At 36.0% G+C, this 72089-nt stretch overlaps 1 protein-coding gene and 1 long non-coding RNA gene across 3 annotated transcripts in view; both read right to left on the bottom strand.

The window, feature by feature from the left end:
• Positions 1 to 2585, bottom strand: part of LOC125497467 (uncharacterized) — a 5927-nt gene extending 3342 nt beyond the window's left edge. Inside the window, exons 1-2 of the long non-coding RNA XR_007274234.2 lie at positions 1210 to 2585; positions 928 to 1033 (exon numbers count right to left, since the gene is read on the bottom strand). This is a non-coding gene — a long non-coding RNA (uncharacterized LOC125497467). The remainder of the gene's footprint in view (positions 1 to 927; positions 1034 to 1209) is intronic.
• Positions 2586 to 12748: 10163 nt separating this feature from the next.
• LOC104893895 (uncharacterized) lies at positions 12749 to 26430 on the bottom strand. Of its 2 annotated transcripts, XM_010680030.4 has the most exons (13): positions 26154 to 26428; positions 25925 to 26038; positions 25015 to 25112; positions 24755 to 24838; positions 24496 to 24629; positions 24192 to 24264; positions 24043 to 24088; positions 23522 to 23631; positions 23322 to 23429; positions 23170 to 23229; positions 14272 to 14333; positions 13577 to 13889; positions 12749 to 13487 (listed from the first exon to the last, which is right to left on the bottom strand). In XM_010680030.4, the coding sequence occupies exons 1-13, from the start codon at positions 26353 to 26355 to the stop codon at positions 13197 to 13199; spliced, it is 1695 nt and encodes a 564-aa protein (XP_010678332.2). In that variant the 5' UTR covers positions 26356 to 26428; the 3' UTR covers positions 12749 to 13196. The 2 variants fall into 2 exon arrangements, with proteins under 2 accessions (XP_010678332.2, XP_048500436.1); XM_048644479.2 differs by lacking the exon at positions 14272 to 14333 and having other exon boundaries at positions 23170 to 23225; positions 26154 to 26430.
• Between the last annotated feature and the right edge of the window lie 45659 nt (positions 26431 to 72089).

Genomic DNA, 72089 nt, shown 5'->3' with positions numbered 1-72089 from the left:
CAACTGCAGCCAAGATGGAGAATCTGAATATATATTTTGAATGTGAAACAAATGTTGTAGAACAAAATAAAGGAAATATTCACACATCTGCTGTTTCAATAGCAGACCAGTATAGAGTTTCTCTTGATAAACTTTATTCTAAATTGCCTTAACCTTAGAGAACAAAAATAATATTAAAACACGACGAGTTTATAAATTTGTAATAGTATCATCAAAGTTTAAGGTAATTTCCACCCAAATCTTATGACCCAACAAGTCTACAACTTTATGATCTAATAACTTATCACTCCACAATCCTACATGAATCTACTGTTAGCGAGGTTGTAGTACAAATTACTCTCAAAAAATTTATGTGGATATTCATTTTTTCCTGTATCCTAGCAATATGAGTGTGCTCACATTTCACAACTTCTACAATTCATTTTTTTTATACAATTCAATATCTCTCGCGCAATCGCGCTCATACCTTCCATAACTTATATCCATTAATGACTCAATATTCAGAACTAAGACATAATAATCAAATAGTACACTTTACAGCAAAACTTCTTTTTACCTTGGCACTAGAATTACTTATGCTTTAACAATAATTGTTTGAATCATAGGTTATATAGTATATGATTTGAATTTCTCGCGCCATCCTACAAGTTTAGATTTTTAGAGAACCCACTAAAACCAATAGTGCAGTTGTACCATAAAATCAATCGACCCCTAGTTTCTACTTCAATCTTTCACCCAATATTAAATTTTCAATTAGTTAATCTTAACCACTAACTCCATAATTTGGAAATTAAAAATTATGGGTAATTAATATAAATGACAGTGAAATTCTATAAAGATTAAGCGCACCAAAAAGGAAAAATTAAAGTAGATAAATAAAAATACAAGTAGTAGCATGAGAAGGAGTGAAAAGAGAGAGAAAGAGACCTGGGGAGGAGATAGAAAGAAAGGTAAGCGGCCATCGGAGGAGTAAGTCGAGGTCTTGAAAGCCATATGTGCCATTATGTTTGGTACTCACCCAGCACTATAATAACTGATTAAGTACAGAGATTTACATATTAGTGAAATCATTGTAACGCTACACTAGCAGCAGAAAATGAAGATTAAATTACCAAAATTGATTAAATTAACAAAATTTGAACAATAAAGCCAACAAAATTTGTTTTTTAATGTATTAGGAATAAAAAGGGATAGAAAATTAAGAATTACCTTTAATTCTCGGTAACAATGGCGATTATGGTTGTCGGTTTCTCCCAAAACGACTTGCTTCGTAGAATGAACTTGCGAATTCCAAAGAATGTTTCCACGAAGTCTGCTGGAATCAAAGATGAGAGCCGGAGGGGGGGAATCAAAGATGAGAGTCGGAGGTGAGAACCGGAGGTGGAACTGAAGGGGGGAACAGAGGTGGGAACCAAAGGAGGGAACGGAGGTGGAAATCGGAGGCAGAAAATTTGAGTCGAGTACAGTTATTGGTTCAGTACTTCAGTTGCAGAATTTTGTTCCTAATTTCTAGCCAAGTAAATGGTTATTTTTCAACATAATTATTTTAACATAATTTGTTATTATTAATAAAGCACCACGTTCTCATAAAAAAATAAAAATAAAGCACCACATAATAATTTTATGGCAAAGATAACACACATTAAGATAAGTGTTAACTGATATATTATCAATACAAGCTAAGATAACAGTTCTTCTCTCAAAACGTTAAATTTAGACTTTACATAACAGTTGCTAAGATAAGAGTTAATTTAGCGGTGTTATCTTTGCCCTTTTTTGTATTAGTGACTATACTGTGGTTTTGATTGTTTGGAGGGGAGAAAGTAGTTATGCATATCTGCTAAAGAAGAAGGGAGTGGGCATTGCCTTGCTACCATGTTTTGTGAGGCATATTGCTAAAAATTCAGTAGTGTGGTACATTGTAAATATTTATAATAGTTGTAACCTAGGTGGGAGGACATGTCTCTCAATGGCAATGGTAACATTACCACTTGGTATGGGTCCTAAAGGGAGTAGTTTCTATCTGTCTCACATTCATTAGTCTTGTGTTTTGAATACTCAATGGATAAAAGCGTGATGGGACTTAACGTAAATATGGCTTTGTATGGGGCTCAAATGAGGGTATGTTTAATGTTTGTGCATTTTGGCCATGGAAGACTCATCCGATAACATCTTTTCTTCTTACTTCAACAATTTCGTGCTTTCTTTTAATTTCTATAGCAAAACATATAGTTGAATAGAAGCTCTATGAAAAGAGTTATAGTAACTCAAATATTGTAGTATTGTTTTAAACTGATGTGCATCTCCCTTATTTTAGCCTTCTTTGTGTTTTTGTCTCCAGTGAAAACAAAATCTTGTGTTCGGGACACCACTAGGCGAAGTTGGTTTCTTGGCTTTGATTGGCATAATGAAGTGCTCTTATTGGGTGTATGCATCAACAATTGTTTTACTTTTTTTTAGTAGATTAGATTGGCATAATGAAGTGCTCTTGTTGAGCATATGCATCAACAACTGTTTTACTTGTTTTTAGTAGATTATATTGTGTTTTGTTATACTTCTTTTTTTTCCCAAGTTTGTAAGAGCTTGATTCTAGTTGGTAGATGTTACTGGTTAGTGGCTGATATCTAGGAAAGTTTTTCTCATTTCTCTATTTTTCTGTTCAAGATTTGTGTATTTAAGGAATGCTTCTCAGTTAATAAATTTTAACTTCTCTTTTCACATTTTCTTCTCTTATATGAACTTTTCTCTACATTTATAGACTTTTTACTCCATAAAATTGGTATCAGAGATTTCTTCTTGAGGGACTTGTGAGATAAACCTGAGAGTAACACAAAACAAAACTTAAACACCATGTCCTTCCCTTTTTCATGGATTCAGAAACACCATTCACATCCTTAGCACCACCTGTGTTTCATGGTGAGAATTACCAACTTTGGCCAGCTGGACTGGAGGCACACCTAGAGGCAAATGATTTATGGGAAGCTGTTGAGGAGGACGCAATCCCTCCTCAGACAAACAATCCTAATATGGCTCAAATTAAGAACCATATGGAAAAGAAAACAAGGAAGTCGAAGGCAAAAGCTACCTTGTTTGTTGTTGTCTCACAAAATATTTTCACAAGAGTTATAACCAAGAAATCAGCTTTTGAGATATGAAATTTTCTCAAAATCAAATATGAAGGAGATGAAAGGATGAAGGGGATACCAATGCTGAACTTGGTCAGAGAATTTGAGATGCAGAGGATGAAGGATGAAGGATTCAGAGACTCTTACATAGTACACAGATGAGCTTCTTAGGCTTGCAAATAGAATAAGGTTGCTTGGCTAGGATTTTTTAGACTAAAATCATTCATAAAATGCTTGTGACTTTTCCTAACAGATTTTATGCCACCATTTCATCCTTGGAGGCTACCAAAGATCTGTCAAAAGTCACCTTGGCGTAGCTATGTAAGGCTTTACAGGCTCAAGAGCAAAAGAGGTTGATGAGGAATGAAATATCCGTGGAAAGGGAATTATAAGCTAAGTATCAAGGAGAGAAGGATAAGAAGAAGAAGTTTATGAAGAAAAGTCTCGACAAACGAGATTCAAATGTTGGTAGCAGCAAAGGAGAGAAAAGCAAAGAATTTCGTCCTTGTAAGCGTTGCGACATTAAGGGTCATCCTCCTTTCAAATGTTGGAGAAGATCTGATGTGAAGTGCATGTAGGAAGTGTAATGAGCTTGGGCACCATGAAAAATTTTGCAAAAGGAATTTCCACCAAAAGGATGATGCTCAAGTTGTTAGCAAGCAGGAGGAAGAACAATTGTTTGTTGCATCTTGCTCTTCGAGCAAAACGGATGCTTCCGCTGAAAGTTGGAGGATCAAGAACCTTTCAAAGAGCTGGAAAGATCGCGAAAATCAAAGGTCAGAATTGGCAATGGTGATTACCTTACGGTCGAGGGAAAAGGAATGGTTGCCATCGAAAGTCGTACAGGTATAAAACTTATTTCTAATGTTTTATATGTACCTGATACTGATCAGAACCTAGTAAGTGTTAGGCAACTAGTTGAGAAGGGATTCAAAGTTGTCATTGAGAACAAGATGTGCGTGATCAAGGACAATAGCAACAGTGATGTCTTAAGAATTGAAATGAAAGGCAAGAGTTTCTCACTTGATCCAATGGAGAAGCAACAAGTGGCATATCTAGCTACAACAACGAATGTGCAATTATGGCACAAGATACTAGGTTATTTTCATCATGGAAGTAAGTTAGCTCTTGATCTGCCACAAATTGACTCCGAGTTAGCTCTTGATCTGCCACAAATTGACTCCGAGTTACCAAGTTGTAAGGCGTGCTATTATGGTAAACAAGGGAGACTTACTTTCAAACAAGCTACTTGGAGTGTTACTGCTTAGCTACAACTTATTTACACTGATGTATCTGGTCCAAAAAGAACTTTTTTCTTCATGGAAGTAAGTATTATATTGCTTTCATAGATGATTATACAAGAATGTGTTAGATTTATCTTATGAAATTGAAGTCCAAAGTGGTTAGTGTGTTCTACAAATTCAAGCACATGATTGAAAACCAAAGTGGATGTAACATCCGAGCTTTCAGATCGGACAACTGCAAAGATTATACTTCAACAGAATTTTATACTGTGAGGAGGATAGCATAAAGCAACAGCTTACAGCTCCATACACTCCACAACAGAATGGGGTCAGCGAGTGAAAAAATAGATCTATAATGGAGATGGCCAGGTGTATGCTTTATGAGAAGGATCTTCCGAAAGAATATTGGGCAAAAGGTATCAAATATTGCAGTCTTTCTCCTCAACAGACTCCCTACAAAGGCAGTAGATGGAAAAACTCCTTTTGAAGCTTGGTATGGTTATAAACCAACTTTGAAGAACCGTATGGTATTTGGTTGTTTGTTCTTTACTCATGTACCAAAGATTAAGCAAGACAAGTTAGACAAGAAAGGTGAGCCAGGTGTATTTGTCGGACATTTATAGTGTTTTTCAACCGAACACTAGAAAAATTCTAATTAGCAGGGATGTGAACTTCATGGAGAATAAGAAGTGGAGTTGGAATAATGTAGAAATTCAGCAACCTCTTGATTTGCTTCAAGATGAGCTAGTTGACGATCCTCCTGTACACGGTACCAGGTTACTTGTTGATATATATCAGATGTGTAATGTAGTTGTTCTTGAACTAACAGGATATTTGGAAGCAGAGAAAGATCCTCAATGAAGGGTTGCAGTGCAGGAGGAGCTTTCCATGATTGAGAAAAATCAGACATAGGAATTAGTTGAAAAACTTCAGAATCAGAAGACGATCAGAGTCAAATGGGTGTTCAAAAGGAAGATGCATGTTGATGGCTCAATCAATAAGTATAAAACGAGGCTAGTTGTGAAAGGGTATGCTCAATTTTTTGGTGTTGATTTCTTCGATATCTTTGCTCCCGTTGCAATACTAGACACCGTCAAATTATTACTAGCCATTGCAGCACATAAGCAATGGAAATTTTATCAACTATATGTCAAGTTGGTATTCTTAAAGGGTCTTCTGAAAAAAAAAATTATCTTGAGCAACCTGAAGGCTTTGTTGTGAAAGGGCATGAAGAAAATGTGTATATGCTGAAGAAGGATTTACATGGCTTAAAGCAAGCTCGCTCCAAGAGCCTGCTATAGCAGAATTGATGAATACTTGCTGAAGTTAGGCTTCGTTAAGAGCCTTAGTGAGTCCACGTTATACATAAAAGGAGATGAGAAAGTTTTATTGTTTTCCTTATATGTGGATGATCATCTAGTAACTAGCAGCAACATTGAGCTTATCCACCTGTTTAAAGAAGATATGATGCGAATCTTTGAAATGACTTGGAGAAATGTCTAATTTTCTTGGTATGGAAATCAAGCAAAAACTAGGTGAAATCTTTGTTGGTCAGCAGAAGTATGCGAGGAATATTGTGAAGAAATTTCACATGGAGAATTATAAGAGCATGATTACTGCTATGTGTTAAAAGGAGAAGCTCATCAAGGATGATGGAACTGAAGAGGTGAATGAAGGTCACTATAGAATCTTGATTGGTTGCTTAATATATCTTACAGCAACGAGGCTCGATATTCTTTATGTTGTAAGTGTTTTATCTAGATTCATGAACTGTGCTAATGAAACTCATCTTAAAGATGCAAAACGAGTAATGCGATAAGTCAAAGGAACTTTAAGTTTTGGAGTCAAGTTTTATTCTTCACACATTTTCGAGTTGTAGGGCTACTCAGATAGTGACTGGGCTAGATCTTTGGATGACATGAAGAGCACTTCTGGTTTTTGTTCTAGATTTGGCTCGGGCATATTCACTTGGAGTTCAAAGAAAACATGAGGTTGTCGCACAATCTACCGCTGAAGTAGAATTTATAGTTGCAACAGCCGTTGTCAATCATGCATTTTGGATCTGAAATATTCTTATTGATGTGCACTTGGAACATAAGATGAGTACTGAAATTATGCAATTCTTACTTGTATCATTGACCCCTATGAATTACTTATTGCTAACATTTGAATGCTCTATTGTGTTTCTTATCTATTACACATGTTTGTATTGGTCCTTACAAGCACTACTAACTTGGTTATCACAAGAACATTCGTTGTTGTGTCCTTTCTTTCGCAGAATTAATGACAAACGACATGACGCCAGTCAAAAGACGATGCGACGCTTGTCTCAAAACGACGCGACGTCTGCCTCTAGACGACGAGACGTCAATTAGAAGGCGACGCGGGGCATATCAATACACAATACAATGCCTATTACCAGAGGACGCGATGATAGTCGCTAAGCACCAAACTGACATTATTTCTTCTAGGGAATCTCCTAATTGTTCCAAAGCAACCAAAAAGAGATTCTTTAACCAGAAGAAATTCGGTTCTGATGTAGGATAATAGGGACCAACTATAATCTCATAAACGTGGACTACATAGAGTTTGCAAAGCATGGAACATGCATCGAGTCAATAGCATCACATGAAATTCAATTCACATGATTTATTAGCTTTGACATACCAACATTCCTAAGGCACTCATTCTTATTTCTCACCTGCATCTACTAAGCACATATAGTTTAACGCCAGTCGTTGGCAGTCACACTAACGATCACTTCATTTATTATGTTTAAAGATCACATCATGAGGAAAAAATATACATATTTTTCACAACACACGTAGTATTCAAACATGACGTATTTCCTAGACACATATTATATATTTTGATGGTGGAATTTTATATGTCATGACATCTGTGTTTCAATATAAACGTGAGTTTTGTAACAATGGATAATGCATTAGCTAAGTGAAATTAGATGACATGGTTTGCTATGATGCCATATCGACATGGAACTGTATTTTCGCCTAAATTCACCCAAGCACCTAGTAAGACCTTTGAGTTTAACATTGTGTATCAACATATGCATGTATGATTATTTCATTTGTTGACTTAAGCTATTGAGTCTTGAGCTAATGCATGCATATGTTCAAACACACAAAGCGTCTACACCTACGAAGACATGCACACATGCTTTTTTAGTGATGTGTAACCTATGACATAACATCTGCATCATGATACAACAAGGCGACATCGCTTATAATTCAGGAGGAAAAGAACCTCGATTATTACAACAAAATGACTAAAATAATACTACGACACTCTGATGGCTTTGACGCTAGAATCTCATGCTTTGACATCTTGAGCGGCTTCTTCACCAAGACTTTGTTCCACAAAACTTTGGACGACTTTATCGTGAGACTTCGTCCCACGCACAATAATTTAGATGGCCATTCCGCTAGATCTCCTCTACGTCTATACGATACTTCAAGTGGCCACGTCGCCGAAAAAAATTGTACGACATATTAACTGGCCATGTTGCCATAATTCTTTATATGACATATTAAGTGGCCATGTTGCCATATTTCCTCCTACGATATGTTATATGACATATGATTTGACATCGCTCTATGTATTCATTCCGAGACTCTTTATTGGTCATGTCACCAACAAATACACGATGACAAAAGAACCAAGACACCTTTAATGACTCTGGCACCAGTGTGAAACGCCTATGAAATAATCCCTTAGTAATGTTAACATTAGTTGTGACACTAGCTCATCTTCGAAGACAAATATCACCTCATTTACGATCCAATAAAGTTTCAAAAGTGATGTTCATATAGTTTCTCTTGTAAGTTAATGACTATGAGATGACGATCAAACAAAGATCAAAGACGTCAACAAGCATGACAACAAACAAAAGTCATCAACTGATAGCCACATGTTGGTAGCCAAGGATGCGAGAAGAACGGTAGACATAGAGTGACACGTGCATTATTTTCCTTATCTTCGACGTGCTTCAATTAAGAAAATGGGGGTTAATTGTTATGGTCAAATTTGGCATGCCCCGATGTCACACCAGATGTGCGAAGATGTTACCTATATCCTATCTTTGTGCAACTAACAGCATAATGTCATGGAGAACTAAAGTCAGTTCCTAAAACTAAGGAATATTGATCGCACTGACTCCACAAAATCAGAGATATACAAGGGATGAAACAACAACACTAACAAGAGGATCTCCCACAACTGATTAGTGGGAGAGGAGATTAAGGAGCCACTATGCAATAATATTCCCCAAATAATGATACCATAGAGGCTATAAAAAGGGCCGCCAAATCCCACGTTGGGGAGGAGGAATTTCTCCAGTACTACTCCTACTCCTAGAATTGTAAACACACTCATAACCACCCATCAGAACTTCAAAATTTAGCATGAAACTATCATTGTTTATTCTCTACATAAGCTATCACTCACTCCACAAATATCTGTAAGCTACTATAAATCTATAATTTATCCATAGCTTTGATATATTATTCTTAGTTGGTCCATTGTCTCTACTTCCATTATTTGATATCCATCCCTCCATAAACTTCTATGATCTATCTGATATCATCACAAGTGATATACTTTTCATGTAGTACAACTTGCCTCACAAAACAACTTTTTCGCAACAAATATTACAGTTTAAACTATCTGCGAATACTTATATTCAATAGGGATGGTAGTGGGACGGGTCAACTAGGAGACCCGTCCCATCCCCGCCCAAGTGAAGCGGATATAGGTCTGGAATTTTCTCCCTGGTGGGGCGGGGATGGGGATTGGAATTTTATACTGGTGCGAGTATGGAGGTACCATCCTCCGCACCAGTCCCGCCTAATTGACATCCCTAGACTCACTAACTTACCATTTAACCTGTAGTTTAAACTCCATTGGTATCATTTACACTATTTGCATAATGTTTTTATTTTATTATGAATTATACAATATATTTATAATTATAATGACTTTAACACCCGAACCATAGTGGATTGGTGGTCTCATATCCACTCGCAGTTTTTATCCACCTTCATTGGGATTTTCCGCATCACCGTCTCTTGTCTTCTCTTTCTTTTTTTCCATCACATAAATTCTGTCCATTATTTTTCTTGTTTTAATCTAGCTATCAATATCTAGTGGTGTCAAAACAGGTTCTCAAACAGGTTCTGGGTATACCCAGGGTGAACTAGGTCAGATCCGGACACATCAGTATTATGTCAGTCAATGTCCCATGTCGTGATTGGTCAGGTTTTTGTTCAACTGCGTCGATCACATTTGAATCATGGGATTGTCGAGTGTCGAACAGGTTTGAACATTCCATTTACAAGTCGACCCGTTATCGGGAATGATTGCTTGTAGACAATTTTTAACCGGATTTGCATAAATCGTATTTGGGTTTCATGTATGCTTGGGTAGAGTCAAGTGTACTCCGGTTGAATCACTAATGACCATAGTTCGATCATTGTGAAGCATTGGGTCCATTTCCTATTGAACGTTGATTCAACTTCGATTGACTCCTTGTCGGGTCATTTTGATTTTGTAATGGATTCTGAAGGAATCGTATTATTAAAAGCATTAAGATCGACATATATATACATATGTAAGTGTGCGCTAAATACATGGATGATAACAAAAAACTAATAAAACATTATATTGTTTATCGTGATGTTTATTGTATTCTCTTAGTCAACTCTTATTTCGACTAATCAATTGCATATAACCAATCTGATGAGTAATGGAATAGGACGACTCTTCATATGTTCTAATATTATATATTATAACCAACGACAATAATAACGAGTAGACGATCAATTCTAAGGTTTATATAAATGATTTATTATTATAAGCATTATGATTGATATATAAGTTTGTAAATAGCTATGATGATAATGATAATGATAATAATAATAATAATAATAATAATAATAATAATAATAATAATAATAATAATAATAATAATAATAATAATAAAAATAATAATAATAATAATAATAATACAAATAATAACAGTAATAGTAACAATGCTACAATAGCAATAATAATACAAATAAGAACAGAAATACTAACAATAATAACAATATAAATACTAATAGTAATAGTAGCAATAATGCTAATAATAGCAATAACAATAACAAACATAACACGGTATATATGTATTATGTTGTGACTATATATGATAAAGTATAAACAAACTATTTTATCAATATGTTTAATCATTTTAGTAGTAAATTGGTATTAATATAATTGTAAAACCATAGTAATACTATATTGATTATAAATTAGTATACGACTCTTGATATGTTATGATATTATAACAAATGACAATCATATATTTACAACAACGGTTCATATGAGGCCTAATCGCCTAAGTGAATATAACGAGAGTTAATATGTTGATAATAACAATAAACATAACAATAGTTTATATAAGTGATGGTAAACATAACAACCATAAGTCAATAAGTTAACAAGTACTTACTAGTTACTAACGTGTTAGCAACCACATGTTAACTTAGCATTTAATCAGTTACTCACTTAGAATTATACCAACTCAATAACTCACTAACTTGTTCACAATAATTGAAAGAAGTTGTTAGTAGATAAGATTAATGAATGTATCAATATTGATTATAAGCTTATTCAAGAACAATACAATATTCTATCTAATAGTCTTCATGTGAAATGCATTTCGAAACTAAAAACATGTAATTGGATTGAAACAAATTGCTATTGGACGAGATCAATAAATGTAACATTGTAAGTCGATAATCTATGTCAATATAATGTACCACTACATATATGTTTACTTAAGTAAATATAATTATACTATTACTTAATTGAGTAATAGATTGATAGTTGTATAAGCAACGCTATAAAGAGTCTAATTAGAATTTACAAACTCAATTTATAACTCTAATTAAATAATACTTAAACACTAATCATAATAATTTCAATAAAAATGATTAAAATTTCAAACTAATAAAATAATTGACTAATTATTAAAGTTAGAAGTTACCAAACCAAGACAAGAATTAGTAAGATTATAAAAAATCTAAGATTGTCAATCATGTGATAAGTCATCAATTCATGTGCTAGGTAATTCTCTTTTCCTATTGGCCAAAGATTAATGCCATGGATCATGAATTAGAACCCTTGATTTGAGAAGGATCAAAATCTAACCATCAATCTCTCAAAGACTCAAACCTATCTCCCATTTCTGATTTCCCTTCTCTCTTCCATCTCTCCTTTTTCTAAAACCCTAATCCCCATCCCTCTCTCATCAAGTTCCAACCATCTCCTATTCCTTTTGTCATTCTCTCTCCTCAGCCTACCACCCCCTCAAACCCCATTCCTCTGTCGCCAAACTCTCAACCACCCACGGCACTGCCCCCTCCTACTCCATCCCTCGCCGATCTTCACTCTTCGTCGTCGTCGTCAATATTCGCTTGTCGTTGTCGATCTTCGCTCGTCGTAGGTCATCGCTCGTCAAAGACTCAACCACCTTCTTCGTCACCTCCTCACCACCGCCAACATCAAATTGCTTCTCTTCTCAGACGTCGTCCATCGATTCCGGCAAGATCTAATTTTCGTACAAGATTTTCTTACCATTTTTTTAGTTTAATTGTTAATTTTTGTGTTGATTAATTTTGTTTGTGTCATATCGTTCAATTTCGTCCCCAGATTTATTGACTTTTGTGTAATTTCATATAATTCCACATTTATTCTTTTCGTGTGATTTTTATGTAATTTCACTAATTCTTGCTTTTTTTTTATAATTTATTATAATTGCAGATTTTTATAAGCTCATATGTCATTGTTTAGTGTAGTGTTACGAGAATTCGAGATATTATTTGATAGAATATTAAAATGGGATAATTTGGTAGAAAAATGAGGAAAAATTAGTAAAATATTAAATGAGATAATAAATTTGAAGTATATGATTCAATAAGATATTTTTAAATATTACTTGAAAATGGAGACATTAGGTAATTATAGAAAATATAAACAAGTACATGATATTTAAAGTTTAACTCTTAAATTAAATATAATTTATTTTTTTTATTTAATTAATTATTAAATGTATGAAAATTTATAAATTTAGATATTTAAATGATTTTATTGATATAAAAAAATAATTGGCTTTTAGTAATATCTGGTTTAGTATGGTCGGGTTCGAGTTTGATGCACGTCTGTCTGGTCATGTCAGCATATAATCTTGTTAGGTGTGTTCGGTTTCAATCAGGTCTGGAGACTGACCCTCACAGATCGAACCAGGTTCAAGTCAAATCAGAATCAGATTGACCTAGCGGTCAAATATGTTTCTGACACCACTATTGATGTGCCAAACAAAGATTGACTCTTAAACGCTCTTTGGCATAAACATGCTTATTACGTGGGAAGATTCTGGGAATAAAAACGCAAAAATGTTGTACTTTATCTTAATATCATCAGTGAGTCAATACCCTTGCACTTACATACCCTTTAGTAATATACTTCCTCCGTGTTTTTATTCTTGCTACATAGAGAAAGTGGGGGGAGGTTTAAGAAAGGTAGAGAGAGAAAATAAGGGACCACCACTTTTTGAATAAAAAACCATTTGTTAAAGAAAAAGTATGAGTATTTTAGAAGAGAAGGTGGGGGACCACCAACTTTTTAATAGTATTTTAAGATTTTTATGGTGAAAAGGAATCCATTTATGGTATGTAGCATCTATTATGACATTTCCATTTAAGGGAAATGTAGCATCTATAAAAAAACGAAGGAAGTAAATGCTAACCGAAAACCCTACCAAAAAAGTGTATTACATTATTAGATCACAATTATCTCTTGCACACCCCCCCCCCCTCTTCTTTCTTTTGAATGTATCGGCGTTACAATATATAATAGTGTGATCTTCAACAAGACTAAGGGGGTAGACAGTTTCAAAAACTACCCTAGCAAACATGTGCCTCACTTCCTGCAAACCTCCTACAGCTAACATCTGATAATCTATCTTACCATCCTTCTTCGGCAAAAATCCCTTCTCTTTACCTTTATCAACACATTCAAAAATCCTGCAAACTCTTAGATATAATCCCAGTGGAATAAATACCTGTAATACATACAAAACTAAGAAAATTAGGACAGAAGCAGAAACTTGGGGGGGGGGGGGTATATATAGATGAGTAGTTCGAGTGTTACCAAATCAGAGTAAGGTGCCAGAGGATATTTAGCCATCGCTTTTGACACAACATTTCCATCGGTCATATCGGAAAGAGCACGATTAACTGATCCTGCAAGACACAGGACATGGTCCCTCAGTACCATTTTCTCCAAACTCTGAGATTCTTGCAATTCACAAAAGCTCTGTTCACTAGCCCGAGAAATCAAGCTCGCAATATCAACTGCTTCTGCAATGTCCCCGCCATTATTAACAGCAAGTGTAAAGGCAGCAATTACTGAAGGAGCCCTAGGATGGTCAGATAGAGCCTTGTGAAATGCCAAGATTGTGACCCTGAAATGGACATGCAAAAATGCTTTATAAATAATCCACAGAATCTTTTCCAGGTGGGTATTGAAAGTAGATGCTCACAAGTTCCAGGCAGATGAAGAAACCCATAAAATCCAATGGCTCCAAAATGCAGCAACCACATCATTTCCAGCACAGCCAGAAATATTAGGCTATCCAATGTATCTCATTTCAGTTGACACAAAGAGACTGGTCTGGCTTAATAGAGTGACATCTACTACTAACTCCACCCAATCAATCAGCTACTAGAAACAAGATTGGTATTGAAGGATAAAACAACAGATGGGATTCACAGCTAAACTTCACAAACAGAAGAGTTCACTTCAATATTTCTTGCAGAAGCTCAAGTTTTTAGATAGGTTCTTACCATAAACTACTGTGGCATGGCCTATCTGGGGCCACAAGTTTGTCCAGGTTTGCAAACATAGCCTGAAAATAGCATAATCAAAGTCATGAGATGATTTCGTATAACCTGGGGTATATAAAATAACCTCTTCCAGAAAATAGCAGAAACCTAAAACGTTTATTGGAGTGACCAAAAGTTAGGCGTTCACCAAGCCACGCTACAGAAATTGAGGAGATCAAGTACGGGATTAATGCCAGTACAACAAACTTACTCACGTATTGCCTCTATGAAGAACATTAGAAAAATTTCAAGAGCTAATCTGATTTTCAAACAGACCAAGCTTATAATAAAGCTTTGTCACTAATACACTCGAGATCTGACAAGGTGATAAGAGGCAACATGAAGTTGCCAATTCAAAATTGTATGAAAAATTATTTTTCTTCCAATCTACCAGAACACAACACGCAGAATGTACGGACCCATAAGATGTTTAAGCATTCTAGAGAGAGAAAGAGAAAACCCAAGAGAAAAAAGAAAAAATGGAAACCCCAACCTTCTGTTCAGCATCCTCCCCAAGCAAACCCCTTAGCCTTCCTCGAGCAACCTTCAGATCTCCCTCCCAAGAGCAAAATTCTCTCTGCAATCCTCCTCAAAATGATTTTCCCTCAGCCTAATCTCTTTTTTCATTGCGAAAATCGGAGTTTCTTAGCTCTGACTGATGGCGAGCTTGTTTCGCTCCTCCCTCTCGTGAGCCAGAAAGGAGATCCGATGCAAAGTCTCGCATTGGAAGGCGGTCCCTGTCCAGGTCCGAGTTCTGTCGAACAAATCAAGGGCCTCCACCTCCATGCTGGCTTCCAGGTAAGTTTTCTTATCCTTTCTTTGGGTTCTAATTGCTTATGGTCAGTCTTATATACCATTTTCATTGGCGGATTGAGTTCAAATCCTCTGGCTATCATGAATTTTGCTCTGTTTGTGCTGTTGTGCTGGATTGTGTTCCCTTCCATTGCATACTTTGCATCATTGAAGGGTAACATATGCCTAAGTCTGGTTATTCTAAATATTCTTTTCTTGAGCTTGACTAGTTTTTATGCACAATTTCTCGCTATTATGTTAAATTCGTCTCTACGTAATTGGGGTTTCTTCGACCCAATGTTTTTGTCTGGCAAGATTGAGAATTTATTCATAAAGCTAATCTTATATTTTCGTATTTACTTATGTTTTCTTCTGCCTTAGTTGTATACCTCATGACTTCAACTTTTATCGCTCCCGATGACCTTCTTAAATTGGTTATAGTTACGGGTTCTGTAGTGTTATCTCCCCCATGTTCCTCTGTTTACTTGTGGTTTTGCCTTGCTTTTTACTATAATATGTCCTCTTTAATTGAAACACTATATGGTTTAGACCTCCTATTGGTTCTTGGAACTACGAACTTCATTGTCGTTTTCTATCAGTGTCTTTGTTATATTCTGATTTTCCATTTCCGTCGAGGGTGTTCCTTTATCAATCCTACTCAGAAAAGGTTTATTACCTATGAAAGATTGTTCGTTTGCTTCTTCCTAAGCAGAGTCACTCGATCCATGAGATCTCAGTGGGTGTTTTACCATAATTTCATTGGTGTTGTAACCATCTGTATTGTGTCATGTGCTCTAGTTTTTGTCCTGCCATGGTACATCTTTTACCGTGAAGGTTCTCAACATTGTAAAGTTTCACGTGTGGAAATCACAATAATTAGGAGATCTTTGGATCAACCTACACCTCTTTGTGTCTGGAACATTGTTTGTCATTCCTTGCTCAGGTCCCAGTTGCATCTCAGCCTTTATTATTTCTTAAGTAGTGTTGCAAATACCTATGGGTCCTGTCTTATACCTTTTCATGTTTGGAATTGCAATCGGTTTTGGTACAATTGCTTTGGCGTGTGGTTCCTCCTTTGTACACATTTAGCAGTTCAATCATCGTCAGGGAGGGTTGTTTTGCTACGTTTTCAACCCAGTTTTGCTTGGAGTTCTATTGCTCAATTTGATGATTCGAGCCCAAATTGTCCGCCACATGCATTTCTTCTCAACGTCCCCCACCCTACGCCTAATTTTTTGAAGTTCCTTACTTCAGTTCTCAAGCTGCATTTACGTTGCATTATGTATTTGTTTTGTATAAGCTTACTTTCTCGCAACAACGTTGTAATTGTAAGTTCAAAAACATCAAGAAATGGATTGCTATACTATACTCGACCCGAGTGCTAGCCACTCGCTACGGAACCAAGTGCTTGACACTTGCTATGACCACGTTTGTGGATGTGCCTCTCGCTCCTCGCTATATGAATTGTCACTTTGTTATTTTCTTTATGCTTGGGTTCTTCTCAACCTTTATGAACCAGATGTTAACCATCCGCTATGGTCCTTGGGTGTTTTTTGCACCAAACCCGATAAAAAAAGCATCCATATGAGAACCATAAATTGAAATATTCAAGGGGGCAAGAAGCCGGAAGCTCTTGTAGAACTTGTTTACCTTCGCAATAAATATAAACCTAACATCATGTTCATCCTTGAAACAATGACTTCGCATCAAAATAGTATCACCATTCTAACAACGCTTCATTTTGATAACAAATTAGTCATCGACCCCGTTAACCATTGTGGGGGTCTTTGCCTCTTTGGATAGTTTGGAATAATAGTAATATCAATGTTTCAACTCATTCCACTACGGATAGATGTGCTCATCTCAATATCAAATTCAAGCCAACCAACCAAGAATTTATAGTTACAGGCCGTACGCACAAGAACATGCTAAGCCATATTTTTGGAACTACTTAAATGAATTCATAGCTTCTCTACCTTGGATTGCCATTGGTGACTTCAATGAAATGTTAAATCCTGATGATAAAATTGGAGGTCGCTCTCTCTCCCCATCGCAATTAAAGCGCCTTCCAAAACTCCTCACTTCGACTAAAATATCGATTTGCCATAAGCCCAATCCTCCTTCTCATGGAAAAAAGTGATTCACAATCACCCCATCGATGAACGATTGGATAGAGCAATTGCCAGCATTTCTTTCATGTCCATCTTTCCCCAATGTCAATCCTTTTATGGGGCCTTTACAATATCGAATCACGCTCCACTCATTTTTGATTCAAAATATGATAATATCACGCGAGCTCCAGCTTTTCGCTTTCAAAATGCTTGGGCCACCGACCCTTAATCGCATCAAATAGTAAGAAAAAATTGGTACCTCTCCTTACGGGGCTCTTGATTTTTTAGAATTCAACAAAAACTATATCGAATTAAATCCCATTTTAAGAATTGGGCTAAGAAAAAAAAATTGACATACACTTAAACTAAGTTAACTGGAAATTGTGGAAAAGTAAAATCGTTGGAACAAAGGCTATGGGACCAACCTTTCAACCCATTTTTAGTTCAGCGTATTAATCGCCTTATCCTTCAAAGAGAGACGTTACTTCTCTTTGGCCAAGTCAACTAGGGTAAGTTTAGTCGTAAACGGTGGCTATCGCAAGGTGATAGAAACTCGAGATACTTTCACAACAAGATGAAAAAACGAACGACCAATTCATCTATTTTTCGACTGAAAAATAATATAGATCAATGGGTGGATTCTCACGAGGGGATAAGAGATCTCCTTTTATCCTCCTTTAAAGACAGATTTACTTCTGCCAATAGGCCAATGGACCTTTCTTTCATCAAACCCATCGTAACTGACTCTGATTCCTCTTTTCTATCGGCACCCTTTTCAAATGATGATATTAAAGCTGCTTTCTTTGACATGGGTTTGGGGCTAAATATTTTCCAGGCGGCCAATTGTAGGCAAAGAAATGTGTATGGCTATTCAAGGGTTTTTCCATCACAGACAACTCCCTACTTCTTTGAATCATACTTTAATTGCTCTTATCCCGAAAAACCCTACTCCACAAACACCTAGTCATTTCAGGCCAATTAGTTTGATTAATTATGTCTATAAAGGAATCTCTAAATTGCTTGATCAAAGACTATGTCCGATTCTCAAATCACATATCAGTCCCTTACAAAATGCTTTCACTCCAAAACGATCCATTCACGACAACATCCTTATCGTTCAAGAAACTATAAACACATTCCAGAAATCCACAAGTAAAGTTGGTTGTTGTGCCCTTAAACTTGATATGGAAAAAGCGTATGATCGCATTGAGTGAGAATTTTTATGGCAAATACTCAATAAGTTAGGCTTTCCACCTAAATGGATTGAATGGATTAAACAATGTGTCAACACAGTTTACTCCATAAAAATAAATGGTTCATCTACTGATTGGTTCAAGCCTTCTAGAGGGCTGAGAAGGGAGACCCCCTCTCCCCATATCTCTTTATTCTTTGTATGGATGTTTTGATCCAAAAGCTCGCTAATGTAAGCAGGCTCCCAAGAGGTTTAGGGTTTAAAATAAGCCCAAGAGGATCTTCTATTCCTTGCCTCATGTTTGCAAATGACAGTCTTGTTTTCTGTAAAGCAACAACGACGACTTGTACAAAACTCAAAAGTATCCCAGATGAGTTTTGTTCGATGTCAGGCCAAATGATCAATTTCCAAAAATCACCTTTAGTACTCTTACAGAAAATACTGAATGCTAGAAAAGCATCGCTTGCTGGATTTTTCAATATGCCACCAAAGGCTTGTCTTAGCAGCTACTTAGGAATTTTCTTCAGCTCCTATTACCCAATACCCGAAAAAAAAAGGACCATAGTCATCTTTTGGCTAAAACTTTGCAACGAATTCAATTATGGAAGTCAGGGCTCATTTCTAAGCAGGTCTTCATACTCTGATTCAGATTAATCTCGAGTCTCTCCCGGCCTACTCATGTTCTTCATCGCTTATTAAATAAAGATAAAAATAATACCCCTGTGATTGCATCGAAAACTGTATGCTCTCCGAAATCTCAAGGGGGTCTTGGCCTCCGCCGATCCCTCCCTTTGAATAAAGCTTTTTTAGCCAAAATTGGTTGGAATCTCATTAACCAACACAACAACTTTTGGGCCACACTTATCAAAGAAAAGTACCTACATTCAAATACTTTCTTTGAATGCACTCCTAAACCTCGTTATGTGGAGAAAGATCCTGGCACAAAGAGACCTTTTACGCAAAGGCCTTAGATGGAAAATTGGTAATGGGAAACAAATTATTTTCTTGCTAGATAACTCGCTAGGCCAAGACAGTCTATGCTCAATGCTCAATCAAAATCAGACCACCATTGATGTGGATCTCAAATTAGAACACTTCATCACACTTAATCATACTTGGGACTTAGCAAAGCTAAATGCAGTTTTGCCAAGGCATTTAACTCTGAAAATTCAAGGCATTCCTCTCCCTTTTCATGATGTACCCGACACTCCCATTCGGGGTCCTACCTCTAGTGGGGTGTTCTCAGTTAAATCAGTCACTTGGCTTGCCCATGAACTCCCTCCAAAACCACCTTGGCCTTATCGATGGATATGGAAGCTGGATATCCCTCTCAAGCTCAAATTTGTCATAATAGTTTGGCTGTTAGAGACGCAATGTTCTGTCAGGTATGGGTATGTCCGGTACGACACTTCTAAAAAATCAGGACACGAGGACTCTGTCCGAAATTTGGACACGGGTACGGGAACACGAAATTAATATCTTATAATCTAAAAAAAATTAATAATAAATCCAATAATTTAAATCTACATAATAAAAAGGAAAATAAAAAGAAAGTAAAAGGGAAATAAAAAGAAAGTACAAAAGTACTTTCACAACAAAAGAAAAAGAAAAAGAAGAAAAAGGGAGAGAGACACGAGAATAAAACAGAAAACTAAAAAAGTAAAAAATTGAAACTTGTTTTTTGTAGTCCCCCACGTGACTACGCCCCCTTTTTTCTTTTACAAAACAACCCAGCCAACCATAAGCCAGAAGCCCAAAACAAAAGACAAATTGATCTGAGAAACCCTAGACGGGTAGCCACCATGCAGCCACCGAAAACTTCTCTCAACACCACGAAACCACCATGAATCTACTCGCCTCTCAATGACGACTTAAAGCCCTAAGTATTTGTCCTCTTCCATCTACATTTAGTTCTTCGATTTTCAGATGTAAAGTTACAAACCCTAGATCTAAGTAACCTAAATATGACGTTTTTCAAGAGTTTTCTTCTTCTCTTTTCTTCTTATCATTCGAACTCTATGGACTGAAACTAGGGTTGGTCGTGTCCGAGTGATACTTGCCGCATCTGACACGGATTTCGTACCGGTGTCGGTGTCGTACCGACACCGGTATTTGGCAAAATTTGCGTCCGAGTAACAGGGGTGATATAGGGATTGAAAACATTGACCACTTCTTTTTCAATGTCAGGACTCAAAGGATCTATGGGGCCTACAACAGGTTACAGATTGGTGCGCACCTATTCCTAGATTCACATCCAATCTTCAATTTCTCCCGGACGGAAAAAACTCTCCCTACTTTCCCAAAATTATTTTCATTTTTTGGAGTATTTGGAAGGAGAGAAATGCTATCATTTTTTATAGTGACAAGTGGATTCCGTCTCGTGTGGTTCATAGAGCTCATTTTGCTTTTCATGAATGACAGACATGTACCCAAATAGACATTTGTCAAGCTAACGGCTATCCTTTTACAGGAGCACCACCCCTTCCTCTTTCCCCCCTCACCCAATCTATTGACGTAGCTTGGGATCCTCCTCCCCCAAGTACATTTAAACTTTAACTTCGATGGCTCTGTCCGTGGGTCAGCTGCAGCAGCGGGCTTCATCATCCGCAATCATCAAGGTCATCTTATTCAAGCAAAAACGTTCAATCTTGGTCATGCCTCGGTCACTATTGTCGAGGCTTGGGCGCTTCACCATGGTATTAAGGCGGCTTTGCAAATGGGTATTCAAGACATCATTGTAGAAGATGATAACCTACTGGTTATCAATACTACAAATAATCTTTGATCAGTTCCTTGGAGGGGACTGGATCGCTAATGTTGGCCACCTAGTTTGTTCATCTTATGAGATCTCATATTGTAATTTTTCTACTCTTTCCCCATTCTTATATCCGATGCATTAGGTGTTACCCTCGAGAGGAGGGTAGCCTAATGTTTTTTCTCTTACCTTTATTAAAAATAAAAAACATGCAGAATTTCCCTCCAATAAACTCATTCTTCCGGTCTTTGCAACCCACTTTCTTTGTCCCTCATGTCCATTTCCAGGTATCCCGAAATGTTTTGCACCATTTAAAAATCAATATTGTAAATGCTCCATTCTTCTAAATGAAGGCTAATCAAAAACAATATAACCAGAAAGCCAAAACTCCAGTTATAAGAGACTAAAACTGGGAAACTGCAACTGAATAATCAGACCATGATTTCATGTGCTGCTTAACCACTATAACTCGTGTGTATGTTGCGGTGAAGCTTAAAGCCTCACATAATATAATCAGGATGGAATATAATTTTGCAAAGCATTTTCTTGGCTCATTAGTATTATCATGTACTATCTTTGTTAGAATCACCTGAAAGTTAGAGGTGATCATAGGCCGGGCCGCGGCCAAAAAAAATTGTGTTGGTCGGGCCGCATCGTTGTGCCCAAAGCCCACTATTTCCGGCCTAAATTAGCGGGCTTTTCCGGCCAAAAACAGGTCGGGCCAAAAAAATCGGAACGGGCCCGACCGCGAGCCGAAAAATTCATCCCAAATCCCGGCCCAAAAACGGGTCGGGCCGGGCCAAAATGATCAGCTCTACTGAAAGTATAGTTTTGAAATACTGTTTTTATAAACTTATTGTGTAATTAGTAGTTTTAGTGGTCAAAGATGTGTCTTGGAGACCATGTCAAAATGTAGCAGATCCAACATGTACAGAAGAAATAAATCTAGTATATTGAAACAAAAAGAGTACTAGCTACAGAGTGGTAAAAAGAGCCATCAACTCCATGCCTAATATGCCTCTCTCAGCACAATAGTCATTTCCCTAACAATATTATCTAGGTAGGTAATTAAAAATGGTCTTATTTTAATTAGTATTGGGATGAATCTAAAAAATCATAGAGAACATGAATATACTATTAGAAACAAAGAAAGTAATTAAAGCACAAAACATTTCAATGAAAGTCATTTTATTGGGAAGAGGGAGTACATAAGGGAAGTCAAGAAAAAGTAAAGTTGAATGCTCATTCTAAATAAACTTACAACTCTTTAAATTGATAGCAACTCACTTGCTATACTGTCACCAGCTGAGCTAAAACTTGCCAACTGAACTATACTCCCCCTATTTTTTCATAGGTGTCTTTTAATAGTCACAATTTAGATTTTGACTGCATATTTTTTAATGATATATAAGAAAAAATAATATTATGTAGGATCGTAATTGATTTATTTGAGTGTGAATTTTCAAGATATCAACTTTTTATAGATTTTACTAACATGTAATTATAGATATACGCGGTCAAAGTCACAAATTGAAGACCATGAAAAAGCATGTGTTGCACTGAATAAAAACAAAGAGAGTATATTTTAATACAATTTCCAAATCTAAGTTACCTCATCTCCCCCAACCCCCCCCCCCAACCCCGAGTAAAAGCCAAATCTAAAACTATGAAACTCAGTGTATGATTGTATTCCATACAAAGAAATTTTAAATTATTGGTAGTTTGGTACTACATCAAACAAACTATTCATGTTTGCTTGTATCATGTGATGAATAGATTATGATGTAATGTTTTTATAGCCAACTTTTGGTGCTATCTAATTTTCAGTTGCTACCTATGGAGTTGTGTAGGTCCAATAAGGATGACAATAATTTGAAGTAGCCTACATAAACATGCCAGATCATGACAATGCAAAATAACTAGGAATGACAACATGCGAGCCAATGCAGAAGTAATAAAACAGGCAGCAAAAGCTAAAACAGAAGCATTGTATAGTAATAAAATACTACCAGAAGCAAGTTTGATCCAGAGTCACGTCTCCGAAAGCCACAACGAACAAAATATGCTGCCTTCCAGAAGAATTTCAATTGACACATCAGAATGCTTCCTCATACTCAAGTAATGATAACGAAAACGGGAAATAAATAGCATGTGTCCATACCTGATGAGGGAGAAGTAGTTCTAGCAGACCAAATTTCCACAACAATCTTAGAGATGCTTCAGCAGAACCATAAGCAAGCATGTAATTCATTTCCATAAGTATTCTAGCCTGCAACATAGTACCATCAGTTTTATTTTATAGAAAGCACTTCACCAGAAAATAAAACAACCACTATAGAGTAAGAGTTGAATCCTTAATACCTTATCAAGCCTTAATATCAAACATGATAAATTTTTAATTGATTGAACTGTTTCCCTGGATAAACTAAAGCCTAACCGGGCAGCAATTCTGATTGCACGCAGGATTCGAGCTGCAAGCACACAAAGGTAAGCTTGAGAATCTGCCACGATGAGGTTTTACCAGGCATAGCTACCATATTAAACTAATAAAAATTTAAAAATGATAATTGCAAAACTAGATTTTGGTAGGAGAAGAGGATTTTTTCGGGGGGGATTAACATACTTCCTCTGTTCTAAAATAAATGACACTTAATATTTTAGGATGTTTCAAAATAAATGAAACGTTAATTATTTGGTATTCAACTCCCTCCCTCCCTCCCTCCCTCCCTCCCTCCCTCCTTCCTCTCATCATGACATGGATCCCTCTCTTTCTTTCTCTCGATCTCTCTGCTCTTCTAAATTCCCGTTCCAACACCCTATGTTTCATTTAAAACAGAACAAAGGAAGTATATGGATAACATTAGGAGGGGAAAGGAACCCACCATTGTCCTCGCGAAAGGAGGTGCTTGCAGGAATTATAGTCTGCAACTGTGACGCAGAATGTAATGTGTAAGTATGTGACTCAATAAGTATAATAATCACACACACAGACACACACTCTTCGGTAGAACAATCAATTGACTTTACATACTTTAGCTTTTCTAATATCTTCCAGGCCCCCAAAATAGTCAAAAATTAATCTTGCAAAAGGATCAAACATCAACCTGTAAAAAGACGAGCAGTAGAGATGAAAATGGTTAAATTTGTACCTGAACTATCTATAAACTGAAAGGCATGCAAAGGGAAAAGTTATAAAAGACCCTGATAAAAGACAGCAACATATATATTTTTTTTGTCTAATTATCCACCCTTTGTTAAGGTGAAGCGACTAGGAAGGAGGGGTTAATGGCAAAACGTAGTAAGGAACACTAAATTACAAAGATCATATCAGCAACCCGTTAACTGTAAAGTCCCGCTGAATACAGTTTCTCCAACGAACTTTGTCCCCTTCATCACAGCTGATGGGTCCTCCTACAGCAAAACTTAGATTTCTGTTGTACTTCTGCTGGCCAGTGCTAAAACTTGAGACCTAGTGCATCAATCCAAAATCATAGATCATGAAAGGGAAAAGGAAAGAAATTCATGTCCAGGGTTTCCAAATTAATGGTTCCAAGGAATTTTGGGAGGTACACGAAAAAAGTTTGTTTAACAAACCTCTAAGACATTGTTATCGATATGCACATGGCAAATGGGAAACCTCTTTCCAACAATTTCACAGCGCGGAAATGTTCTTTTTACCTGCAAAACAAGGTGAAAGTAAGCACAGCTCTATGATGCAAGCACAGAAACTAGCATAAGTTGTTGCTTTTAACTAGTACAACAAACATGAAGTACATAGACCGACACCTATATGGTAATTCAAAGAACAACATGTATCCAATGTCTGATTGACTTGAAAAATGATCACAAATAACCTCTCTCAACTCTGCAGAGGTCAATATATCAAAATCCTTCGGTATACGCTTCAAGATAAGATCTCGAACACAGCCTCCAACAAGATAAACCTCATATCCTATACCAAACGTAAATTATAAAATCAGGGTACAAAAGGGAAAAAATTTATTATCTCAATAAAAAGGTTTCTTTAAGAAAACTATGGCCAAAATTTCTTGATTTGGTACGATTCTGTAGCTGCAACGTAACTTAGAGGCAACCACAAACAAGAAATTATGTAATGACCTCCCATCAAGTTAGTGTAGCTGTCCAAGACTTTACCTCCATGATAGAATTCCGAACATAAAATGAGACAACGAGAGCGAGGAAGGAAGGAAAGAAGATCGTTCACAATCAACAACAGAGCCCTTAGTCTTTCGGATGCCAACTACAGTATTACAGAATAACATAGAAAAAGGCCAAAAAATGGTTCTATATGGTTTTGCCATCCTAATGTAAGACAATGTTACAAACAGAGTCTCCAAGCCATTCATCTAGCATTTAAGCACAATCCACACAGGTAATACTAATACATGAACCAAACGTCCTAAACTGTCACTTCTTTTAATCTTTGCTCTTCTGCTGTAGTTCACCCTTAATTCTGAACTTTGCTAAATTTTAAAAAGTGTAAAATAAGTAAGAACAATACGATACAAAATGAATAAAATGCCACCACTATATGTAATATTTGCATATATCGGATATAAATTATGCAAAATTCAGGCTATAAGGTCTAATGCCACCATAATTTTCAGCCAATAAAAACCCTATCAAAATAAAACTTCATTAAATTCCCATGATAGTTTTCTATAATATCAACATGCACTACGACATAACACTCAAAGCATAGAACTCAAAGTTGCAGTATAAATTCAGTGATATATGCAGTACCCTTTTTCTTCAGCCTCTTAAGGACCACCCTAGTAGGTTCAGAAATCAATGATGTACTGATCCCAAGTTCTTTGGAACTAATTTTCTTCCATTCTCGAGCTTTAAGACCACTTTCTACCAATTGAGACAAAAAAAGTATCATTTAAATGCTAAACAAATTGTCAAAATATAAACAACGTCGTATCAATAAATTAAGAATCGTGAATTGGGCACCAAAAAATATAGGTACCTGGGCTCTCAGAGGGCTTGATGATGAACTCTGTTTCATCAACAAGTTTAGTGGGCACATCAGAATTCCAGCAAACTGATGATAGAGATAGATTACTGAGCAAAAGGAGTTTCGGACAAGAGTAAAAGAAAAGAGGAATAGGAGAAATGTGTCTGCTTAAAATTGCAAGTTTACAGATGGAAAGTGCCATGGAAAAGAGCATAAGTGATCAACCAGCCATGGATGGGTTCAAACTTCAAAGGTATCATAAACTGATAAACCCTAGTTCTTTACCCGGTAGGGTTTAACCGTTTGTTTGGTAAAAAGAATTTGGAAGGAAAGGAAAAGAAGCGGAAGAAAATTTGTTACTTTTCAATGTTTGGTTTATTAAAAAAAATATTAAGAGGGCGTTTGGTATAATCAATTAGACGGGATGGAAAGGATACGGATAAGGACTAAGGAAGGGAAATGAAAATAATAACTGTTACCTTTAATTGTTGTTTGGAAACAATTGAGAGGTTTATGATTGAGGAAGAAAACATGATTTGTTTCCACTAGTTTGATAAGGGTAATAAACGGAAGGGATTATGTTTCCTTTTGAAAACGGTATTTGTTACTTAACACCATACCAAACAATTAGAAATGGAAACGCTTATTTGAATTGAGAGGAATTGGAAGGAAAGACTCTTTAATAAAATTTTACTTTTCTTTTCTCCCAAAAGCGGGGGAATTTAGGAGGAAAGAGAAAATTTATACCAAACATGGGAAGTTAAGGTTTTTTCCTTTCTCTTCCCTTCCTTTCTCTTCTCATCCTTTCCTTTACTAAAAATGAATCAAACATACTGTAAGAGTATGGAGGAGGACTTTTGGGAATTAAGATGCATTATTTGTACTGGAATAATGCTGAATTTATCTGAACTTAATTGAACTGAATTTATTGGACTAAACTGAATTTATTGTACTTGAATTGGACTTTTAGACCTGATTGGACATGATTCAACTTATTGGACCTGATTGAAATTTATTGACCTGATTAGAACTTATTAGACCTTATTGGACCTGATTGAAACTTATTAGACCTTATTTGACCTAATTGAAATTTATTAGACTTTATTGGACCTGATTATAACTTATTTGACCTTATTAGACAAAAAAAATTGATGAGTTTAACATAAATATTACCCCTAATGTAAATACTACCCCTCAAAATTTAATAATTTATTATGAAATAATAATTATCAAAAATTTTCCCTTAAAAAAGTAATTATTATTAATTATCTCTTATGATAAAACAAAAAATATACTATTTATATACTTGCTTATACACAACTTTCACCACTAATATATCTAATAGTCTTGTTTTGATTTCATAAGCACTAGTAAAAAATCAAAAGTTGATTGACATTTATTGCTAACAAGTGAGAAATTGTCACGTATGGAAAAATTTATCTCTCACTCCACTTCAGTTTTATGACTAAAGTAGAACTCATTAACTTTCACTCTACTTTCATTTACTTGAACCAATCCGTCTTGTGTGGACCAGGTTCACATTAGAAATGGTGTGGACCAGGCTTAGACACGTGCCCCACTACAAAGTACAAACTAGTCACTCCCGCTTTCCAAAATCTGCGCAGTTTTCTCTCTCTTCAATAAGATTCTCTCGCCCTAAAATTTTAACAAAAACAGTTGTTCTGAACAAACATACACTATATCATTTTCATATACACTATATCATGTCAAAATACACCATCATGTCAAACACTATAACGATCGATTATGATAATTTTGTGTAATATACAAATAAACTACATTATAACATTTCAAAATACATTATATTATGTCAAAACACACTATATCATGCAACACTATCATGTCAAAAAACACAGCAAAACACTATCATGTCAAAATACACTATATCATGTCATTATATACTATAACATACAACACTATCATGCCAAAAAAAACTCGGCAAAACTCTATGATTTTAAAATACATTATATCGTTTTAAAATACACTATATTATTTCAAAATACAGTATATTATTTTAAAAATACACTATCAGGAGAGTGAAGTTAAAACTCACGTGAGATGGTGTACAAGTTAGTGTGCACCGGATTGATATTAGTTTTTTTTATACTTGAAGGTCGTAGAATTCGTTAATTAACTCCTTATCTCTCACCCCCACTTTCATCTCTCACTTGTTGCTTGTGATAGCATGTTGTGTCTAGTTATTTAAAGATGAATTGCAAAATATTGTAATTATGATGATTAATATTGTCAACTTTATTTGATTAAGATTATAATATTTTTTAATAATAATATAATAAGCTAATAGTAATATAAATAATAAAACAATAGACAATAATACAAGTATAATATTATACATTGTGGTACTTTAATTAAAAAATTTAATAATAACATAATAAGCTAATAGTAATATGATAATAAAATAATAGATAATAATACAAACATTTAATAAAATTGTGGACAATAATACAAGTATAATACGATATAATCATTGTGGTACTTTAATTAAAATTCTAATAAGAACATAATCAGCTATTAGTGATATGAATAATAAAACAATGGTGAATAATACATATATTTATTGATCATTGACTATTTGGGTCTTATTGGAACTTATTGGACCTGATTAGACTTAATTGGAACTTATTGCACCTGATTGGAACTTATTGGACCTTATTAGACCTGATTGGAACTTATTGGACCTTATTAGACCTGATTGAAACTTATTGCACCTAATTGGAACTTATTGCACCAGATTCGAACTTATTGGACCTGATTGGAACTTATTGTCATGATTGTACCTGATTGAAACTTATCTAAACTGAACTTATCTGAACTGAACTGAACTTATTTGGCCTGAAACTTAATTTATTAAGGTGAAAAGAACGCACCCTAAAAGTTTATTCAAAAAGTGACTGTAACAGCCCGAATTCTCCCGACCAGCTTATAGAGGATTAAGCACAGCGAAAGAGACTTTGGTCGAGATAACCCGAACTATTACAATCACACTCACCGAACTACATCGGAGAGTGTGGGACTCAAATCCCAACTCTATTCAAATTAATTAACTATTACGACTACGCTCTGATTCTCATACTCTATTCCCATAAATTTCTACTAAAAATTCAGCAGAGTTTCCTTTGAAAATAGGACAACGCTAAAGCGAGAAATAATATGAACCTGTTGCAATTTCAATTTATAAAATATTTTCAAATCCCAAAGCTCAACAATCTCAACGATTTCGCGGAGCAACAACCAATAGAGAATCAGGAGCACTAACTAGCGACTCTTAAATGAAGAAAATACATTATAGAAAATAAACGATTTAACTATTACAAGTGGCGTCCTCACTTCAATAACAAATATAATACTGCACCATCTCGTATCCGCTTCAGCTTGCAAAAGAATAACTCACGGCTTCAACCTGAAACATATAAGATACTGCCACCCACCAAGTGACAGGCCACAGAAATGACAAAACAATGTACACACATCAGCAAAGCTGAGTACTAAACCCATAAACAAGAGTAACACATGCTTTGGTGGCTTTTACTTAAAAAATGACTCAGCAGTCAACATAAGTTCAACAATCACATCCATCATAGCATGCTTAGCAGCAATAATCTTGTTGAACATACATATTATATTTCTAGTTCCACATTTCATAATACATCATTAATCACATAGTAGCAAACACGCTAAGGTACTCCTAACAATGATACGTTTCATATATTCTCATTTGATCAACCTTTTAACTTACCACGATTCCATAGTAGGAATATGAGGTCACCAACTTTGATATAAGTAATACTCTTCATTTCCTTTAGTCGATTTCTTGATGGAAATTCACACTTATGCTTTCGTATTCTAACAATCACTTTCTTATATTCTATAAACAACCTCTTATCAAGCAATAAGTATCATAACTTCACTATAACGATTCCTTATCAGGAATCCACATAACAGATATGATTCCTTATCGGGAATCCAACATTAGTATCACTTACCATGATATGCCTCCTTATCAGGAAACCAATATCGATATTCATATTCATATACTGAATAAACATTCATGACTTACCTGAGAAATTCCTTATCGGGAATCCAATATCGAATCAACTTACCACCATCTGATTCCTTATCGGGAATCATATATCGAAATAACTTTCATACTTTGAAATAACATTCCTTTTAACCAGGGGGAAAGAGAACGCGGCGGAGGAGACAAAGCTTACACTCCGACAGTGGGGGTCGTCACCCAACCATTCGCTTTACTTTTGGCCAATAACCGCGACTAGTCCGGAGTACATTTTTCCGCTGATTTCATCAGCCATCCACAGGTTTCACATTACCTGATATAACGCCCGATTATCGCCCCACAGAGCAATGGGCAGGTTTCCCTGTGGGGCCTGTTGAACCCTAGTTTTGATAATGACAAAGAAACAAAGGAACAAACTAAGTAGTGAACTAATGAATTATTTAAGTGTATGGTGTCTAAGGTATCAATGCAAGGAACTGGGAGAATACAAGTCAATGAAGAAGTCAAGAGAGGATTTCAAAGGCTAAGTAAAGAAGTTTCTATGTTGATACTGGAGCAAGCATTGGATCAAGAATAATAGAAGCTAGGCGTTTTATTTTCTAGTTCCAATGTAAAGGAACAAAGAAAGAATGGTAAGGAACTGTGGCAGAATATTTGAGAATGAAGCGTTTGTTCCTTCGTAAGGAACAAACTCAGTGGCACTTAGTAAATATGTTAAAGGAACTGAACTAATATAAGGAACTAGACTTAGGCGTGTACTTAGTGTAACGGTTAAAAGATAATGGAGTAAGTCATGCCTAGATTATAGGAAATTAGTTATTTCTAATTTCAAATGATAAAATCAGTTTTTAAAAAAAAGAAAATCTGTTTTAAGAAGATATTTTATTTTCGGAAAATAAGAAAATAAATATCCGGTTGTTAGAAAGATTTTATTTCAAAGATATTATTTTCTTAAAGATTAGAAATTCAGATTTAAAGATAAAAAGAGTTTATAAAAACTGATTTTCGGATAATGTTGAAGGAACTCCTATATTTAGGAGTAATGGCTGCATTTTATCCACGTTCATTTATAGTTCATGGGATCATGGGACATGATGTAAAACGTGTTCCTTAGGGGAAGGAACATCATGGGTAAATGGATTAAAACGTGTACTCTAACATTAATCCCACGTTCTTCATGATTAACACTATAAATATAGAAGTCTAGATAAGTTCCAAATTGTGTCTGACTAAGTAATTAAGTGAGTTTAACTTATTAAGTGTCAGTGCCTTCATTCTCTCATAATAGCCATTTGTTCTTTGCCTTCTTACTCTAATTCCACTAAGCTTATTTCGATCAATTGTATTTTGGTTTTTGGGGTAAGGGAACTTTGAGTGAAGTTCTGTAAGAGAAAGGCTTTGAGTGAAGCTTGTATGTGTGAGAAAACTTCGAGTGAAGTTGAGAGGAACTGCTGTTAAGGGAACAGTGGTTCAGGAACTTGAGTTTAGGAACTCAAGGTAGGGCTCGAGTTAGAATTAGGTTGTAACAGAGTTGTTTGGCCTAATTAGTGAAAGTGTTGAGTTTAAAATCCCTAGTGGTCGAGGTTGTTTCTTCTTGTTGGGCCCAAGAAGTTTTTCCTCGTAAAAATCCCTTGTGTTCCTTTAGCTTGTTTATTCGTTTAAGTTTTAATTTCCGCAAAAAGTTACGTTTATTTCTACACCTACAATTCACCCCCCCTCTTGTAGTGTTCCTAGGGAAATAACAATTGGTATCAGAGCTAGAACTCACGTAAGATAGGAAACCCTATTGAGGAAAAGATCCAAGGAACAATGAATACCACCGAGAAACTTGAAGAAGGTTATTCCACTCAAAGGCCTCCTATGTTCAATGGAAGTACTACAACTATTGGAAGAACCGCATGGAGATATTCATCAAGGCTGAAAACTATCAGGTATGGAGAGTCATTGAAGTTGGTGATTTCGAAGTCACAACTACAAATGACAAAAATGAGGTAACTCTTAAAACCCCTCTCTGATTATGATAAATCTGATTTGAAAAAATGGAAGTAAATGCCATGGCTATTAAACTATTGCATTGTGGACTTGGACCCCATGAACATAATAGGATCATGGGATGCAAATCCGCAAAGCAAATATGGGATTTACTAGAAGTAACCCACGAAGGAACTAATGAAGTTAAAAGATCGAAAATTGATTTACTTATGAATCAATATGAACTGTTCTGCATGAAATCCAAAGAAAGCATCCGAGACATGTTTACTCGTTTTACTAACATTATAAATGAGTTGGCTTCTCTTGGAAAGTTTATTTCATCTGAGGAACAGGTTCGAAAGGTTCTTAGGAGTCTTCCTAAGGACAGATGGATGGCTAAAGTCACGCTCTTCAAGAAACAAAAGACTTCACTAAGTTCAACTTAGAACAGCTGGCAGGGTCACTTATGACTCATGAGCTTCACCTTGATACTGAATATGGTGAAAGCTCCAAATCAAAATCAATTGCTCTCAAAGCAGATGATGAAGATGATTCGGACTCTAAAGAAGAAGAAGCAGCCCTCATGGTTCGAAAATTTCGAAAGATGTACAGGAACATGAAGAATGGAAACTTCAAAGGTAAAACTAAGAAATTTTCTAACAAAGCTGCTTGTCATAAATGTGGAAGTACAGATCACTTCATCAAAGGAATGTCCTCTTTGGGAAAACGACAAAACCAAAGAAAGGAACAAGGAACGCTTTGCTGAAAGGAACAAAGAATCAAAAGCACCTTTCTCTAAGGCAAATGTGCGCAAAGCTATGATAGCTGCTTGGGGAGATTCAGAGACGGAAGAAGAAGAGGAACAACCAACTGAAGAAACAGCAAACCTTTGCCTTATGGCAAACATCGACGAAAAAAAGATGAAGAAAACATTGAGGTTGGAGTGAGGGGGAACAACACTTGGTATCTCGATAGTGGTTGTTCCAAGCACATGACAGGAGACAAAACGAAGTTTCTCTCACTCACAACCTATGAAGGTGGCAGTGTAACATTTGGTGATAATAAGAAAGGTAACATTGTTGCTATGGGTAAGGTCGGTAAGTCACCATTACACTCCATTGAAAATGTATTTTTAGTTGAAGGTCTAAAACATAATCTATTAAGCATTTCTCAATTCTGTGACAAAGGAAATACTGTAAAATTTGATAAAGAAAAATGCTTAATCATCAACATTAAAACTAAGAAGGTTATGTTGGAAGGAACAAGGAAAGGGAACACATACATTGTGGATCTAGACCTTGTTCCTCAAATCAATTTAACTTGTCTTAGTGTTATTGAAGATGATTCACTTCTATGGCACAAGCGTCTAGGACATCTAGCTTTTCATTACTTGAGAAACTTAGATCAAAAGATCTTGTTTTAGGATTACCATCCATAAAATTTCATATTGATCAATTATGTGATGCATGTGCACGAGGTAAACAAGTAAGATCCTCTTTCAAATCTAAAACGATTGTAAGCACCACTAAACCATTAGAGTTAATTCATATGGACTATGTGGACCTATGAGAATTCAAAGCAGAATGGAAAGAGATATGTACTTGTGATTGTAGATGACTATTCTAGGTACACTTGGGTTATTTTTCTCTCTAGTAAAGATGAAACTTATGATGAGTTCCTTGTCTTTGCTAAAAGAGTTCAAAACCTAAGCGGACATAAAATAATGCACATTAGATCAGATCATGGCAAGGAATTCGAAAATTATAAATTTGATGACCTAAGCAGAGATAATGGCCTAGATCATAATTTTTCTGCCCCTAGAACACCACAACAAAATGGTGTTGTAGAAAGGAAAAATAGAACTTTGGAGGAAATGTCTAGAACCATGTTAATTGCTAGTGAACTTCCAAGGAACTTTTGGGCTGAAGCTGTTAATACTGCTTGTCACATAATTAATCGTGCCATGATGAGACCTATCATTAATAAAACTCCTTATGAACTTTACTGTGGAAAGAAACCAAATATCACCTACTTTAGAACATTTGGATGCAAATGTTATGTGCATAATAATGGAAAAGATAATCTTGGAAAATTTGATGCAAGGAGTGATGAAGCAACATTCTTAGGATACTCCTCACATAGTAAAGCTTATAGAGTATATAACAAGAGAACTATGTGTGTTGAAGAAAGTATTCATGTAATCTTTGATGAATCTGACAAACATAATCCAAGCATACAGGTTGATGACTATGAGATAGGGTTAGCACAACCTAGTTCAAGGAACACAGATTCACAAGAAGAAGAAGAAGTGAAAGAGGAAAGGAACGAGGAATTCGAAAATAATGAGATCAAGGATATTCCTGTTCCTCAAGGAGGAGAAGATACTCCTGTTCCTCTAAATGGAGGAACTGAGTCCACCGAGGCTAACAGAGGAACAACTGAGCAGAGTTCCTCATCCACTCAAGGAACTCATGAGGAACAACATGTTCCTATAAGAGAGTTTCAACCAAAACCTTGGAGATTACAAAAGTCACATCCTGTGGAACTCATTATCAGTGACATATCCAAAGGTACGCAAACTAGATCTCAGTTAAGAAACTTTTGTGCATTTCATGCGTTCCTATCAATGATGGAACCAAGAAATCATGAAGAAGCCTTAACTGACTCTGATTGGATTATTGCAATGCAAGCTGAATTAAATGAGTTTGAAAGAAACAAGGTATGGCATCTAGTTCCTTCATCTAAACAACAAAAAGTAATTGGCTTAAAATGGGTGTTTAGAAACAAACTAGATGAATATGGAACCATTGTAAGAAACAAAGCTAGACTTGTAGTAAAAGGTTATAACCAACAAGAAGAAATTGATTATGAAGAAACCTTTGCTCCTGTAGCTAGATTAGAAGCCATTAGAATCTTAATTGCATTTGCTGCTTACATGGGATTTAAATTATATCAAATGGATGTTAAGTGTGCATTTTTAAATGGCTATCTAAATGAAGATGTATATGTCGAGCTCCGGTGAGCTTAGGGACGCCGGTGAGACGCGCAGGTGAGCGAGCGAGGGTAAGAGGGGGGGTCGGGGTTTCGCCGAGAGAGGAGAGAGAGTGAGGTTTGGGGTTTTGAGTTTCTTTTTCACGGTTTGGGGGTTTGATACTCTTCACCGCTAAAACAAATTTGATAAGGGTTTGGTTATGTTTCTTTGAAAAATAACCGACATAAGTAATTTGGGATTGGGTTTCTATTTAGAGCAAAATACAACTCAACTAGTTGCACAAAACCCAAAATATAAATTACCAATAATAATAAAACTTCATTAAATTAAATAAATAAATATATTACAAACATGATAATATAATTCACATTCCATATCTCAAATATAATAAGAATATCCGAAACATAATTAACTTAATAAATATATTTAACGTTCAAATAAACCCTCTTAAAAACTAGGGCTATTACAGTGACTTTATAGTTTGATTTTATATGTAGGTGTGACATTGATGAGGTTTTCCGTCTAAATTTCTATTATGTAGTCATTTTTTAAAGGTTTATTCTGAATTGTGGTTACTATTTTAGTCCAATTACTAATCTACCCTCAATTTAATCTTCTTCACTAATCCTCTTCATATAGTTCACTAACTCTGCATCTCATTTCAACCAAAATCAACAATGAAGCACATTTTATAATTAGTATGAACAACAATATGTTTTCATACAAATCCTTTCTAAAGAAAATAATCATTTTACTCAACCAATTATCCACCTCAGATATCTTCCTTAATATATAATAACCCACAACCAGGTTCACAAATCTACAAGAATCCTTAGCTAAGCGGCAAACCCATACTCTGCATATTGAACTGAACCCAATTCGCAACAACAATGTCAAGCTTTAGCTTTCTCTCTCTAATATCAACAAAAATTCCTCACCATTTGCACCATCAATTCATCGGCTCTCTCCTAATTCCCATTGCTAATCGAACAAGATGCAATAACAATGTAAAAATGGATAAAACAGAGGGGTTTAAGAACCTAATCGCCCAACATAGAAACTCAAGGCGACCATTGTTCTCGCCTTCTAAGCAAGAAAAGCAACGATGTTAGGGAAAAAGAGGTGTGCGAAGGGGTTGTAGGGGGTCAGCGAGGAGGAGGGATCGTCGATGGCGTTTGGTGATTCAAGCAGATCTAGAGAGAGTTTAAATGTGATTAAATCTGCCATGAGAGGTGAAGATTTGAAGAGAGATGAAGATGACTATAGGATTTATTAGGAAGGGGGGGGGGTTGTTTTGGGGGGAAATCTCCAGATTTTAAGTGGGAAAAAGGGGTGATTTATTAGTAACCATGGTTAGGATAATAATTATAAAAAGTGAGGATTATACGAGAATTTGACTAAAACACCTCATTAATGTCACGGTTGCTTAATAAATAAAACTATAGGGTCACTTTTTGAATAAATTTTTAAGAACAGTTATCAAATATATTTTTTAATAGTACGAGGTTACTTATGAGAATTTTCCTTTTTTCTTTGTAAAATATTTTGTGTCTTTGCATTGTTCCTTTTGTTATATCTTTACTTTGGCAAAAAGTATTTATAGTTCCTTAAACTAGAGTGCACCCCCCTCATGTAGTGTTTCCATTAAAACAACACTATCAAGATTACCTCTACCGTCACAAGAAGAGGATTATCCTAACTTATTGTTGGGATGAAGATTCAGTCTATGGGAAAATCTCTATATTCAATTTCATGGTGGTACTACACCAAAATTAACACCTATTCCTCCAAGAGGCGGGCAAGTACCACCTCCAGTATGTATCCAGTATACGTTACTATTTAATTTTTAATCCCTTTTAGGCAAATGATAAATGGTAAATGTGGAGACAAATATATGCAATAATTGAGAAAGATATTTGTTCGGTCATCTGATGTGGTCAAAATCGGGCTTACTGATGCGGTCTTGGTCCGCATCAGATGGGCTCACAACAGTTCCCATCAATTTACTGATGCAGTTCTTAAGGAAAACCACATCAGTGAATGTGTTTAACTGATGGAGTTTTCCTTTAAGAACTGCATCAGCTTGTTTTCAATATATGTCAAAAAAAAGTTGTAGACCTGCAGGTCTACACTACCTTTCTGCCTTCAACCAAAATACGAAACAAAATGAAGTTGTATGCAAAACAAAATACAACTAAAAATTCAGTAAAATACATTCACATTAATTCCAAACTAAAATGAAATTACAAGATCTGAAATTAAAAATACATAATCCAAAGTAGAAAGGCAAAACAGAAATAGCCTAAATAATATAAAATACACAAAAGTAAAGAAAAACAATCCCTAAAAACGAAAATAAACAACGAAACTAAGAATAGATCTGAAATTACAAATTAAAATATAAAAAATCTGCAATTAAATATAAAACGAAAGCAAACTAAAATATAGAAAATTAATAAAATGGACAAATCTAAAAAAAAAAAAGAGTACTTCAGATCAAGAGCGAAAAAACTCACGAGCAAATTTCGGCTTAATTACAAAAAAAATAAAAACGAACAAATTAATCACAAACGAAAAAATTCAATTTCGGATTAAAAACGAAAATTAAAAGAGGACTTTCAGATCTAAAAAAATTGAAAAAACCTGAAAAAAATTACAACTAAATTAAAAAACGAAAAAACTCATATCTGGAATCACGAACGGCGAATATTGAGAGAGGAGACGAAATCGCTTCGTTTTTCATTTTCACTATTCATTTCGCTTCTTCATTTCCGTTATTCGTTTCTTTCGTTTCTCATTTCTTCGTTTTGTTTCTTCGTTTTCGTTCTTCACTTCTTCGTTTTCGTTTCTTCACTTCGTTTTGTTTCATTTCGTGTCTTTTTTTCGTTCTTCGTTCGTAAGGGTGAGTGGATAGGAGAGGGAGAGTTGGACTAAGGTGGTGGCGTTTGTGAGAGGAGATATAAGTTTAGGGTTTAGGTTCGCGTGTGTGAGGGAGGAGTAGAGAGGAGATAGAGGGGAAAGGAAGAGCGATGAATTTAGGGTTTAGTTAAGGGGTGCGTGAGGAGAGAGAGGAGGGATTAGGGTTAAGTGAGAAGAGAGAGAATGCGCCGTGAGAGAGAGAGGAGGGATTAGGGTTGACTGAGGGCAGAAGGAGAGGATTGGAACATTTACAAAGGAAGGAAATGGGTTAGGTGGGCTGGGGTTCTAATGAAAAGGAGAGGATTGGGCCGAGGTTTCGTTTCTTTTATAGAAAAAATAAAAAAAATCTAATGCGGTCCTAGAAACCGCATCAGATTTAAAAAAAAAATCGCATCAAGTTTTTAATCTGATGCGGTCTACAAGATGATCACATCAGATTTTCCTCCCAGCTTTCCTTCCCATTTTTTTACTTGATTTTCTGATGCGATTTTGTAAAAACCTCATCTGTTACTAAGTGACAAATGAGTTTTTTTTCCATAGGATTTATTAGGAAAGAGGGGGGGGGGGTTGGTTTTGGGGAAAAATCTCCAGATTTTAAGTGGGAAAAAGGGAGTAATTTATTAGTAACCAGGGTTAGGGTATTAATTATAAAAAGTGAGGATTATACGAGAATTTGACCAAAATACCTCATTAATGTCACCGTTGCTTAATAAATAAAACTACAGGGTCATTTTTTGAATAAATTTCTAAAAATAGTTATCATATATAATTTTTAATAGTAAGAGGTTACTTATGAGAATTTTCCTTTTTTATTTGTAAAATCTTTTGTGTCTTTGCATTGTTCCTTTTGTTATATCTTTACTTTCGCAAAAAGTATTTATAGTTCTTTAAACTAGAGTGCACCCCCCTATTGTAGTGCTTCTATTAAAACAACACTATCAAAATTACCTCTACCGGCGCAAAAAGAGGATTATCCTAACTTATTGTTGGGATGAAGATTCAGTCCATGGGAAAAGCCCTATATTCAATTTCATGGTGGTACTACACCAAAATTAAAACCTATTCGTCCAAGAGGCGGGCAAGAACCACCTCCTATATGTATCCAATATACGTTACTATTTAATTTGTAAACCTTTTTAGGCAAATGATAAATGGTAAATGTGGAGACAAATATCTACAATAATTGAGAAAGATAAAAATGACTCTTATAAGTAGTTTTTTTTTTTTCCATGGAAAATTCTAAGCTAATCATAATTGAAATATGATCACTGAAAATGTGGTGCCTCAATGAATATGAGCCACACATTTTACATGGTCCACTTTCATTTTCTTTTCCTCGAAAAAATTTCTAACCTTTATGAAATTACCTTAAATTAGTTTCTTAAAATCCAAAAAAATACCAAAAATAATAAAAAAATAATTTTGAAAATCTATTTTTCTGGAATTTTTTTAAAAACGTTTTGGGGATAATTTCTCTCTCTACTTCCTTCGACTTCATGTTGTTCCTCTTTCATAATGTGAAATTCTCCTATCCCCCCATGGAAAGAATCTCTTAGCTTTGTGTCGACGTCGATGAATCATGCTAGGTCGGCGAAAATTACTGATGCTTGGCTGACGACGATGACTCGTAGAAGTAGATTTCTCTGCATCGTTTTGTAGTCTGCCATTCCTTCCCGTATCCTTATTTGTCCGGAATCAAAATGGCACTGACAACGATGACCTCCACCTCGATTAGTAAATTGCACCAGATATTGTAGCCCGAGATATGTAATTGGCAAAAAACTGATATCAGATTTCCCCGACAGATTAAGAAAGAAAAAATCAGGACATGACCCTAAACTCTATGTCCTACCAAATATTTTAGGTGAAGATCCAACCTTTAGCACTTTGTCGATTTCTAGGACATACCCGGAATTTTAGTATTAGGGCATGCCCAACCTTCATATCAAGCCATATATTTAAGCTCACAACCAATACATTTTGCGTTGGTCGACTTACCCAATTTTCTAGGATACCAATTTAGGACACGACCCAAATTTAGCCATTTAGGTCCCTATCCATCTTTAGCTATTTAGGACTCGACCCAATTTAGCGATGTAGGACATGACCCAGCTTTAGCCATTTAAGACATAAGTATCGGTGATTCGGGAACGCACCAATCTCTGACACCAAATGTCCTGCATAAACCTCTGTCATATACTCCAATACAAAATATTGTTGTACTATATAATGAATTGGTTACTCTTGTTGTAACCATTGAATAATCATCGATTGGTGTCTCTTAATTAGGAATGAATACACGACATTATTTGATTAGTCTATTTAAGTTCATCACCCAACACTTTAGGCTTAGAACACCATACTACTTAATGTGGAGATTAAATAATAGGTAGATTTCCTTAGGGTCATGTCTTAATATAATAGCGACCAACACAATGACTATTGATTCATAGGAGGCAAGACATTCTACACAACACAATGCCTCTTACGTCTCAATATGGATGAAAACCCCGGACCACAGTGGCTCACCATGGGATAATAAGCCGATAAGGTACGAGGGATGGCGTTGTTGTATTTCTTGGAATGATTTATCCAGAGAGAATAATTGAGACAAACGATTAATAAGCTCTTCGACGCTCTGCATCTTGGGCATATTTGGTCTTGATGAAACCCTTTAACCACTACTTTGAATGAGATAACTTCCAATAATCACCATTGGTGTCTCTTAATTAAAAATGAATTCACGACATTATTTTCACGACATTATTGCATTGATCTATTTAAGCACATGATCCTACACTTTAGGCTTAGAGTACCGTACGACTTAGTGTAGAAATCAAATAATAGGTAGATTTCCTTAGGGTCATGTCTTTAAATAAAAGCGACCAACACAATGACTATTGTTTCATAGGAGACATGACATTCTATACAACACAATGGCTCTTGCGTCTCAGTATAGATGAAGCCCACCGTACCATAGTGGCTCACCATGGGATAATAGGCCGATATTGTACGAGGGATGGCGTTATTGTACTTCTTGAAATGATTTATTCGGAGAGAATAATTGAGACAAACGATAAATAAACCCTGCAACTCTTTGTATCTTAGGCATATTTGGTTGAATGAAACCCTCCAACCACTACTTTGAATGAGATAATGTACAATAATCACAATTGGTGTCTCTTAATTAGGAATGAATACACGACATTATTGCATTGGTCGATTCAAGCACATGACCCAACACTTTAGGCTTAGAATACCGTCCGATTAAATGTGGAATCAAATAATAGGTAGATTTCCTTAGAGTCATGTCTTTAAATAATAGCGACCAACACAATGACTATTATTCATAGGAGACAAGACATTCTACACATAACAATGGCTTTTGCATCTCAGTGTGGATGAAACCCCCGGACCATAGCGGCTCACCCATGGGATAATAAGCCGATAAGGTACGAGGGACGATGTTATTGTATTTCTTGAACTTGTTATTCGGAGAGAACCATTGAGACAAACGATCAATAAACCCTTCGACGCTCAGTATCTTGGGCATATTTTGTTGGATGAAACAATTTTGAACAATGTGGAAATCAAATAATAGGTTTAACGGAGATAATAACATATTTAATAAGTCTATCATGTGTAAAATGGGGTCATTTAATAAACACTAATCTTTATTTCATAGTAGAAATTAGAAAGCGTGTTTTAGCTTCCCTGCATTATAAGTTAAACATTTATCGTGTGTCAAAACTGTTTTCTAATAAGAAAAATATAAACAAACACGTATCTTATTTTTGTTTTTATTTTGGGTACCATAATACATAAACAATTGGGGAGAAACATTTGACGTGATGATACCCTCGATTCCGTGGTCACTAGTCTTGATATGAAGCTCACTTGCATCTATGCGGCGCGAGATCGAATCCTTTGAAGGCGAGCATAGTATTTCCTTTTTTGTAATTTTGTTCTAGGCAGCATTATATTTTATTAGAGCATATTATTATTTTTATTATCTATTTTTAGCCCAACTCTTTTTTTTTTTGGCAATTCAAAGTTGTTATTGATAACCAAAAAAATAGGTATTACAACCAAAGTGAAAGGAGCAACAGGCTGCCTCCAGACACCAGACAAACAATCTAAGTCAACAGTAGCCTATGCCTATCATTTTCATTACAATTGCAAGCTACTTTAAACAAGACTTCTTTAATTACAGCAGTGGTACTCAGATTAGTGCCCTTAAAGTGTTTACAGTTCCTCTGAATCCAAATAGCATACAGACATTCAGTATAAAGCATCACATACAATATGTCTTTACTTCTCTTACTCCTTGCTTTCTGCACAACCTTTCTTAACTCACCCCTAGCAGTGCTCTCAGGAGACATCTCAATAACTTGTAAAGCATCCATCCAAACTGACTTGCTGTAATCACATTCAAAAAATAGATGTTGCACACTTTCATCTTGAACTCCACACAGCTTGCAAAGAGTATTGCACTCTCTGTTCCATTTGCTCACTCTATCTGCAGTTGCTAATCTGTTCAATAGAGCCAGCCATAAAATAAATTTGCTTTTAGGCGTGGCATGATTGTTGCACGTATGCCTTCTCCAGATCACTTTCTCAAAGTTCTCCTGCATCAGTTTATAGGCTTTTTTGATACTGAATTTTTGTATACTACTCACTTCTTCCCATCCACCTATATCCCTCAGCAGCTCCCTATTGTCTAAAATTTTCCTCAATAACCAAGAAGTGTTACTTTTAACAGTAACACTCTCAATGGAACCCCTCTTGATATAGTAAGCATGAACCACTAGTACAGAAAAGGCAATTTGCGTCGGATGTGAGGCGCCTATTTGCGTCGGACTATGGTGCGACGCCAAAGCCCTCGACGCAAATGACTCAGAAACGATCTGCGTCGTATGCGAAACGACGCAAATTAGTTAGCTATTTGCGTCGCACGTTGTATACGGTGCGACGCAGATGGCTACCCAGGCCCAACAACACCAAGCTCAAAGACTAATGTGCGTCGCACATCGCCTAGGGTGCGACGCAGATGAGTGATTTGCGTCGCACCTAGGGCTACGTGCGACGCAAATTGCCATTTTTTAAAAAAAAAAAAAAATTTTTTTAATTAAAAAAACTTGAAATGGCACCACAAAAAAACTTGAAATACTGTACTGTACCAAAAAAAGACGCAGAGATACAGAAATCATGATGAATACAGAAATACTGCTGTGCTTCATACAACAAAAAAAGACGGAGGACAATTCAAATCATTCAAACAAATGTTGTACCAATAATGATGAATTTGTAATACAATATACTCGATGATGCAACCGTTTCAAAAATCATATCAAAAATAAAAAATTCAGATCTAACATACAACAAAAAAACGAAATTAAAAAATTAAACCTACAAAAAAACCAGATCTAACAAACAGAAATTTCACTAAATAAATATATTTTAAAAAAATTACAAATCGCGAAATGGAACGAACAAATTCGCCAAAAACCAGATCTCGTTCTTCATTCTCAAATCTCGTTCTTCATTCTCAAATCTCGTTCTTCAATCTCGTTCTTCAAATCTCTTTCTTCAAATCGCTAAAAACCAGATCTAACAGAAAGAAATCTCGTTGTTCAAATTTTAAAAACAAACATAAATATGACAAAACAAAGAAATTCAGAATAAAATTTAAACTAAAAAATACCTGAGAAAATAACAAATCAGATGTCGTTGGTGGTGTTTGCAGGCGGTGTTCGACGGACTGAGAGACGTGCAACGAAGAGAGAGACATAAATATGACGGAGATTTCGTTCGATGAGACGTGCAACGAAGAGAGAGAGACGGACTGAGAGACGCGGTGTTCGACGGAGCTTCGGATTTTGCAACGAAGAGAGAGAGACGGAGGCGCTGATAGACGTGCGAACGATGAGAGAGAGACGGTGATAGGCGGTGTTCGACGGAGACGTGCAACGAAGAGAGAGAGACGGACTGATCAGAGGCGCTGTGTTTGAGAAGAGAGAGAGAGAAAGAGGCGATGAGAATTGAGAGGGAGGCTAGGGTTTCTGAAGACTCCTTAATATGCGTGTGACTAAGTGAGGCTAGGATTTTTGAAGACTCCTTAATATGCGTCGCACCTTAGTGAGGTGCGTTGCAAATTGGTTATTTTGCAACGCACCTAAAAAACGTGCGACGCAAATGGGTCATATTTTGCGTCGCACTCCTCCAACATGCGACGCAAATCCCACCTGTGCGTCGTTTCCGTGTCTGTGCGACGCAAATAATGGGACGCAAAACCCAGTGCACCCATAGCTTGTCCTGCTTAAATGATAGAGCCCATAATTGCTTTAAAAGAGCAGCTTTATTCCACAGGACCATGTTTATAACATTTAGACCCCCTGTGACCTTAGGTTGCTGAATAAAAGACCAAGCCACTGGAGCTTTGTTTGATTCAATGCCCCCAGTCCACAAAAACTTCCTACAAATACTCTCCACAGCTTTAATCAACTTTTTTGGGAGGGGAAATATTTGCCCCCAATAATTTTGCATACTACCAAGTATGGTCTTCACTAACTGAAGCCTGCCTGCATATGACAACAGATGCATCATCCAGCTTTGAGCTCTGGTTGTGATCATTTCAATCAGTGGTTTACACTGAGTGAATGAAAGTTTTTTTTGCTGCTAGTGGAACCCCTAAGTATCTGAATGGAAGAGTCCCAATAGGCATGTTAATTTTTTCAGCAATATGATGAGCCTCCTCCTGATGAACCCCAGAGTAGTATATACAACTCTTCTCATTGCTAGCTTCTAACCCAGAAGCTCTTGAAAACTTTTGAAAAGCCTCCATAATTTTCTCAACTGAACTACTATCAGCTCTAGCAAACATAAGCAAATCATCTGCAAACATGAGATGTGTGAGACCAATCCTTTCACACTTTGGATGAAAGTTAAAATCAGGGTTTTTACTCATATCACTCAAACATCTACTTAAGTATTCCATACTTAAGGCAAAAAGAAAAGGGGATAGGGGGTCCCCTTGTCTTAAACCTTTCCTTGCATTAAAAGTTTTTGCAGGGATCCCATTCAATAGGATAGAGTAAGATACTGATTGCACACAAGCCATTATCCATTGAGAGAATCTTACTAGAAACCCTAACTCCTGCAGCATACTTTCAAGAAACACCCACTCAACTGAATCGTAGGCTTTCTTTATATCCACCTTGACTACACATCTAGGAGACATGTGACTCCTATTATACCCTCTTATCAACTCTGTAGCCAATAATATATTATCCACAATTTGTCTCCCTGGGATGAAACCTGTTTGAGAACAGCTAACAACTGTGGTAATAACTTTCTGCAGCATATGAGTCAAAATTTTTGAGATCAGTTTGTAGATAAGTGTACAACATGCAATGGCATACAAAGCATTATCTTTCTTGGGAATTAAAGTGATAGCTGTACAATTAACTGGTTGATGAAGGAAAGCTTGCTCAAAAAATTCAAACACAGCATCATATATGTCCTTCTTAATTATATGCCAGGTTTTCTTAAAGAAGACTCCATTAAACCCATCCAAACCTGGGGCCTTTGCATCATCAATATCATTAAGAGCAGCATCTATTTCTTCAGTAGTTACCTCCTGAATTAGAGAATTACTCTCTTCTGGAGTCAACCTAGCCCCTTCTCTAACTACCCTTAGGTCAATACCCTCCAGTTGTTCAGCTCTTGACCCAAGGAGGCTGTTATAGAAGCTTGTGATTTCCCCCTGAATTTCATCTTCCTTAGTTAACCTCTCACCCTGCTCATTATACAACACTGCTATTTTGTTTCTTGCATTCCTCACTTTAACTACACTGAAGAAGAATTTGGAGTTAGAATCTCTCGATGAAATCCACTGAATTCTAGATTTCTGCTTCAATATGCTTTCTTCAATACTTGACCATTTCCTGAGTTGCTCAGTCATCAGTTTTTCCCCTTGTTGCCTTTCAGCTACATACTCAAGGTCAGGTAAATTTTGCAATTCAGCCAGCTTTTTCGTTAGATCTTCAACTTTAACATAAGCCTTAGATAAGCTTTTCCTATGAAAGCTTTTCAATGCAGCCTTCACAGCTTTCAGCTTAACCCACACACTTTTCATTTTATGATTACTATAAGTAGAATTCCAGGCCTCTTGGACCACTGCTAGGAATCCTTCTTGATCAGCTAGGAAATTCATAAATCGAAAAGGTTTTCCTTTGTGCACTTGACCCTCTCCAGTATCAAATACCAGTGGAGTATGATCTGAAATACTAGGTTCAAGATAATGAATCACCACTTCAGAGAACTGATTGATCCATTCCATATTCACTATAGCTCTGTCAATTCTACTAGAAACTCTGTTGACCCAATATGGTTTTGATGATGACAAACTAAAGTAATTTAACTAACAAGGTTTATGAGTTTTATGTGTGCAAGAATCATTGCAAAAGGTTGTGCCTATAACATTGAGAATGCTTGTTATGAAAGATGTGCGAGGTGCATTGTTCCTATGGATAAAGAGAATACTACAATCAAGGTTGAAGTGAAGAGGCTTGACTTGAAGATTGAAGTGAAGATATTCAAAGGAACAACTATCCTAACATGAAGGAAGCTTAGAATGCATGAGTTTGTATTTAAGTTTCTAAATGTAAAAAGGGAACAAGATCCGGAAAGGTAAGGAAACTTGAGTTATAAAGTTGGAATGATGGTTTAGAGTCTCTAGTTAAGTTCCTAGGTTTAATGAGTCTAAATGGTAACAAGGTTGTGTCGGTTTCTATTAATTAAGTCTAGGAGTTCATGTTCTGTTCCTATGTTGGGAACAGACGTTGGTACAGTTTGGGAACACAGGTTGGGAACAGACCTAAAAGCGTCCTATGTTGTGCGCCTAACATATATGAAGTGTTTAACTGATTTATTAGGAGTCCTAGCTTAGTTTGACTAGATCCACTAATTTAGGGATTAGTTAGGAGTTTATTAGGAAAAGATTTTAAAATGATTTTTTGTTTTGAAAAGAATAATATCTTATTTTAAAATATTATCTTTTTATTCTAAGTAAAATCTTATCTTTTGAAAAGATTTTCTTTTAAATAAAATCTGATTTTTCGGTTTTTATTTAAATATTTTAAAAAAATATTTTTTCTTAAATCATTTATTTTTAAATAGTTTAATTATTCCCCAAGTATTTAAAACCACATAATGTTTACTGTTAAACGTTTTAGTGGGTTTAGTGGGCTTGTTTATTATTTCCCAAGTATTAATTAATTTATATGGTTTAATTACTCCCCAAGCAAACTAATATCACGTTTAAGCTTACTGCACAGTTTCTTTTGTGGAGTAATGGGCTATATTATTTTATTAAAGCCTTAATTTATTTTAATTAGTTTAATTAGGCTTCAAGTTTTATAAACCACGTTATACTTTACTGCTTCTCCTATTAAGTTAAGTAGTGGGTTAGTGGTTATTTAATTCTCAAGTAAAGTTAAATAAAAACTAATAAAATTAATTAAAGTAATGGAGATCATGGGATAGTGGATTAATTAGTGGTAAGTTATTTCATGACTACTTATGTTATAAATAGGCGCTTAATCTAAAGTTTAATGTGTCGGACTTTAAGTTATCTTACATAAAGTGTCAAACTTTAGTAGTCCTTCCATAGTGTGTCTGACTTCGTTTTAATTGGGTTTAACTAAGATAAAGTCAGTACCGTCATTCCTTCAATATACTCTTGTGTTCCTTACGTATTTCCTACTTATTCTCTTATTGTTTTTATCGTTTGTAATCTTGGTTTTTGGGGTAAGGGGATTTTGAGTGAAATCCTGTATTGAGAAAAACTTTGAGTAAAACAAGAGAAAAGGAAGAAACTTGAGTGAGTTTCATTGTAAGTGTAAAGCTTTGAGTGAAGCAAGAGAAAGAGAAAGAGAAAGGAACTTCGAGTGAAGTTTGAGAGGAACGTCAGTTGTGGGAACTGTCGTTGGGAACTTGAGTTTAGTAACTTAAGTTGTGGCTCAAGAGAAAAGTAATAGGATTGTAAACAAATAGTTTTGGCCTATTATAGTGGAAAGTATTGAGTCAAAATCCCTTGTGGTCGAGGTTGTTTCTTCCTATTGGGCCTAGGAAGTTTTTCCTCGCTAAAATCTCTTGTGTATTTCTCTTGTTCCTTTCGTTGTTTTATAATTCCGCAAAAAATAACGTATATTAGTCACACTATAATTCACCCCCCTCTTATAGTGTTCCCTTAGAAGTCAACAATTGGTATCAGAGCGGGAACTCACAAAACATAGGAAACCCTATTGAGAAAAGATCCTGATGGGAACACTACTTACTGAAAAGCTCGAAGAAGGTTATTCAACCTTACGACCTCCAATGTTCAACGGGAAATTCTTCACCTACTGGAAGAACAGAATGGAGATCTTCATCAAAGCACAAAATATCAGGTATGGAAAGTCATAGAGGTTGGCGATTTCAAAGTCACAACCAAAAACGAGAAAAACGAGGTAGTTCCTAAACCTATATGTGATTTTGATGCTTTTGACTATAACAAGTTAGAAATGAATGCTCAAGCTATTCAACTGTTGTATTGTGGTATTGGACCTCATGAATACAATCGTGTCATGGGGTGCAAAACTGCTAAACAAATATGGGATTTACTTGTAGTCACTCACGAAGGAACAAATGAGGTAAAAAGGTCTAAGATTGATCTTCTAATGAGTAAATATGAGCTCTTTTCAATGAAACCATATGAGACAATTCGTAATATGTTTAATCGATTTTCTAACATTATTAACGAGTTGGATTCTCTTGGAAAGTATATTTCGTCTGAGGAACAGGTTCGCAAAATTTTAAGGAGCTTACCAAAGGAGAAGTGGATGGCCAAAGTAACTGCTCTCCAAGAAACGAAAGATTTCACCAAGTTCAATCTAGAGCAGCTAGCAGGTTCATTGTTGACCCATGAACTTCAGTTAGGAACTCAATATGGTGAAATTTCTACAAATCGGGCACTTGCTCTAAAGGCCTATGAAGAGGAAGAAGAGGACGAAGATTTTGATGCCGAAGAAACTGTGAAACTTGTTCGAAAATTCAAGAAGATGTACAAACATCTCAAATCGAGCAAAACCAAAGGTAAAAAGTCTTCTACTTCAAAATAGAATCTGGTTGTTTCAAATGTGGTAGATTAGATCACTATATTAAAGAGTGTCCCTCATGGGAACAAGAGTCTGAATCCGAAGAGGAACTTTCAGATGAAGGAACTTCTCAGTTATGTTTAATGGCCAAATTTGATGTTAAGTCTAAAACTAGTTAAATGTTAAAAAGTCTAATATATGTCATACTATGGAACCTAAACAAAGTTGGGTTCCTAATTCTAATTGCTAGACTTTATGGATGCCTTAGTGAGGGGGAACAACATATGGCACTCGTTGTTCCTTGCGCTTCTTTGATTGATTTTTTTTTCACTCACTTAAAAAGGTTTATGAAAATAGTAGAGGTGATTTTGTTAAATGAGTTAAGTTGTCTTGTCTTTCCCTAAATGTAAAATTCATCTAGCGCTTTTATGTAGAGTTTTTGTGAAATATCTTCCATATGAAAGTGTGTCACCACAATTGCTTCTATGTTTTATGCATAGTCATGAGTTAAATTGATAAGATGACTCACTGATGTCTTTGTAATATTCCCCTTATTGTCCATATTGCTAATTGTTAGTCAAGAGGAAGAAGGAGTAAAAAGTGTAGTTCCTTTCATCTAAGGAACTCATAGGTTATACATTCCACATGAATCAAGTGCATTACGTATGAATGTCCAATTTTTTTTCCACATGAGTTAAATTCTCATATCTTTTATTCTACCATATATTTTTCAAAATCTCAAAAATTCCTCCAAAGTAATTTCATCTCACATTTATATATATACTTTTTCTTTTCTAATTCACCATAATTCCAAACTTTCGTTTGTGTTCCTCCACTATCACTTTGAATATTGATGATGATGCAACAATTGAGGGGGAACAAGAAAAGAAAAGGAAAAGCTTGAGGGAGACGAAAAAAAATGAGAGAAAAATAAAAGAATAAAAGGAGAGATGTGTGAAAGGGAGTAATAGAAGAGAAAAAGTTCCAAAATGTTCAAGTTCCTATTTCACAAAGCTGTCAATGGGTTCTAGTAGTCCCAAGTGTGTTCCTTTAGTATCAAATCTAAAGTAAACAAAAGGAATCAGTTATTTCCTTGAATCTCAAAAAAGGAACAGACATAGAATTATATTCAAAGTATTGAAAAAGAAGTAAGGAACTACATGTTATTTGAAAGGAACGAGTGTGTGCTTCAAAGGCAAATCACAAGAAACTAGAAGTTTAGGAAAGGTAATGGTGGAGGAACAAGTGACCAATTCATACATATATATCTTTGCCACTTAGCCTATACCAACCATTCCTTCACAAAATGAGCCTTTGATCTCTCTTTTATTCTATTGGACATTTCGTTTGTTTGCTTTTATATGGATTGCACTTTGGTAATAGTGGTGGTTTATGTTTAACATGCTTTAGCTTCTTTGACTAATTGATCATCATGTGCATGAGGATGGCTAATATTACTAGATTGATTGTGTTGAGCTAATTGAAATTTTTAACTCATGTTTGACCATTAATTTTATGTTTATGTGGTGTGGTGTCACTATAAGTTAGAAAGGTTGATCATGAATTCTTTAAAAGTAATTCGCTTTTTGATGATGTCAAAAGGGGGAAGATTATGGCAAAGTAACTTATTTATTATTCTTACTATGGTCTATTCTCTACTTAATATGATCTTGCATTATAATATTATATTCTAATTATGTTAGTTTTTATATTACTTTGCCTTGGTTTGTCATCACCAAAAGGGGAAATGTTGAACCCAATATGGTTTTGATGATGACAAACTAAAGTAATTTAACTAACAAAGTTTATGAGTTTTATGTGTGCAAGAATCATTGTAAAAGGTTGTGCCTATAGCATTGAGAATGCTTGTTATGAAAGATGTGCGAGGTGCATTGTTCCTATGGATAAAGAGAATACTACAATCAAGGTTGAAGTGAAGAGGCTTGACTTGAAGATTGAAGTGAAGATATTCAAAGGAACAACTATCCTAACATGAAGGAAGTTAGAATGCATGAGTTTGTATTTAAGTTTCTAAATGTAAAAAGGGAACAAGATCCGGAAAGGTAAGGAAACTTGAGTTATAAAGTTGGAATGATGGTTTAGAGTCTCTAGTTAAGTTCCTAGGTTTAATGAGTCTAAATGGTAACAAGGTTGTGTCGGTTTCTATTAATTAAGTCTAGAGTTCTGTTCTGTTCCTATGTTGGGAACAGACGTTGGTACAGTTTGGGAACACGGTTGGGAACAGACCTAAAACTCCTATGTTGTGCGCCTAACATATATGAAGGTTAACTGATTTATTAGGAGTCCTAGCTTAGTTTGACTAGATCCACTAATTTAGGGATTAGTTAGGAGTTTGTTAGGAAAAGATTTTAAAATGATTTTCTGTTTTGAAAAGAATAATATCTTATCTTTTTATTCTAAGTAAAATCTTATCTTTTGAAAAGATTTTCTTTTTAAATAAAATCTGATTTTTCGGTTTTTATTTAAATATTTTAAAAAATATTTTTTCTTAAATCATTTATTTTTAAATAGTTTAATTATTCCCCAAGTATTTAAAATCACGTAATGTTTACTGTTAAACGTTTTAGTGGGTTTAGTGGGCTTGTTTATTATTTCCCAAGTATTAATTAATTTATATGGTTTAATTACTCCCAAGCAAACTAATATCACTTAAGCTTATGTACACGTTTACTGTTTGTGGAGTAATGGGCTATTTATTTTATTAAAGCCTTAATTTATTTTAATTAGTTTAATTAGGCTTCAAGTTTTATAAACCACGTTATACTTTACTGCTTCTCCTATTAAGTTAAGTAGTGGGTTAGTGGTTATTTAATTCTCAAGTAAAGTTAAATAAAAACTAATTAAATTAATTAAAGTCATGGAGATCATGGGTTAGTGGATTAATTAGTGGTAAGTTATTTCATGACTACTTATGTTATAAATAGGCGCTTAATCTAAAGTTTAATGTGTCGGACTTTAAGTTATTCTTACATAAAGTGTCAAACTTTAGTAGTCCTTCCATAGTGTGTCTGACTTTAGTTTTAATTGGGTTTAACTAAGATAAAGTCAGTACCGTCATTCCTTCAATATACTCTTGTGTTCCTTACGTATTTCCTACTTATTCTCTTATTGTTTTTATCGTTTGTAATCTTGGTTTTTGGGGTAAGGGGATTTTGAGTGAAATCCTGTTTGAGAAAAGCTTTGAGTAAAGCAAGAGAAAGGGAAGAAACTTGAGTGAGTTTCATTGTAAGTGTAGAAGCTTTGAGTGAACAGAGAAGAGAAAGAGAAAGAGAAAGGAACTTCGAGTGAAGTTTGAGAGGAACGTCAGTTGTGGGAACTGTCGTTGGGAACTTGAGTTTAGTAACTTAAGTTGTGGCTCAAGAGAAAAGTAATAGGATTGTAAAAATAGTTGTTTTGGCCTATTATAGTGGAAAGTATTGAGTCAAAATCCATTGTGGTCGAGGTTGTTTCTTCCTATTGGGCCTAGGAAGTTTTTTCCTCGCTAAAATCTCTTGTGTATTTCTCTTGTTCCTTTCGTTGTTTTATAATTCCGCAAAAATAACGTATATTAGTCACACTATAATTCACCCCCCCTCTTGTAGTGTTCCCTTAGAAGTCAACAAACTCTCTCTACACCAATCCCATTATTATTCCAAGAATAAAAATGACCACCAGTGGGAGCTTCCAAAAGTTGATTATCAATCATAAAATTGTTAAATTCAACAGTTTCAGCTTCAGAAACATCTACTCCATTCATTCTATCCACAGTATTACACACAACAATGAAATCCCCAATCATGATACTAGGTTGACTCTGATAAGAAATAAAACTTGTCATTTCAGACCACATAGACTTCCTATCAGCAATTGAATGTAGGCCATATACTGCAATCATATGAAATTTAAACACCCCAGCTCCATCATGCACCTCAGCAATAATCATCTGTTCTGAAACAGACAGAATATCAACTTTAGCTTCACCTACAATCCACCCTAACCAAATTCTCCCTTTATTTGAATATTCATAATTACTAATCCATTGCCATTCTTTCCCAAATTTTTTCTAAATTTTGCTACCGTTGTGGACTCTGACTCTGGTTTCCAGCAAAGCACAAATGTTCACCTTATTAGACCTGAGGAAATGTTTAATTTCCTTCACCTTCAGGGGATCATTCATTCCCTTGACATTCCATGTAGAGACTATCATCAGGATAAATAGGGATTAGGCCCCCTAGCACCCCCAGGAATCCCTGAGCCAAATTGTAGTTGAACTCCACTCTGCATCACACTCTTGCCTTTATCTTTATGCTTCCTTGTTACTATCTTCCATGCTCCCTCTTCTGGATCTTTTTCTTGAACATTACTTGGGGTAGCAATAGGTGTAACATTATCCCCTACAATTAGTTCTTCCACACTAATCTCAGCTTCATCATGCTTCCTAGATGCACCCTCTTCAAGAGTTGAAAGACTAGCTATTACCTTATTCATAGGAGCTTGTACCTACTCAGGCTTTTGCTTTACCACCCATCTCTGCACCACCTTTTCAGTTCCCTTCACTTGACCTTGAGTGACACAATTGTGCCCCACTTTCTGACATTTCTTACAGAAAGGAGGAAGCCAATCAAAGCTCACCTTTTGCTTGAAAACAACCCCATAAGGATCCTCAACTTCTATCTCCTTCACCAAGTCTTGTGTCACATCAATTTCAATTAACACTCTAGTAAATGAAACTCTTAAACACTTACTTGTACACTCATCTGCATATAAAGGTACTCCCAAAACACTTCCTATCCTACTAAGAGAATCCTCCCCCCAGCAATTAAGGGGTAGATTTGGGAACTTCACCCATATAGGAATCACTTTGAGTATATCTTCATGAAAATTGAAATTTGCACTCCAGTGTTTGATAATCATAGGCTTACCATAGAATAAGTGAGGTCCGGAGTACAAAATATTATCACTCTCCTCCCTGTTATTAAGTTTAACAAGGAAAAACCCTTCTTCATGCTTAAATATCTTTGGTTCCTCCAGTAAACTTCAGTTAGCAGCCACATATTGGTTAATAGCTGTTAGGGTAGGATTCTGACCAACCACATATACTACAATTGCATTTTGCCAGCATTCCCCCATTTTTTCTACTTCTCCTTTATCTAACTTAGCTACCCTACTACCATTGATAATGGAAGGAGCAACAAATTTCAAACCCATACCTTTTTCAGAGATACGGTTAGACGCTGAAAAACCCTTCCATTTTTGCTTTGCTACCTCCTGAAGTGTTGGACCCTCATCTTCTAGTGCCACACCTTCAGTTTCCATCGCCATTTCTGTTGTTGTTACTGTTCCATTGCTTTCCTGCTCCTTCTCCGGCACAAGTCTCGTTTTTTCTTGACTCTCTACATTTCTATCCTCTCCCAGCGTCGACGAGCTACTCGCCGGCCCAGCAGATTTCTTTTTCTGGCCCATAACCGGCAGCGGCGTACAATAACTTTACACCTTATCGTGCTCCTTGGGAGGGTTTAAGGGTTTTTTTAGCCCAATTCTACATTATTTAGAATTATTATTAACCACATAAATTGACATTTTTAACTCAAATATGACAATACCGAGGATGTAGAAACACTTGCATTACAAAATATCTATACATGAACCTGCTCGGGATGGGAAAACTTGGGGGAGAGGTAGCCACAACAATGAACCACTACTATTGAGTGAAATAATATCATAGAGTCGCCATCGGTGTCCTCACATGAACGAACGCCCATTACTTAGGACGTGACCCAACACAATATTGCTCGAAACACCCAACCAATTTATTAGACCCCCACCCCACCCCCACCCCTCCCGTACCTCGTCCATGTTCCTTTGATCAGCTCTCTTACTCTTATCGTAGCCTTTCATTAGTCTCCTAATCCGTGAAGAAACCAATTACCCCCCTCGCACCAATACCGAGGATGTAGAAACACTTGCATTACAACATAGCAGTCTCTCACACCAATATCATAGTGGTGGATATATATGTATATATATAGTGTATAGTATGGAAAAATAATATAATTATACAACCAACATTAATAGATGATAATATGGAAAATTATTATGTATCGTATCATTAACAATATATATATTGGGGTAATTGTAACAACCCGCACTCTCAAGCTCCTAACTAATCACACTTAAGATACACATAACACAATCAATAGACAAACCTCGAATTTACATTCATTCGCAGCGAAAACAAAACCTATAAAAACGATCCTGGATCTGTGGGTCAGGGGCCCACAACATAACAACTTAAAAACCAAATAACAAATTACGAATATTTCCAAACAAAGCATCTAAGCATAACCTCAGCCCATCAATTCATAACATAGAAATCTTCTTCTTGATCAATAATCATATTCCAAGTCCACAACATCAACCCTGCAAAATCACTACCAATGAACCCTGCCCCCACCAGGACAGGTTCCAAGAACAAAATCAGAAAAACTGAGTACACACACTGTCCAACCAGAAATTCATTTTAGTGGCTTAAAATATAGTTGTGCGGTTTATTACTCATCAAGTGGAACAACCCCAAACTACAATATACTTAAAATCAAATAGTTAGAAATGTTTTTATTACGACACCAACAACTCATAACTAGAAAGTTCGATAAAGAGTACTCATACATATACTACAGATAATAAGTTTCCTGCCATAAGGACAAGTTCAACAAAGTTGAATACATAAGCTCATCCCAAAACCTCATTTTGGTGGCTTAAGACCATTCATATACAATTCATGCTAGAATTCAGTATGCTTCACAAGTAAGGTGCTTGCTTAAAAATTTCAGGATTACTATCCTTGCACAATCGCATTAAAAGAATTTTTATCATGAAGATCACCACTTAGATCATTCAAAACCCTTTGGGTCTATGCATTTAATTTATTGGGTAAAGCGAACACGAATAGAGAAGGACTCCTTACACAAGGAGCCGACTGTCTCTAAGCTAATGGAGGTCGTCACCCCACCGTTTAAATATTTATGCTTGCAAGCCTTAACCAGGACATGTCCCATTTTTATTATTTGCTGGATTCACCCACCCAGCGAGGGTTCGGAAGGAGATCACCCATCCTCCAAGGGTTGTTGTTCATACCGTACCTTATTTGGTATCGCCTTTACCCACTTGTATCCATAGTTTATTTACATAAATAGTTTAAATGCACAGTTTATCAATACCACACGTGTTCAAAAAACACATATTCATCCATGAGAGGAAAAAGAATCACAACTACTATGTGTTGCTAATCATTGCAAGACTTGATCTTCTTTTGAAATCTTTTGTTTTACGTCAACAATTTCACATATTAGTTACGTGTAAAGATAAGGAAATAATCAATTCTTTACTGCTTGTAAAAGTCTATAGGCACTTAGTGGGCACATTCAAACTTTATTAAAAGGGTTGAGTTAAATAGAACATGTGGAACTTTTGTGAAAATAATTGCAGCAAAAACACTGAACTTAAAATGAACATAACTTCCTGCTCGGTACTTCGAATTAGAAATTTCCAAAACTTAACCTTCAGAACTTTTAGGTCATGACTACGCAAAGGAACAATACCTGCTCCATAACACATATTGAGCATTCGCTCCATAAATGTTGTTTACTTTCCCCATAAACAATAACTAAACATAATATTATTTCTCAATAACACAAACTTATATCTTTCAAAACTTATACTCTTGTTCTAATTCGTATCTACTCAATTCCAAAGTGTATCAACGACTTAAACTTCTGTCCGTAAATTAATATAAAACAAAACAAAGTTGAAATGTAATTAACATATCCAAAATACCTGAACCTCAATAATCTTATAATAACACAAACTCGAATCTTAAATAATCTCACTTACCTTAAATATTCTTTTAAAGGAAGTAATATACATAAAACGTATTCGAAAACAAATGTCTCTCCGTGGTCGAACCCATAACATAAATCCAAATGTAAAATATGTTTTCAAAGACTTATAAGATAATTAACTATTATCGAGACCCAATTTTAAGCTCGTACAATTAACCTGTAATATTTCACTTGTAGACTATAAGTTATCCTCTAACACGTTTTGGCAATTGGCTTCATCATAAAAGTTTCACTTTGTACTTGGACTTCCGTCTTCAACTTATAGCATCTTAACTATAGCATTCCACAATTCTGATGATATGAATTTTCTCCTTAAAGGTTCTCTTATCCCTAATACATGAACTCTCATTGCCAGAATATAACCTTGTTACATTATCATAAATCACCAACAACTACTATGGCAAGTCAAAATATCTCACTCCATATTTCCATGTTATAATTGAATATTCTATGATGAAATTTTCATCTGAACTTTAGTATTTCCCAATACTCAGACTCGTTGTCCTTATCCTTCTTAAATTTACAATTCACAAACCATATACGTCCCCATGCATTTGTACAGAAAGCTCATATTAGTCTTAACACCATATGCTTAGTATTGTCATTATATAACTTTAATTACCATGCTCTCTATTATCTAGATTTATATTTTTTTTCCAACTTTCATTATAAAATCTTACTCATCCAATAGAAGAAATTATGCTCCAAACTCTTTTACTTGACCCTTTTGCAAATATGATCTTTTATTACATAAGTATTGTAAATTATATCTCTCTAATCGATACCCTCTAAACCACCACCAAGATTGGATCCTTTATTTCACTGATACGACATTCATATCTCAAATCCTACACATCCTCTGAACTCAAAACCTCTCGTAACAACTCCATTAACACAAATTAATATTTGACCTTTGAAATTCACATCCAAATTTACTATTCCCTAACTATCTAATCTACGTCCACCACATAACATCCCAATCTTAGTTAGAACCTCCCAACAATTACTTCATCCTTCAATTATGACACCCATAAATCTTCATTCTTATATAACCAAGCTCCATATTATTTCCGTAGATATCTTCGGGTGATACCATTCAGCCTTGTTTATACGCCATAAGTAAATCTTGGGATATTTGACTACTTCAATAATATCCTCAAAGCGACAATTGTATTTCTTAAACAGAACTTCACAAGTACCCATCTCACACAAACTCATTCTAACTTAGATTCCAAACTCCATAAATATAATTCATCCATGATATTCTGTGAAGATATAACTTGTTTCACTAGACTTAAGTGTTTCCAAATTCAAATCCAAAAACAAGAGTCATTAAATTGACCCAAATTTGAGATACTTTTTCCTCTGAGAACTTCTTCATAAAAATTTAAGTAGGAGTAAAGATCATCTCTGTCATTAATAGAACTAGAAAAACTGATTTATAATTTCACGAGTCCATATTTGTCATAACTCCAATCATAATTTTCAAAGTTCATGATCATATATAATCAAAATCTCAAACCATAATAAAGAGTTTTCATACTTTCAGAATTCCATAAAAACTTATATCACAATATATTTTCAAATTCTTAAACCTGAAATTTTAACTCAACATCCTTGATCAAAATTCCTTTCTTTTTCTCTGAAACTTTCAAATATAACTATATTTAAATCGAAAGCAGTTCATAAAGATATCGAGTCGAGTCCCGGCTTAGTTCGTAAATCGAAGTACTTGTTGTAAAATACACTTATATAGTTAGATATACTAAAGATCCTTGCTTTAATTCTATAGCTACTACTTTCATATAAAAGATCAACTTACTAAGCATAAAGTTATTAAATAATTCGACGTGGAAACAAGTAGGTTTAATAATATCACACATCTATATTCTTGAAAGATTCAACTACCTCCAATCAGTTCTTCATAAAAATATCACTCAATAAAACTCATCACACATTAGCTTTCGTCATAGCTTAAAACCAAATATGTATTAACAACTCTTGTAAACACACGAATAACACTTTGAATAATTTTGTATTTATATAAAAGGCTTATTAAGCTCAGCACATGAAATCACATAAAACAGAATATAGATTCAAAGGTGGAAGGACATGTGTGTACCTTGAAACATTCCAATAATTCGACATTCTGGATAACCACTATAGCTCGCTTCATAATTATCTCCATATACATACTCCAACAACGACCTAAAAAATAACAACATCATTAACCATCCTCACAACAATTTAGATAAACAAATTGAATTACTCATACTTTCTAAGCTCTTCCATGAACTAACCACCACAACCTTTATACAACCCATTCTACTAATCCAACTCACAACATCAATTCTATCTCTAATTAACATCATTCTGATTTCAGAGAGTATTATAAAAACATAATTTATAAAATCATTTTTATAAACTTACTTAAGAGGATTATTCATATTATAAGTTCAATCCAATAAGAAAGATAAAGTATTCAATTTTAAGTTTAACAACTCTTATCATAACTATATTGCTAATCAATAAAAATTGGGAACCAAATTTATTCAAATCAGCATATAAAATCATTGCACCTACTTGAATGAATCAATAGAGGAGGAATTAAGAAAAATTAGCTTATACCTACATATGGAAAGGAATACCAAAACAATGGCACCAACAAAGCAAATAAGTTAGCAATGACAACATTGGCAAACAAAGCCAACCACGGCAGCAACGCAACATAAAGTACAACAACAGTGCTGAACTTGTGTAAGGCGTAACTCATAGCTCCGAACTCCGAATTGTGCGATTTTTGTTCCCAAATTCATTAGCTCGAAGTTATCTACAACTTTGATTCAGCAACAAAGAGCAAAATTGGATTTCATGTTGTAGATAATTGAGGCAACAAATTGTCGGAAAAAAACAGAGGATAGAGAAATGAAGGTAGCATCACAAAACTTGCAAAGGCCGTAACTCATAGCTCTGAACTCTGAATCGAGTGATTTTTGGGTCTAAGTTCAATAACGTTTTGAGATCTACAACTTTCATGCAATAAGTTTGGGAAAATTTTGACTCCATAATGCAGAAATTGAACATGCACATTACAGGGTATAAAACCAGAGGAGAGAGAAAATTATTGTTTGGGGTTTATTTTAGTTTTGGAGTTTCTCCTAATTCTCAACCACTTGGGTAATTAAATTGAAATCTTGAAGAGAAGAATTGATCTATGGGAAAATACACTTTGGCACTTGATTGAGAAGTTATGAAGAAGAGAGAGTGGTGCTCTAGCATCTAGAGTAGATGACATGAGTGAGGAGAGATAAATTGTGATTATAAATGGATTTCTCTTTATTTCAAAGCTTAATATCCTTAACTCAATATCTGTATTATATAAAATCCATACTAACTTATTTTTGCTTGGAACTTACTTTAGACGATAAATAATAATTCTCAAAGTAATTTCTTTACTAATATGAACATAGCTAACTTTGACTAAAATGTGTCTGAAAATATCAGCTATTATACTTATAAAATCTCATTTATAATGTCGTCATAGCCTATATTTTTAAGCAGGTTTAATAACGACTTTATAAATGAGATTTGATAAGTATAATATCTGATATTTTCAGACACATTTTAGTCAAAGTTAGCTATGTACATATTAGTAAAGAAATTACTTTGAGAATTATTATTTATCGTCTAAAGTAAGTTTCAAGCACAAATAAGTTAGTATGATTTTATATAATAGAGATATTGAGTTAAGGATTTTAAGCTTTTACCCATACGCAACAATATATCACGTAAAAAGAAAAGGTAAAATATAAAATAAAGATATTGCTGCGGTTTCAGACAAAAACTGCAGTAATATGGTATCAACAGGATAATTTTTGAAAAAAGTTGACTCTTTGGCCAGACTTATTGCTACGATTTCTGTCAAAAACCGTAGCAATATATTAAAATAATATTAAAAAAGTAATATTATAATATATTGTTGCGGTTCTTGACAAGAACCACAACAATATCATTAAAAACTATTTAAAAAACATATAAAAGGCGTGTATCGGCTAGGGTTTATTTCTTTCCTCAGTATTCTCTCAACCTCTCGCACGCCGTCTTCACTTACTCCTCTCACCCTTCACCCTCACTCCTCTTAGGCTCTCACCCTTCACCCTTACTCCTCTCAACCAGTTCTCTTTTCTCACTCCTTTCAACCGGTTCTCACCTTCACCTTCACCCTTCACCTTCACCCTCACCCATATGGCCAACCCTTACCGGTTCTCTTCTCTCACTTTACCCTCATCCTCACTTTCAGCCTTCACCTTCACCCATGGCGAGGCGCGCTCCATCTTCTACGCGAATGACGAACGAAAGATGGTGGTTGAGACGCGTGATGGTGAGACACGAATGACGAGCGAAAGACTGTGGTAGAGACACGCGAATGACGAACAAAGATTTGGTGGTTGAGACGCGTCGATTGATGCGAGAGGAGATCTGGTGGTTGAGACGCGAGCAAGGATGTTGAACGGATATCCGGTGGCTGAGGTGTTTCTCCTCTTTCGTCCTCACCATCACGCGTCTGTTTTTTTCGTTTTTTTTCCTTTTTTTGGTTCTTTTTTATTTTCCTTTTTTTGGTTTTTCCCGTTTTTTAGATTTGTAGGTTTTTTGTTTTAATTTTTTTTTCATTTTCAAATTTATGTTTTGAGGGTATAAATTTGATCCCGTGCCTTATTTGTCCCCAAAAGCTAGAGGGTTCCATGGTTGTTATGGTAAGAATTTTATCATATTCAGCTATGCCTATGCTTGAAATGATGGAACATATCTTGGTAGATTCTTTTACTAATTCATTTAAACTTGTATAAAGCAAATGGACTTGTGTAGTTGGTAAAGTGTGTGAACATGAAAAGTTAAAACTCATCAAGTGTAACTAATATTGAAGTTGCCATTAAAAAGTAAGCACAATGTTAAGCCCCGCTATTATCCCGTACATGAGTTTAGGATTTTTTGATTTTCAACCGTTTATGTACCTCAAAACATGCTGCTTTAATAATAGGATTTTTTTATTTTCAAATTTAATTGCAAAATGTAAAAAAAAAAAAAAATTAATTTTGACCTACACTTATACCTATTGCTGCGGTTTTGGTATAAACCGCATCAATATGCTTATTATTTATTATAAAATAGAGTATATTGCCGCGGTTTGCCCTAAAATCGCAACAATATACTAAAATTTTCTAATAAAAAATAAATATATTGTTGCGGTCTTTGCTAGAAACCGCAGCAATATGTTAAAATATTGTTGCGGTTTTAAACCGCAGCAATATATTAATTACTTATTGTTGCACCCTTAATTGCTGAGCACCCAAAACCGTCGCAATAGGCCACTTAAGGACCGCAACAATAAACATTTATTCTACTAGTGATCGAGACCCCGCAAACAACAACGTTCCTTCCCCATATGGAGTTCGGAACCCAAAGGCAATCGTTGAGTGAAGCGATCCGAATCCCGATCATTCTTTCAATAAAAAAGTAGCTCGATTAAGGAGTAGTAGTAGTTTTCTTCTTAGATCCATCCATCACAATCTCATTAACATTAGTTGATTTGCATTTTTCGTGTGATAGAGGTCGAGCTTATGCCAAGGATGACTTTCCCAACACTAGAAGTCCTACTCATGCTTGAAAGGGATATCGCTAAAAGGGGGCCAACTAGCAATCCTGTTACAGGCGGTGGTGTATGTATTTCCACTTATTCGAGGGAAAAACTCTGGTTTAAGGGTTAAGTTGTTTCGTCTTCAATTTTGTATTTAAGATTTGTATATTATGTATCTATTAAAAATCTATACAATAGTAGGCGGTAAAAAGTTGTATATTTTACTTCTATCGAGTCAAAACTATGAAACATATTATGCGATGAGTAAAAGTAAATTGAGTATCCGCTTAAGTAGCGTGTTGCGCACCATTTCTCGCATCCGACGCAGGTGTCCAGCGTTCCACACAGATCCCTAGGTACCTGCGACTTCGTAGTGTCTGCGTGTAGCACAATGTCTTGCGTCCCACGCATCAGTTGGCGTCTCACATAATTCCTGTTCTGCGCGCTGCACTTTGTTTAATGTGAATTGCACCTTTTCTTCTTGTTGCGTGATAACACTCTTGGTCTCCATGTCTTGCGTATTTTTGTCACATTCCTAATATTCCCATAATTACTTCTTTTTTATTTCCTTTCTTAGTCCATCTCCAATCTCCCTGCTTTTCTTTATCCAAATCAATCTATTTTAAATATATCTCATATCTTTTTTAAAAAATCCACCTCAAAAATAAATTCAATCTCCAATCTATTTCGAAAATTCTATCCCCATCCTTTACCAAACTATATCTCCTTTTTTTTTTTTTACAAAAAAGTGATCTCCTATATTTTTGAATATTCATCCCCATCTTTTTTTCCAAAATCATTTTCCTATCTTATTCAAAATTTCATCCCATCTTCTATCTCCTATCTTTTTCGAAAATTCATCCATATTATCAACCTATATCCTACCTTTTCTTTTATATTATCCATCCTTTATGTGCACAGGATTCTTCTTAGTGTCCATCTTGTTGTAAAAGTCTCATCCTCTTAGGGATCACTAGTGGAAAAATAAGGAAGGGTTGCGCTAAAAAAGGCCCTTAGAGCCGCGCTTTTTGACAGCAGCCCTTTCAATAGCAGCCCTTCACTTTTAAAGTAGGTCTACGCTTTTCAAACGCAACCCTTCAAGCTTAGAAGGGCTGCGCTTTTTAGGTAAAAGCTCAACCCTTCCTACAAAAAAAAAAATAAATTTTTTTTTTTTGACATTTTTTTTAATAGAAAACAAGACGGTCTTGTCTCTAATTAAAAATGATATCAAAAACAGAAAATAACATTTGAAAGTTGCAATATATTAGCAGAACTAAAAGCAAGCTATCGATGGAATTTGTTTGGAAATTGGACTTCCACTTGGAATGAAATGATACCATATTCTTCATGCACTACTATATGTGTAATGTTCAATTAATGTATCAAAACTTTGCATCCTAGAATATTCCATAACGCTTACCATGGTATATAATATGATTATATGCATTATTCGAAGCCAGGTTAGCAGTGGGCAGAAAAATATGAGGGGAATATAAACTCTGTTTTCAAGTCAAAAATCAAAAGGAAAAAAAAGAAGGAATCATGTATTTTCACAACTTATGGCAAGGCTCTAAGCAAACTTATACAACTTTACAACGGACGAAATAAAAAATGAAAAAAAATCAGGCAAACAAATGCAAATAAAACAAACGAAACCCTAATTAAAAATACAAAATCCTAAATAACAAAAACGAAAGCAATCAAAAGTTAAACTCTAAAATTACAAACAAAAATAAGAAAATGGAAGGAAAATAAAAATTAAAAAAGAAAAATAAACCCAACCCTAGATCCAGAACAAAAAAATTAAAGTAAATAACAAACTTGTATTTTGAAATTCATCAACATAATCAAAACCTCCAACATTGAGAGAGGAGATCACACAAAGGAGATAGGATCTGATAGAGAAGATGACATCGACGAGATTCAATGGCAAAATTGGTAGAAGAGACGACGGCGACGGAAATTGACAGAAGAGACGGCGGCGACAAAAGTTGAGAGTGGTTAGTGGTGGTTGTTGACAGTGAAGAAGGAAGAAAGCGAGCATTACTTTGATTTGTTTACTGATACAAGAGGGAGGGTGAGAGAGAAGAGGGAGGGTGAGAGAGAAGAGAGAGAAGAGGGAGGCGTGAGAGAGAGACGCGTGAGAGAGAGAGGAGGGAGTTTAAATAGTAGCTGCGCTTAATTCTTTTTTTAAAAAAAAAGCCCATAGAAGGGCTGCGCTTTTTAAAAAAGCGCAGCCCTTCTGTAAACAGGGCTGCGCTTGTCTATTAAAACGCAGCCCTACTTTAAAGAAGGGCTGCGTTTTATTTAAAAAGCGCAACCCTACTGTGTAGAAGGGCTGCGTAATGAAGAAAGCGCAGTCCTTCCAGCACAGCCCTTCCTTTTTTTCCCCTAGTGGATTCTAACTGCCCTAGAAGTTCGTATGACCCAAATGTCGAGATTCATCCAGATTCACTCCATTTAGAGTTCTTCACCTCATCTAACTCTATCCACGTTAGAAGTCTTAACCCTGTCTAGGTTCACCCATCTAAGAAGTCTAGGGTCGTTAGAATTCTTTCCATCTTATATGTCTATAATCCATAGAAGTCCATGCATAATAGGTTTCAAAATCCATTATAATTCATTCGTCTTAAGAGTTTCGAATCCATTAGAGTTCCGCCCATATTAGGAGTCAAAGACCATCTGAATTCCATTCATTTTAGGAGTATAGGTCCACTAGAGGTCATGCATTTTACGAGTCGAGCCTCCTTGAAAGTTCATCAAGTCTAGAATTCTAAAGTCATTAGAAGTTTGTCCAGTCTAGGATTTTGTATCCATTATGACTGCATTCATAGCATAATCGTTTTGCATTGCATAGTCCATCATTTATACACTTCATGCATAATAAAGCTAATTTAAAAGTATCATTGCATCCATACTCTCCATTTCATTTCATGCATTCCGCATTTAGTAGTCCCGAACTACAAGTGATCTGATTCCCTCTTTTGGGATATGTAGGCAGCCTTTACAGGTTCGAACGTGTAGATTGAGTCATGGATACCACCATTAGGTCTAGGTGCATCCACAAAAAACAAAAAGAATATCATTCATTTAGGAGATGCTATTTAGTTCCTAGAAACTCAACTTTTTAAAACAAAAATACATTCTTTCATTAAATTTCTTCCTCTCCATCATCACTCCCTGTCTAATCTCCCGTTGGATGATCCATGACAAGAAAAATACAATATGAAAAACACGTTTCAAGAACAAGTCCGTGAGTTGAAGGGTATGCTAGTGGATCTTATAGCATGTGTTGGAAGACTAGAGGCAAACTACATTTTCTCCAACAGAGTTGTAGTGCAGATTACGAGGCACTAGATAGCTTCGACACAATGGTAAATGACCCACAAAGGATCAATGAACTTAACATCATACCACATAGCTTAATTCTTAGGCCTTCGATAAAGTCCGACTTAATTGTTACTCCGATTGGAATACCTTCTAAGCACCTTCATGTCACTGTCTAACATGAACCTACACATAATGCCATCAAGCCTAGTAAGAAACCACAAAGGAGGTGTACCTCGTTAGACATGAGTTATGAGGTTCCCTCTGATCGCCTTCATGCTAAAGGTGCAATTTCTCCTAATGGGCCCACTCTAGACCATCACTAAAAAAATGACTAACATGGGAAAAGGATGCCTATTGCAAATACCATAGAGGCAATGGATATTAAACTGCTTTCTACAAAAAGTTAAAAGATGTTATCCAAGATATGATAGACGAGGGGAGGCTTACACTCCCTACTGTTCAAAAATGCGGAAGATAATTACCTCAGCGCCATAGAAGTAGACACATCTTTGAGCTTAATCGCTCATTAAAGCATTTGGACTTGCTTAGGTCCAATCAGCACAAAAACAAATTTTACACTTCTTCTCTTTTTATATAGAAAGAGACCTCATGAAAATCGAAGCAATGAAGTTGTCTCGTCATGTGACGTAGGAGTCTAAACTTAGGAGTTCATTTTCTCTTTCATCTCACTTATTTTTCCAAGTATGATATAGGATCTCCCTTTTTATTGCATGTACTCGTAATTTTCAATTAATAAATGAGTATTTCTTTTCTAACTTGCACTAATGAGCATCAATGGAAATCACGATTGTCACCTTAAAAAAAACGAATTGCTAATTCTCATGACTATTCTAATAAAGTCAATGAACAATTAACATATATAAAAAAGGCATCCCTACTTTTCCCTACAAATATTCCTCCACTTTAACCAACCCTAAATACATAACACCCCTGTCCCTTTAACCTACCTCATGGGAAGTACATTTAACAACAATGCAATGCAAAGGGAAATTAAAAAAAGAGAGTGTTTATGCCAAATTCTTACCAGGCAGAACTTAGTTGAGGATCTACAACTAATGAAGATGTAGCTAATAACAACAATGGATGCTAGCTACAAAAATGAACAAATGCAGAAAAGAGACAAGACACCAAGAAATGGTGACGCGGAAAACCCCAAGAAGAAGGGTAAAAATCGCGGGTGGAATTGAGTCCACCAATCTACTATGTATGAGAATTACAAACTTATAGCTTGCAGCTTACAACTTACAGCTTATACTAAGTACACTTGTGAATATTGTAAAAGTAAAGGAAAGTGTTTGAATGTAAATGGTGTTCAAAACTGCCTCTCCTAAGATACTCCTACTTCTATATATATACTCATACATTATTTGAACGTTGCTTTACATTCAGCTGTTATGCAACTAACTCCTAATATGGTGCCATGACCTCCTAAAATCGAGGGATATCTCCTCCTTCTGCTCAACGGCTGCTTTCACCCCACTTCTTAGGCATACCAACGTTCTTTGACTTGGTCTTGATTAGTATCCAATGTTTTTCGTTGAATTATCTTCTGAGTTTCATAAGTGCTTGCTGTAGCTGCTACCTGATGTTTCCTAGCTGCATTCCAGATAACAATGGCAATCTACCTGCATTTTCCAGCTTAGGCAAAAATTAGGACATAACAATTGCCCCTAACTTGTGATGCCAATCTAGGCGCAACTTAGTTAAATTCACAAGTTACCAAACAAGATAAATACTTTTAGCAAAAAAATATCAGCTCACGATTAAGATAAAATTCTGCACATTTGTAAATTTTATCTTTTTACCTCAAAAGCTAAAAGCACTAAAAGATAAATTTTCCTGCTTAAAAGATAATCAATTTCTTTCGCCTTGGGGGTGATATCTCTTTAAAAAGATAAACTCACCTAACACCTGTTTAATTATAAGCAGCTAAAAGATAACTTTTGCATAGCATTAAATTTTTATCCGTTGGACTAGATTGTCGTTATGCCCCAAGTATTTAAGGGCTTTTTAACTCTCCCTGAGACTTCACTTTACTCTTTGCCTTCTTGCGAATTTTCTCTCTCAGGTAAATTCCTCTTTCTTCTTTCTCTCGTTTTCTGAAATTCTTTCGACCTTTTCCCTTTCTTTCTTCCTGATGGGTAAAGCAATCGAGGATGTTTCCTCCTCTGTCACTGCGCAAGACATCGATGAGCTTAAGAAACTGGGGAATTTCCCTGAAGGTGCTCAGATCATCATTCCTACCCAGACATGTAGACCTGAGTCTTGCTCAGAAGACTACATCTGCTATTACGAGCATCCTTTCCTTTTGGGTTACAATTACAATTTTCCCCACTCACTAGGTCTTTTATGGAGGTTCTCCACCTTTCTCCTGGCCAGCTGATGCCATTTGTGGAAAACTTGCTCAGTTTTAGAAACCCTTACTAACACATGGCATCATCCCTTCTCTCTAAACGAACTCTTGACAGCTTACAACGTTAGGAAGTCAGCCAGGGGTTTAATAACTCTTAGGGCTAAAGCACCCTATCCCCCGCTGATAGATGGCACAATTGCCTCTGACTCTATCTGGAAAACCAGATGCTTTTTTGTAGTGAAAGGCTCACTAGGCGAAGCTGGGAACTCTCTAGTTGGGGGTTGGTTCAATAAAGGTACTTATTCATTCAATTTGTCTTTTATTCCTAAAAAGATTATAGTCTCCTTGCTTTCCCTGCAAGTCTTGGTCCTATAATTTCCCAGAGACCTGAACAAGCCGAGAGATTAGCAGATCTGTTCAATTTACCTATTGAGGAGTGCACCTACGTGTCCCCAACTGATATTACTCCACTAGACTCAAAGATCTCTTCTCGCACAAACTCCATGTCTTCAGGTAATCCTATACTACAATTGCATGATTTTCTTTTACTCTAGAATTTTACTTAGACTCTTTGGCTAAACTAGCTATCTACTGCACACAGCTCAAGCTAAATCCAGCACCCTTTCTGACGAGGACGCTATGGACAGGCTGAAAAATTGAAAAAGATCAGCAGCCTCTTCTGGCCATTCTCAAGCTGAGAAACCTCCCCGCAAGCATCTACGCTCATCTACTGCTCCTACCATTATTGACATTACAACTAAATCTCCTAAGGAGGATGAATTCCTTGTGAGTTTGCCTACTGACTTCCTGGCTGAGGAAGGTTTAGAAGGTGGCATCTGGCCTTCAGCTGAGAAGCTTCTTTTCCCAGCTGCACAAAAGAGGCTCAAAGGACAGGATCCAGAGGTGACCCTGAACCACGCTGTCCAGCTATCACTGCAGGTTAGTAACAATTCGTACACCACCTTACATATTAGATATTAGCGTACCTATTTATGCTTACACTTTTCTCCTTTTGTGCCAGCTTACCCAGAACTACCTAGCTGCCAGGGACATCTTACGAATTGTGGCTTCTCTTCAGGACAAGGTGGCTCGTCTGCAAAAAGACAACTTGAGCCACCAGACTAAGCTGGAGAAAGAGAAGCAGGCCAGGTTGGATGCTGAGAATAAGCTGGCTGCTGAGTTAAAGCTGATTGAGAAGGAGAGGTTGGAGAAGGATGAGAAGATAGCTGCAGCTAAGAAGGAGATTGAACGTCTGACTGTAGCTGCCAGGGATGCTGATGAGAGAGTCTTGGATGTTCAAGCTGAAGCCAAGATTATAGAGACTGCCAAGCTGGCGTATCTGATACGTTTCAAGAATATGGACGATAAAGGCATCAACTACTACATTGACAGGTATCTCGAGCTGGACTCTATGGCTGCTTTAGAGGCTCTGGCTAAAGGTGGCTAGCCAAATGACTCTGAGCTTTCTACAGCTGAGTCTCCGAATACAATTGGCCAGCTAGAAGATGTCGCGCCAGGTGACAAGGATAAGGTCACTAGTGATGATGCTAGCGTAGTCTCTTGATTTCTCAACTTCTTAGCAATTTAACTTAGAACATTTTAATCTCAGCTTTTTTTTTTTTTTTTACCGTTGCCTATGGGGGCAACGTGTCTATGTATGAACATATTTCTTTTTTATCGTTTGAACTTATGTTTTACCTTTTGAACTTGTGATTCTATTTTTTTAATTCCAAAACACTTTTGTTGCATGCATGCTTATACTCGTTGGCTTTGAACAATATGTTTACCTGGTGTACTTGTTGTTTTGCTTTGGTTGGGCCCGTTTCCTTGGTGCTGCGACCATCCAGCTAAGTTCTGGTGCTTCGACCTTTAGCTGCTTGACTAGGTGCTATGACCATATAGCTAAGCTTTGATGCTCTTAGCTGCCTGCCTGGGTGCTACGACCCCTTGCGTTTATTTGCACATGGGTAAAACCTAGGTAGGTCATTGGCATGACCAACGATCTTAGAATACTTAAGCTATCACAAAGATAAAAGAACTTTGCTTACCTGGTGGACCAATGCCTTGTTCAAAACAATGGTTGCCTTACTTGGGATTCTGGCGTCTGTGGCCGAATGGTAACCTGACTGATGCCCCAGGTTAAAAATGATATAGCTTGAGATGAGAAGCATTCCAGCTTCTAGGTACTGCCTTCCCATCCTTAGTGACTAGGCGATAAGCACCTTTTCCAACTACTTGATCAATCAGGTAAGGACCTTCCCACCTTATCCCTAGCTTACCTGCATTCAACTCCTGAGTATTTTGAAATACCTTCCTAAGAACCCAGTCTCCTACCTTGAATACTTTGGCTTTGACATTCTTGTCAAAGCTGCGAGCTACCGCTTGCTGTTGTGTAGCAAACCTTATTAATGCGTTATCCCTTAGCTCCTCGATGGAATCAAGGTCATAGCTGAGTTCTTCGTCATTAGCTTCTGGAGTCAGCAAGCCATACCTAGCTGTAGGGATGACTACTTCTGCAGGTAACACTGCCTCACATCCATACACAAGTGAGAAGGGAGTCCTTCCTGTGGCACCTCTTGGTGTTGTTCTGTTTGCCTAGAGCACTTTAGGCAGCTCCTCTGCCCATCTTCCTTTCTTAGCTTTTAGACGTCTCTTGATACCGTTGATAATTACCTTATTGCTGGACTCAGCTTTCCCATTAGCTTGCGGGTACCTGGGTGTTGAGGTCACCAGGTTGATGTTCCATTCATGACGAAACTACCTTGTTTTATCACTTATGAATTGTGACCTGTTATCACAAATGATCTCGCTAAGTACTCCGAACCTGCAAATAATGTTAGTGTGCAAAAAGGATATCACTTCTTTGTCCCTTACCTGCTTAAATGCCCCAGCTTCGATCCACTTGGAGAAGTAGTCCGTAAGTGCTAGCATGAAGACTTTTTGCCCTGGGGCTACTGGTAGTTTTCCCACAATGTCCATGCCCCACCTCATGAAAGGCCATGGGGTCAAGGTGGGATGCAATACCTCAGCTGGCTGGTGGGACATACCTGCATGCTTTTGGCAGCTCACATTTCTAGATGTACCTTTTTGCATCTTGGCGCATGGTTGGCCAATAATATCCATATGCTAGGATCTTGTTTGACAAACTTCTTCCTGCTGCATGGGATCCGCACCCGCCTTCATGGAATTCCCCGAGTATGGGGTCCCACTGATCTTTCTCCAAGCACGTTTGCAACAGGTCATAACTAGCGCAGGCTCTTTTGAATAGGGTACCTGAAATGACATGATACCTGGTAGATTTCATTCGCAGCTTCCTAACTTCCAGCTTATCTTCTGGCAGGATGCCCCTTTCCAGGTACTCAATTATGAGCTGGGTCCAACTGGTGCTTTTGGCGCAGTTGCTATCTGGTTGCAACACGTTTACCTGTTTACTGATGGCTGGCTCAGCTAGATGAGCTATTGGTATTGACTTGAAGTCGCATTTTCTGAGTGCTGATCCCAAGTTAGCTAGGGCGTCAGCCTTGGAATTTTGGTCCCTTGGAATTTGCTTTATGCTGAACTCTTCAAATAGCTTAGCTTTTTCTTTGACCAAATCCAGGTACGAGGCCATTTTTGAATCTTTGGCTGCGTA

This window comes from Beta vulgaris, chromosome 5 (assembly GCF_026745355.1).
Source record: "Beta vulgaris subsp. vulgaris cultivar EL10 chromosome 5, EL10.2, whole genome shotgun sequence".
NCBI classification, from domain to species: domain Eukaryota; kingdom Viridiplantae; phylum Streptophyta; class Magnoliopsida; order Caryophyllales; family Amaranthaceae; genus Beta; species Beta vulgaris.
This window is presented reverse-complemented; position numbering and strand designations above follow the sequence as displayed.

Coding starts and splice junctions, on each gene's coding strand:
- LOC104893895 (XM_010680030.4), bottom strand. CDS start 26,355: ATGCTCTTTTCCATGGCACTTTCCATCTGTAAACTTGCAATTTTAAGC. Junction 23,230..23,321: donor AACTACTTCTCCCTCATCAG/GTATGGACACAT, acceptor TTCTTCTGGAAG/GCAGCATATTTTGTTCGTTG. Junction 13,890..14,271: donor CCATGCCACAGTAGTTTATG/GTAAGAACCTAT, acceptor TGTCCATTTCAG/GGTCACAATCTTGGCATTTC.